The sequence below is a fragment of the Mucor mucedo genome (genome assembly GCF_025094135.1).
Source record: "Mucor mucedo strain NRRL 3635 chromosome Unknown EV154scaffold_172, whole genome shotgun sequence".
Lineage (NCBI taxonomy): Eukaryota > Fungi > Mucoromycota > Mucoromycetes > Mucorales > Mucoraceae > Mucor > Mucor mucedo.
Window position 1 is genome coordinate 3,940 of NW_026252456.1, and position 72,089 is coordinate 76,028.

At 36.7% G+C, this 72,089-nt stretch overlaps 12 protein-coding genes across 12 annotated transcripts; 5 read left to right on the top strand and 7 right to left on the bottom strand.

The window, feature by feature from the left end:
* Positions 1–2,868: 2,868 nt before the first annotated feature.
* EV154DRAFT_569991 (uncharacterized protein) lies at positions 2,869–3,647 on the bottom strand (the record flags this gene model as incomplete). The annotated part of the gene is made up of 2 exons (XM_051606171.1): positions 2,869–3,219; positions 3,309–3,647. 2 exons carry the CDS (start codon positions 3,645–3,647, stop codon positions 2,869–2,871), a joined length of 690 nt encoding a protein of 229 aa, XP_051451772.1.
* Positions 3,648–5,880: 2,233 nt separating this feature from the next.
* On the bottom strand, positions 5,881–7,057 carry EV154DRAFT_527928 (uncharacterized protein; the record flags this gene model as incomplete). The annotated part of the gene is made up of 5 exons (XM_051603527.1): positions 5,881–6,165; positions 6,213–6,426; positions 6,525–6,685; positions 6,767–6,819; positions 6,922–7,057. Coding segments are annotated over 5 exons (690 nt in total), but the record flags the coding sequence as incomplete, so codon positions are not given.
* A 1,954-nt stretch (positions 7,058–9,011) lies between these two features.
* On the bottom strand, positions 9,012–9,737 carry EV154DRAFT_487132 (uncharacterized protein; the record flags this gene model as incomplete). Its single annotated transcript, XM_051598940.1, has 2 exons — positions 9,012–9,278; positions 9,393–9,737. 2 exons carry the CDS (start codon positions 9,735–9,737, stop codon positions 9,012–9,014), a joined length of 612 nt encoding a protein of 203 aa, XP_051451774.1.
* Positions 9,738–14,899: 5,162 nt separating this feature from the next.
* EV154DRAFT_487133 (uncharacterized protein) lies at positions 14,900–15,711 on the bottom strand (the record flags this gene model as incomplete). Its single annotated transcript, XM_051598941.1, has 4 exons — positions 14,900–15,108; positions 15,163–15,417; positions 15,489–15,518; positions 15,543–15,711. 4 exons carry the CDS (start codon positions 15,709–15,711, stop codon positions 14,900–14,902), a joined length of 663 nt encoding a protein of 220 aa, XP_051451775.1.
* A 470-nt stretch (positions 15,712–16,181) lies between these two features.
* On the top strand, positions 16,182–16,751 carry EV154DRAFT_487134 (uncharacterized protein; the record flags this gene model as incomplete). Its single annotated transcript, XM_051598942.1, has 2 exons — positions 16,182–16,287; positions 16,492–16,751. 2 exons carry the CDS (start codon positions 16,182–16,184, stop codon positions 16,749–16,751), a joined length of 366 nt encoding a protein of 121 aa, XP_051451776.1.
* Positions 16,752–16,858: 107 nt separating this feature from the next.
* EV154DRAFT_487135 (uracil-DNA glycosylase-like protein) lies at positions 16,859–17,382 on the top strand (the record flags this gene model as incomplete). Its single annotated transcript, XM_051598943.1, has 2 exons — positions 16,859–16,979; positions 17,039–17,382. 2 exons carry the CDS (start codon positions 16,859–16,861, stop codon positions 17,380–17,382), a joined length of 465 nt encoding a protein of 154 aa, XP_051451777.1.
* An 8,831-nt stretch (positions 17,383–26,213) lies between these two features.
* On the top strand, positions 26,214–27,022 carry EV154DRAFT_569997 (uncharacterized protein; the record flags this gene model as incomplete). Its single annotated transcript, XM_051606172.1, has 3 exons — positions 26,214–26,436; positions 26,505–26,759; positions 26,814–27,022. The coding sequence occupies 3 exons, from the start codon at positions 26,214–26,216 to the stop codon at positions 27,020–27,022; spliced, it is 687 nt and encodes a 228-aa protein (XP_051451778.1).
* A 2,960-nt stretch (positions 27,023–29,982) lies between these two features.
* On the bottom strand, positions 29,983–30,445 carry EV154DRAFT_487137 (uncharacterized protein; the record flags this gene model as incomplete). Its single annotated transcript, XM_051598944.1, has 2 exons — positions 29,983–30,219; positions 30,347–30,445. 2 exons carry the CDS (start codon positions 30,443–30,445, stop codon positions 29,983–29,985), a joined length of 336 nt encoding a protein of 111 aa, XP_051451779.1.
* An 8,794-nt stretch (positions 30,446–39,239) lies between these two features.
* EV154DRAFT_578895 (uncharacterized protein) lies at positions 39,240–41,919 on the bottom strand (the record flags this gene model as incomplete). Its single annotated transcript, XM_051606568.1, has 5 exons — positions 39,240–39,929; positions 40,044–41,335; positions 41,393–41,621; positions 41,768–41,832; positions 41,904–41,919. The coding sequence occupies 5 exons, from the start codon at positions 41,917–41,919 to the stop codon at positions 39,240–39,242; spliced, it is 2,292 nt and encodes a 763-aa protein (XP_051451780.1).
* A 5,604-nt stretch (positions 41,920–47,523) lies between these two features.
* Positions 47,524–48,410, top strand: EV154DRAFT_487140 (uncharacterized protein; the record flags this gene model as incomplete). The annotated part of the gene is made up of 2 exons (XM_051598945.1): positions 47,524–48,276; positions 48,387–48,410. 2 exons carry the CDS (start codon positions 47,524–47,526, stop codon positions 48,408–48,410), a joined length of 777 nt encoding a protein of 258 aa, XP_051451781.1.
* A 12,115-nt stretch (positions 48,411–60,525) lies between these two features.
* On the top strand, positions 60,526–65,266 carry EV154DRAFT_570003 (uncharacterized protein; the record flags this gene model as incomplete). The annotated part of the gene is made up of 9 exons (XM_051606173.1): positions 60,526–60,783; positions 60,844–60,927; positions 61,018–61,403; positions 61,471–62,047; positions 62,107–62,631; positions 62,674–62,755; positions 62,819–62,918; positions 62,972–63,965; positions 64,025–65,266. The coding sequence occupies 9 exons, from the start codon at positions 60,526–60,528 to the stop codon at positions 65,264–65,266; spliced, it is 4,248 nt and encodes a 1,415-aa protein (XP_051451782.1).
* A 4,196-nt stretch (positions 65,267–69,462) lies between these two features.
* On the bottom strand, positions 69,463–71,135 carry EV154DRAFT_487144 (uncharacterized protein; the record flags this gene model as incomplete). Its single annotated transcript, XM_051598946.1, has 6 exons — positions 69,463–69,730; positions 69,779–69,902; positions 70,011–70,593; positions 70,630–70,925; positions 70,987–71,049; positions 71,120–71,135. The coding sequence occupies 6 exons, from the start codon at positions 71,133–71,135 to the stop codon at positions 69,463–69,465; spliced, it is 1,350 nt and encodes a 449-aa protein (XP_051451783.1).
* Between the last annotated feature and the right edge of the window lie 954 nt (positions 71,136–72,089).

Below are 72,089 nucleotides of genomic sequence, written 5' to 3' on the forward strand. Positions count from 1 at the left end.
ACTAACCAACCCACCCCCTCTTCATGTTTAGATAGAGGAAGCCTCCACATGCATGTGGTACTTTGGACTCATCGTACGGCCCAAGAACTTTTGATGGATGAAAATATTGTCTATCCCCGTTTACCACCCATTGACGATCCTCTCTATCCGTTGGTAAGGCGTCTTCAAATCCATCGGTGCAATATCCGATATTGCGAGGACAGCAATCCCATGAGTCCATGCCGATTTCATTACCCCAAGGAACCGGTGGAGGAGGCCTACACCGAAAACGATAAATGTCATTACCGTCGCACCGAGGCGGATGTGTATGTCAATCATTACTGCCCATTTTTGTTGGCCATGTTTGAATGTAATATGGATACCCAGGTTAATCTGGGCCAAGCTGCCATGTACTATTTGGCCAAATACCTCACCAAAACCGACCACGATGTGGAATTTAGCCTTGAAGAAGGAGGACGTCGCCGACAAGACAATATGACGGCTTTTGAACATACGAAATCGCGTGTGGTAGGTGCAGTAGAAGCGGTGTATGATGTACTGGGATTTCAAAAACATCGTTCCTCGCGTCAAGTCGAGTTTATCCCCACGAATTTACCCCATCAAAACCAACGACAGTTGCGATCGGACTTACGTGCTTTGGATGAAGACGAGACGGATATTTAAAGTACCAGTATCTTGGAAAAATATGAGGCCCGTGAAGGCGGTGCCCACTTGACATTACCTCAGTTTGTTTGCTTTTATTACGAGGTATTCGGTAGCGTTCAAAAACGACGTTGGCTAGCCATGACACAGACGATGCATACCGTCGCATACCACGATTTACCCTTACCCAAGGCCATCAAATCAAAGGACAGGGTATTTCGACTCATCCTGAAGGACACTCCCCGCATATGGCGTACCCATTATACAGAGGCAAGTCAGGATAGTGAAGGATACTACTACCAGCAAGTGGTAACCCGTATCCCTGTATTTGGAACGACGTTTGAAGCTGCTAAAACGCAACGATTAAGACCTACCAGTGGTGGTGGTAATAACAACAACAACAACAACAACACCAGTAGTGGAGGTACCTGGAAGGAGTATTTTATCAGCCTTGTGGAAGGAGGAGAGATTGAAATGACAGAAGGCGGTGAAGTACCCCAGACGATGACAGGCGAGCGTATCCGTGAGTATGAAGCCATGTACAGTACCCCCTTGACCCCACAGCAAGACCTTGTTTTTCGGCAAATTGTGGATCATCCCACCGCGACGTACCACTTTGTGATTGGCGCTGCAGGAACCGGTAAATCGTACTTGCTTGCAAAATTGCATACCTATTACAGTCAACACGGTTATCATGTGGAACGATTAGCTCCCACTGGCGTTGCCGCTTACAACATTTACGGCGAGACCATCCATCGATTTATGGGGATGACGAATGAGCGTAACGAAGTGAACAAGCTCAAGCTCAATGACCATGTCAAGCTGTACCGAAAGTCGATGTTTTTAGTGGATGAATTCTCCATGATTTCTGTCGAGATGCTCCATCATATCTCATCTGCCTTGATCGAAGTGACAAATCGCAATGTCCCGTTTGGAGGAGTCCAATTTGTGTTTTTTGGCGATGTTGGACAATTACTACCTGTCGAAGCTGAGCAAGGGTATATATGGCAATCATCTCTATGGCACTATGGTAACAAGCTGCAATTGACGCAACCCATTCGTCAAGAGGGACATTCAGACTATGCGGGTATCCTTAATAAGATTCGCGTCTACGAGTTGGACCCCCACGTGGTTCATTTTATTCGTCAACGTTGCTATGACAAGCGAAATATTCCCTCTCATGCCATTCGACTCTATACCACGCGCCACCTGGCAAACCTGGAAAATGCACGCATGATTGATGCCTTACCAGGAGTCCGTAGCCGACATGATGCTGTAGACTATCCCCCTAACAACCCGACTGGCAACGAGCATTCTCGACCTGGAAACGAGACTCCCCAAGATGTTATTGCTCAAGAAGGACATCACCGTGATGCTCACCCACAATCTCGATGTCGAACACGGATGGACGAATGGATGTTTAGCGGTAGTGGAAGAGGTATGTGATGATGATTACATTCGACTTCGACATTTGACCCATGGCTACAGCCGGGTGATTGGTAAGGTAAGTGATTATGTCTATGATACGATTTATAGTAGGACACAATTTCCCTTTGTATTGGCGATGGCTTCGACTGTCCACAAGGTCCAAAGCTTGACGTTACCGGCCGTAGCAATTTTCTTGCAAGACATGCCTTCCCATGGCGAATTCTATGTGGCTCTGAGCCGTGTGAGACGTCCCCAAGACGTGTACATCTTTGGTTTGACCCCTACCGACGCTACCAACGTTCGTCTCGGTGCCAATTGTGATGCTATTGAGATCATGAAGCGCTTGTTATTAAATAGATAAAAGGAATGAGAACCCATGACAGAAACATACATGTTGATACAAAAAGAGAGCCTAAATACGGTTTTTTTTTTAACATACCCATATATTATTACAACCCCATTCTCCATGACTTTATTCTATCTTAATAAAAAGACGCCGACAGGACTCTCTCTCTCTCTTTGTCTCTCTCTTCATACCCTGAATGTTCTTTTCAATACAGACATATCAATTCGTTCATCATGCTGAGTTAGGCAGCCATCGTCCTCTTTTTTTTTTTGGTTCGCTATTGGGCTGGTTCCGAACAGCCGTTTGGTCCGTAGTTTTAGTTCCGACATGCTCTCCGTTCGACACTTTGGTTACGAACCCACCGTTTGGTTCGATACACGTTTGGTTTCGAACATGCAACATGTTTGGGTAGGATACACACATTTTTGTAAACAAAAAAAGCTCTTATTTTATTATACAGTGGGAGGTGGAGGAGATGGGGGAGGAGGAGGAGGGCCAAAACGCTTTAAAAATTCTACCATGGCGGCCTGGTTTGACTGGTTGTCAGGTTTAGATTTTTTAAATCGACCCGTTACAGGGTCATGCAGCGTTCTTTTTCTTGGTCTATTTCCTTGTGAAGATTGTGATGATGGTGATGATGGAGCGGCGGAAGGAGAACGTGATGGAGGAGGAGATGGACGCGGAGGTGGTGAAGGGGAGGTTAGTGAAGGTGGTGGTAATGGTGGTGAAGGGGAGGGTGAAGGTGAAGGTGGTGGTGGAGTGGGTGATGGTGGTAGCGAGGGTGGTGTACCGGTGTCACGTGCCTGGAATGGGGGCGAGCGAGGTCAATTCTCACCAAGATTCAAGATAAAATTCCCTTCGGCGGGGCCGGGTCTAACGCCATGGGCCTAACAAAGGCATGACCCACCATATCCTCATTGATGGTAGCTGGCATGGTATTGGGAAGCACAAAGAGAGATCTGGCGAAGAGACGAAGTCGCGTGTCGGGCACCAAACCCAAAAAATCCGCCATGATGGTGCGTGGCATGAAGTTACCGGTCAAGAACACAAAGTGGGCAAACGTTGTTAGCAATGGCACTTGGGCCTCATACATTGTGCTAGGTATCTCTACCTCACAACAGACAATACCCGTATAAGGATCGTACAAGTTCGAAATGTAGCTGCTGTCATTCAGTCGTCTGACCGATGACGGAATGAGAATGGCGACAATGGATGTCTGGAATTGCTGCATCTTGTTTGAAAAAAAAAAAAAGAAGAAAGACAATGGAGAGAGAGAAAGAAAAAAAAATAATGAAAACGATGACCCAAGAAATAAATTCATGAGTGCCTGATAAATGAGGCAATGATGTAAGTTGAAAAGAAATAAATCCATCAGTGCCTGATAAATGGGGCAATGATGTAAGTTGAAAAGAAATAAATCCATCAGTGCCTGATAAATTAGGCAAGGATGTAGTTTATTAAAAGAAATAAATCCATCAGTGCCTGATAAATTAGGCTATGATGTAGTTTAAAAGAAACAAATCCAACATGACCTACAAATCCAAGTTTAAAAGAAACAAATGCAACATGACCTGATAAATTATTGAAGAAGAATGCTAGATAAAATACATTAAAACACATAAATATGGGGTGGGGGATGCCAGTTTTTTTTTTATATATTATTTTCTTTTATACGAACAAACACAAACAAAACTCATGATGAACCAAGACTTTGATATTAGAGAGGAATGGGCATCCTAATTTCCACTTCCACATTATACATAAAAGGTATCTGAGTCTGAATATGCACTCATTGTTGCACTGAAATGTGGAAATAACTTTTGCTATTTTCACAAATTGTGAAAATAGAAAAACATATCGTCATTTTTTTGTGACCATAGCCAGCCAATCAATTGCTCGTAAATTTAAGTTTTCTATTTCGCTTACATTATGTCATTTTCATAATTATAGTCTATATATAACTACGCGAATCTTTTTTATTGACTTCTTTATCTTCACATATAACTTAGAGTGCATCTTCACTGTAATGTGCCAAAACGTAATCTGTGACATTTTTTAGCATTCATCTCCGACTAGTACAAGTAATATAAAAGGAAATTTATTCATAGCCAGATTTTGTTAATATGGGGAGGTTTTTTTTTTTTTTTTTATGAAGAAAATTTTTAGAAAGGTACAAAAATAAACCTAACTTCTAAATTCACATTTCTATTTGTCCTTTTTAAAGCTCCCGTGAAGTAATACGCTCAAAAACAGTAACCCTTTTGATGCGTTTGTAATTTTAAAGAACGTTCCATCTAATATTACTGAAGTAAACAAAGTTTTCATGTTGTAGACGTTCTTACTTAATGTATATCTACGATTTCATACATCTTTTCTGTGTTTTACACTTCACCATATTTGATCTCAGTTTAGATTTAACAGGCTATGGCACTGAGTACTTTATCTAATGAATATGACCTTTCAAATACATAAATTAAATAAACAACTAGTTGGATCTATTTTCAAAATACTCCAAATTATATCTTTTAAATATGAAGCGTTTCTACTTAGTACATAAAGTTTTTTTTATCCTTTTTATGCCTTACAAGGTCGATCATATTTGATCTCAGACTATGATTTAACGGGTTGTGGCACTGTGTACTTTATCTAACGAATACGACCCTTCAAATACATAAATTAAAATAAACAACTAGTTGGATCTATTTTCAAAATACTCTAAATTATATCTTTTAAATATGAAGCGTTTCTACTTAGTACATAAAGTTTGTTTTATCCTTTTTGTGCCTTACAGGGTTGATCATATTTGATCTCAGACTATGATTTAACGGGTTGTGGCACTGAGTACTTTATCAACAAATACGATCCTTCAAATACATAAATTATTTATACAACTAGTTGGATCTATTTCCAAAATACTCTAAATTATATCTTCTAAATATGAAGCGTTTCTACTTAGTACATAAAGTTTGGTTTATCATTTTTGTTGTCTCACAGGGTTGACGATAAATGTCCTAAGACTTTGATTTAATAGGCTGCAATACTACGCATGCGGGTACTCAAATTGAGATTACAGGCAGTAAACATTTCATGGTCCGAAAGCGGGAATAATATAAGCGGGACAATACTATTGGTCAGAAAAGAAAAATTTAAAATTTTGAACCTGCTTGTGACAAATATTTTCCCCCACACCTAAAATCGAGTTGTAAAAATCCCGGACCCACTTTTTTTTTAAAATAAAAAGTTCATATTCTCATTTTAATCATGATTAAAATGATATATGTCCAAAAATATCGGACCTTAATTATAAGGAAAGTGTGGTGGTCCAATTTTAACGTTTCTCTCTGCTTAATTTTTTTTTTGGCACATTGAAGTCCAGATGCACTCTACGTATTGTAAACAAGCATTTTTTATTGAAGCACATGTCAGACTTATACATACTAATACTCTTCTTCTACGGTCACCAGATGCTATACCTTATGTCGATACAATGGTTTTATTATTATTGGATAATAAATGCAGTATAATATGTATTTATTGATAAGTTCACAAATTTATTTGAGTGGAGTATATATTGTAAGTATATGTGTATGTATATGGAATAGTGCCTAGTTAAGTAATTATGTTTAATGGCCTTCTTGTCTTGTTCTTGTCAACTGTGGATACCTGGAATCTAAAGCAAAACCAGATCTTATGTATCTCGTCAACAGCGTTTTGATATTGCAGGAAGCGTTTACGTCTCTGTTGCATATCTGTAGGAAACGTATTAGTCGAATGCCGTCGCGGATAAAAATTGGACAAAACGACTTACACAGGGCGAACCTTCTTGTTGGCAATGTTGAAACAATTTCAGAGGGTAAACATTTTGGAAGGATCCTATAATAAATATAACCAAAGTTTCTCTATCAGTCACCATGGAATAAGCGCAAGATTTTTTATCTTCTTCTGGCTGATAACAATCCGCGGTGTTCCATAAAATGTTGTCTTCATCGTCAAAACATTTCAGATGATTTCTTTTTTTCTTCACGGTACTTGTAATTGGTGTTTCTAAATAACGTGAGAGCATTACGCATGTTAAAATATTATATATTATAGCCTTGCGTTATGTTACAGGCACGTAAGTTTGCATTGAAGTCTCGGTTGTTGCATGTACGAAATCTCGGAATAATTTATGTTTCTTGTTTGTTGAAGACTGTGACAGCATTTTTGAGATGTATTGTACTCATCAACTGGTATAACAAGAGCTCTTTGAGCGATTACTCTCCGAATTTTCTATGAAAGTACAAATATTAAATGAGTATACAGACCCCGCCACAAATATAACAACATAAACATCATTATACACCCCTTTACTGGTATAGGATTTTGCTTTTCAAAGGTCCCACTTAGGGAAGCGTACCCATACGCTACAACGGTTTAGTGCTGATCATATCGGATATTTGGGTCCCGCAAATGTTGTTCATTTGTTTTGTTAAATATTCTTCTCTTCTTTCTTCTAGAGTCTTAACTAGAATCCATGGAAAGCTTGTATGATTTATTCACGTTTGCGTGCCCCAGAACCACTGAAGCAGCGTAATCGTTAGCCATTCGACGGTTTGAAAACATAAACCTTTTATTTCTGGATGCCTGCACGACTTCATGAATTCTATTTTTGCAGTTACACAATCAATGATCATGTGATTGATTTATGACTGTATTTGTTTTACCTTTGGTTTTCAAGAGACTGAGAGTTAAATAGGTTTCGAATCCTCCAACGGTGCACACATCCCTTGTTGGAAGTCTTGTGTAACTATCTTGAATGTTTGAGGTTGCGCGGCTTCGAAGTTCGCATCTTCTTTGCTAATGTATGCCGGAGCGGGACCTGTCATTATTAAAATAAATCATCACTGAATGAATCGTATGCTTTGTTTCATGCTCTATACTTACATATACAATGGGTTGCTTATATTGAATGAATGCTGTATAATGAGCGGCTTATTTTGTAAAAGATCTTCTTCGCAATCAACCGCACATATGATATCATGAACACCTATAAAGACAATCACGTATATACATTCGTTAAAATCTTATTATATCGGGATAGACATTTTACATTGCAGATAGACCTGGATCAATTCCAATGATGCGATCTTCCATTGTGATGCCGGTGGAGTTTTGGGATAACAATTACAGGCCTTTGTTTCTTCCTGCGAGGTTAATGTTTTATTTTTGGAGATTGACATTGTCTTTGTTCATTGGAGCCCAGTCTGTTTTGATTTTTTCGAAAGGCATGGAAGCCATATGTTCATCAGGTGGTACTGAAAATGTTAACTGACTTTGCTTGTCTGAGTTACATTTGGCAGGAGCATAAGACAGGCTTTGATAGTTAAGATGTCGTTTCTTTTCAACTTTATATAGGTCAAACATATTTTCACAGAGATCATCTTTTACGTCATATTGGGTATACACGTCTTTAGACTGGTGGTAGTATATTATAGCATCACTACCCAATAATTGGCGTGGTATATAATGGTTACCACTACCATTTAAGTTTCGTTTATAACCTAATGCGAAAATGCCATACATTGCTTTAGGCCCGTAAATACGAGCATACGATAATGAGTATGATGCTTCCGGTAAAAAACTCCAGGTCTTTACTTCTCATGTTTCATGTTACAACCACTCTTTCAATAGTCAGAAACTAAGAAGCAGATATCTTAAAGGATATTGATAGTTTTTTTTTGTATTTATTGACTTTATCGTAGTTGCTGGATCCATATTCGAAATCGTATATGACTTTTATGTGGTTATGTACTTTTTCAAAATCTCGTATATTTGCTATTCTGATTTATGCTTGACGAAATGACATGGGAGAAACAATAGCTACTGAAGCTTGTCCAGCTACATTTTTTTGTTATAAGATATTAGGTGAGACACAATATAATTTTATTTGGAAGTTACCTAGAGTTTTTACAGGGACAGATGCTCGGTTTTGCTGAAGGCAATAGTTTAAAAACCATCTAAAAGACGAATATTCCAAAGCTTGAAGTTGAGTAAATGCACACCCACGTCTACATTGCCGGAAGAAATAAAGAAATTGGTAAGTAAATGTGGTAATTAATACCGTACATCAATTGTAAAAATAATTCTAGATACTCTGTACAACGGTTGATCTGAACGTTTCTGAAAAGCCTATTCGTATATTGTTAAGTGCAGGAATATTGTACAAAGACCTTCGCAAAGCATAGAATTTCTAGAAACTATTTGTCCTGTACCCCTCAAAATGCTACAAAAAAATCAGGAAATTAAAAAAATTAAGAAAATATAAAAAACGAACTTTATAAACTTAGAATTCAATAGTTAAGTCGGTGTGTCTCATCAAGACATACTATGCGACACGCATGCGACCAGAAATTATCGTTGTTAATGGAGGGTAAGCCTCAGATGACAAGGGATAGTTCATTTGAACTATTTTTTTTTCGGCGATGGTAGATTGTTCCATAACATAATCGCTGGCGGTTTTATATCTTTGTAATTTCTAATATAATTAGAACTGTTGAAATATATTTGTACCACATTCTCTTTTAATAATTCTCGTCTTAAGGCTTCAAAGTCTTCCTTATTCGATGGCAGCATGTATATTAGCTTGTAATACAAGTCTTGTTTGAACTAACTGATCTCTTGTTTCATTGTCTAAGCTGATCTCTATTTCGTGATCAAATCTCTGTAAAAGAGCATTGGCTTGTGGGATATTATTTCGGTAATTCGTAACTGAATCAATGACAGTATTTGTAAATACTAGAAAGTTTGCGTACAGTTCATCTGTTGTTCTGGTGTACATTTGGTCCAACACATGCTCCAGGGCAAAAACCTGCTTTGTAATATCCTATGTAAGTGTTAAGAATCTGGCAAACCTCTCAACAATTGAAAGTGATGATAAAATAATGTGTAAAATATCATGCTTATTAGGAGCACAAAAATTCTCTGTCTGAGCGGTTACTTGCTTGAAGCCTGTAGCGATACTTCGATTTGATTTAAGTTGGGTGTTTAAGTGTTGGTCAAGACCAGTTGTAGCTGCTATAATATATTCATGTAATAACGAAGGGTTTGCCTGATTTTGAATACTTTTTTGTATCTTCTGTATATTTTCACTTGTAACGTTCAAATGTGTTCTTTCTTCTGCTGAAAACCTGACAACATCTCTTAAAAAGGAAGTGTTTTTCTGAAATTTGTCCTGTATGTATGTTAATTCGTTATTAAAAAAGAGGGCAAAATTGATCACATCTCGTCCAGCTATAAGATGCTCCTCAGCGATGTGTCTAATAAAAATGACAATGTTTAACATTGATGAGCATTATTTTACAATAGGTGGATTAATTGTCCGGATTTTTTGCAAAAAATCATTTAATCAGTCATAGTTTAACAGTCACTTTTCTATTAGGGGACGTGTTTGACTGTTGAGTAGACCAGATGGTTTTGTATGTGTGGCTTTGATTACATGACAGTCCCGTCATAACTATTTGGTTTGCTAACGGAGTGTTAAAATAGCAGACCCCATCCGGACAATTTATCCGGGTTTTAGAAAATACGTGAACTGTCCAGAAAGTTATCGAAATAGGGCATACCCAATCACAAAAACATATTTTTGTTTGTATATAAAGACGGCATATACGATACAAGAAGTCTTTCCATTTATAAAATTTATTTCCTTTCCTTATTCTTCTTCTCTAGAATTCTGCTAGAAATAATGAAATCGCTGTCAATTGAGAAACAAAACAGTATTGTTATGCGACAAATCGAGCGCATTTCCAATTTTTCTTTCTTTTTAAACACCTACTAAAGTGCATTACACCTTTTCGGGTTTGCACCTGTCAAAACTACTTCTTTTCATCTTTTTCTTATCCTCAGATCTGTGACCTCTTAGTAGGCGCAATTACCTCAATCTCTTCTATAAATTTCCCCAATTTCTTTAATTTCAGTGACTGGATTATACGTCCATCACTATAAATAGGCATCCATAAGACCTCTCCTAAATAAAAACCCTCATCTATTATTTTACTCATATATCAACACTTTGACTTATTAGTTTTATATATTATTCAGCTCTATTATCATTCTGATTGATCCCTTGATTACACTTTTATCATTGTATCTTTTATTTATAAGCATATAAGCTATACTTAAATCCATTTATTTTCTAACAGTTCAGCTTCTGTTTAAACTAGCTGTGGTGCTCACTCAACTCGCAATTATAAAGACCTTCTTTATTAAACTCTATTTTATTTAAAGAAATACTCCTTATCCCGCCAATACTACTCGTATACTCTTATTTCAGTATTAAAAACATCTTGAAATCGTAGATTTTGTACTCAAAAATAATAGAACGTGTGCCAGATGTTAAAAAGTCCACAATTTCGGACTACAAACGAAAGTTTTTCCTGACATTTGACATTCAGCATCAGGCCGTCATAGCATTGTGAAGGAGACAACTCGAAATGCTATTTGAAAGAAGGTTGTACTCGGTGATCTCAGAACAGGAAAGAGGTGGAAAAGTATCTCTATGATCTATGATTTGAAATTGGACACTCTGCATGCTTGAAACTACTAAAATCAATGGGTTTTAAGGTGCTTTTTAAACAGGATAAAACCTTTTCTTAGGGCCCATCTCCGTCAACAAAGATTCGACTGGGTTTAAGCACATCGTAGTTGGACCAAAGATGATTGGAAACGTGTAGTTTTCTTTGATGAGACTAAAATCAACATTTGGGGTTCCAATGGTATTTAGTACTGCTGGAAAAGACCGGATGACAAGTTACAGTTTCATCAACTAAATCTTACAGCGAAGCTTGGAGGTGGAAATTTAATGATGTGGGGATGTATAACTCACGATAGACCCGGTTATGCTTGTCAGATATTTGATGGCACCATGAGAAAAGATGATTACATCAATATCCTGGAAACAACAATAAAGGACACGCTTGACTGGTAAGGTTATGACCCTGAAAAAATATATTTTCAGCTGGAGAAGGACCCAGAGCACATTTCTAAGCTAACAAAGCAGTGGTTTAAAGACACCAACTTTAATACTGACTGGACTTACAGCTTACCACCTCCGAGTCCTGACTTAAATCCAATCGAGCACGTCTGGCACCACCTAAAATTGAAGTTGAGCTCGTATACATCAAAAGTAGAAAGTGTTCATTAACTATGGGAAAGAGTCGAAGAGCAGTGGAATACCATTACAAAGGAAGACTGCCAGAGATATATAGATAGCATGTCAACAACAATTGAGGCGGTCATTAAAGCCAATGGTGGTCATACAAACTGCGAAACTAGTTATTTTATACCCGGATTAATTGTCCGGATGATGAAGTGTAATTTTAATACTTATAATTTTAATCTCGGACTATAAATAGTAATAAAACATGTAGTATATTACACAGTACAATTTTATCTTTCTAACCATATAAACGTTTTGTCATTTTTCTAAGGAAATCCGGACAATTAATCCACCTACTGTGTATGAAAACAAGTATTGCACTATAGTTTCTGTAATTATTTTTTAAAAGAGTTGAAAGTTTGGATTTCAATTATGATAATTTATATTAATCATTGGTGCAGTTGGAGGTGGAATTTGGGTGAAGGTTGGGGTGGAGATTGAGTAGCTTCCGTACAAGATCCACTTTCACTGCGCGTTTGTCTCTTTTGTACTCCTTAGTTTATAAATTCATTTTGTAAAGCTTATGTAGCGCAATAATATTAGTTAATGCATACTTGTCATTCAAAACAATTTAGTTTTTAATAATAGCGAAAAAAAGGAAGGAACAATAATCTAATGAGCTGTGTTGGTACCGTCTAGAATAATGTCCATTTAATTCTTATTAACTGTGGCTTATACTATTGTGCTAAATCCATCTAGTTCACTAGCTTCCATTTTTAAAGTGACCACAAAATCAATTGTAAATTTTTATTAAACCTAAGTTAACGTCATATTATTATTAAGATTGGGAAAAGTAACAATCGAAAATTCAAATAACAACAGTAAATTAGAAAATCCTGACTATTAAAGAATACAATACGACTGTTTTGAGCTTGTAATTTTACTTTCAAGAGAGCGTTGTTTAGTATACAAGGTTTTATTTAATTGCGTTTAATTGCTCCGGTTATGGATGAATTTTAATCAAAGTGAAAAGGATATTTGTGACGGTGTAAAGAGTGTACTGATTCAGATTAATAATCACATAATATTTTTTGGGCAGCGTAAAACATACACATCAAATTAAAGTCCTAAACCTGGTTTCTTTTAACAAGCACATTGTAACTTCTAAAGTCACTCCTCAACTTCTACGTAATTTTAAAATCCGTGCATTAATTTTTTACGCTTTTTACTTACACTTTCTAATTTCTCAAACTGTCTGAAGAACGCCGAAAAGTGTTTGATTGTAACATGTCGTCGAAACCCCTTCGGATATTACACTAAAATAATGTGTTTAACCACATTTTATTTGATATGTGTACACCTTTTGTAGAAATAAATGGCACAAACTCCGAAAATAATGGCACACTTTTTTTTTGATTTGGCACAGTTGAGAATTATATATGGCACACTGATCCAAATTAAGTTGGTACATATCGAATTTAATGATGGCACACTTTTGAAATTTTATATAGCACACTTTTCTTTTAATTCAATAACTAAAAAACATGTCTCTCAAAGTCTATTTCGAAGATGGTAGAGGAAATGCCATAGATGAAGATGGCTTAGAACCTGTGCAAATGTATGTAAGTGGATGAGGAAGCGTATCCTCTAGATAATATAACCACTTATGATTCACATCTAGATCTAAAACCCCCTGAAAAAAAAATACAAGCAAAATTTAACAAACTCAACAAAGCTCTTAGTAATCCTAACGGTTCAAACAATAAAAAAATACATCGCGGAGATGATGTAAAGGATATGTTTCTTTACTACCTCTACGAAAGGGGACTGACTGCGGGAAAAGCGGCAAGTGTTATGAATATCCCTCGTAGAACGGGTTACAATTAGCTTAAAAGCGATCAGGATATTCTCGTGGGTAGACTCGAGGGGAAAAACGATGATAGTAGTGATGAAAAATTGACTGAGAGAAGAGGTAGAAAGGCAATATTAAACGAAGATCATAAAAAGCACCTTGAGGAAACGTTTGGTGAGAACCCTTCAGCATCGGTTGATCAAGCTATAGATAGTTTGACTAGTCAATTTGAAGGTCTGAAAGTTGGTAAAAAAAAAAACCGTTCATAACTTCATGGTTAACGAGTGCGCGTTGTCCTTTAAAAAAGCATATTTTTACCCTGCTGAGAGAAATTAAAACGAGAAAATGCAGCAAAGATTCGAGTGGGTAACGAACTGGTCAAAAACAGTTTTGGACTACCAGATCAATTTCATTTTCATTGATGAGGCGGCTTTTCACGTCAACCTTAAGAGGACGATGGCCTGGTCAAAAAAAGGGGAGAGAGCCATAGTTGAGATGCCTGTAACGAGGGCTCAAACGACAATCATTTTGGGTGCCATATCACCCCTCGGTGTAATCAATGTGAAAGTAAGAAGACCGTACCAGTTTACCTCAAAAAAGAAAAAGTTACAGAGAGCATCATCTAAAGCTACCGGGTCTTCTGCAATCAAGACAGTAGGCACCGTTACTCGTCATTATTTTAATTTCATCGCCAGTACCCATGATGTGTTAGATAAACACGAGCAATTTAAAGGCTTGTACATTGTCATGGACAATGTTCCCATCCATAAAAATCTTGATATTCAACGATATATTATTAATTGCGGGTACGGATGCGTTTATCTCCCGCCCTATTCGCCTGAATTGAATCCAATCGAGCAGTTTTGGTCAGTGGTTAAAAGCAAACTGAAGAAAGAAAAACTCTTGGATAAGGAAACGCTTACTTCGAGACTAACCGACGCTTGCAACAGTGTTCTTTTCAGTAATTTACAGGGAATTTTCCGATATTCTGATTCGAAATGGCAAGTATGTTTTGATAAACTTCCACTTTAAATATGGCACACTTTGTGCCAAAATTTTTGTGCCATCAATAAAAAAGATTATGTGCTAAACTAATAAAAATTTCTGAGCCAATCAAAAAATTAATGTGTGCCAAATGAGAAAAAAAAAAGTGTGCCATTATTTTCGGAGTTTGTGCCATTTATTTTTACAAAAGGTGTACTTTTCTTTAAACACGGAGTAGCATTGCTTTAAAAACATTCTAAATCGAAGATCCAACAATGATACCTGAAAATACATGATTTTGAATATATCAACTGAAATACATGTTTGTAAGGACATAAAAACTGCGGTCTAATTTTAAATTTTTTTTTCCCAACACAGAAGCTGTATTTTGTCTATTTCTCAAAAAAAAAAAATTAAGGAATTTGATCGAAAACCGCCAGAAAAGGAAGATTTTGAAGTGAAATTTTTTACCTAATTGATAATAAGCTACTTACTAAAAAAAATGCAGACTTTAGCAAGGGGATTTCTGGGATGAACTAGGTTCAGGACGTCCGGGTTTTCTTGGCGGGTATTGCCGTCGAGGATTCTGCTGGGGGGCGGCAGGGGCTTGGTCGGCAGGTCTCTCACTAATTACAATATCCATGATTCTCCTCCGGGAACGAATATAGGCCGAATCATCCTCCGTAAATTCTCTCTCCTTTACCATGGTATCATTGGGTTCTTTATGAATTAATGTTAATAAAATTGTGTTTAAAACAGTTATATATGAATTACCTAACACAGCGTGGAGCGTTTCAACGGCCTTATACAGGATTTTGGGGTCTAAGGTTCCTCTAAACACACGTTCTGAGTTTTCAAACTCCATGTACGCAGAACGGAGGAGGTCGTACTTGTATGGTATGTCACTCCCAGGCTCACCCTTCTCATACGTATTGCCTGCTGTCCACATAATTTCGACATTCACCGAATGTGCATAGTTTGGTTGTTTGTTGGTGATACCCGACATAAACGGTCTGATTACCTGGGTGCCTTTTTAAAATTGTAGTTAGTTAATGCCACGCTGGGGGATTTTTTTTTTTTTTGCATTTTACTGCACTTACCATATGCCGCAACTTCGTCCATGCGTCTGGCTTTGTATAACTAAAACAACATACCATAGTTGCTTATGAGTAGGGTAATGTTCCTGCCAGCGCATTGGATTTTGATGGTACCGCCGACGTCGTTACCAAAAGCAACGTTCAACTTCAGTTGCTGTGTTACTCGTCCCCGGACGGTTACCATTACTTCAGATCTGCAGGCGGCAAACGAATTTGGAGTTGTCATTGTAGAAAAAATAAACATCAAAGTAAATATGAATATGAAAATGAAAAATAGAAAAATGGATAAAAATATGGATTATATATACTTGTTTTTTTAGTGTCTTTTCGTTTAGTCTATAGAGTAATAAACAGGTTTTTGAAGTTGTATAAATTCATATAGTTGCCAAGTCTTTTGATGTCAATAATAAAATTTAAACTGAAAAAAGAAAGCTTGACAACTTTTTGTTGTTGTTGTTCTGACTTCATGTTGTAGACTTCATTTTGAACATGGTCGTATGAGTGACATCCCTCAACAAAAAAAATAGAGTGTCATATATGCGGTATATCGTGTCTTTCTGACTGTTAATCTTTAAATCATTTATCTGACAATAATTCATCAAGAATTTCATTGACTAGTTGATTTAAGGTTAGTTTTTTTTTTATGTTACTGCTTTGAATTATAACCTTTTTTTGCTCTTCATTCGATATTTCCAAATGAATTACACTGAAGATAAAACTGCCAACAACACGAATTTTGCTGTTGTGGGCATGATGCCTGCCTTCTCTTGGAAGGAAGATGAAGAGGAACATTTTTTTAATGGTAAAAGGGATTTGTTTTGGCTTGTAGCTGCAGAGGGTATTTGTTAAAGCAATTACTGGTAGTTTTATGCATAATTGAATTTTTTCTTTTCGTTAGCTGATATCGTGCCTGATGGTGCGGATGATGATGAACTGGTGGAGTTCGATAACTAGTCTTTCTGGTATGTTATCAATGAAGCGAATAACAATTGGAAAAATATTCCAGAATCAGAGATCCAAGAAGGCATTGATAAAGTAAAAGGCTTGATTGAATCGGAAGATCCAGCAATAGTTCTTTTGGTGGGAATGGTGTTGGGCTTATACTGGTTTGGCCGTGGAGTCGAGTGTGGACCTTTGGTAGTTGAAGATGATGAGGATAGAATGTACTATTTGCTTCCTTCAACTACCCCAAACCCCACTTATTCGGCTGCCCGAATTCGTGAAGAGTTTATACGTTGTGGGGAGTACTTACACCAGCATGAATAAGAAGAGGAATGATTGTGTGATAAACAAGTTTTTTAATATTTATATATGCATCTTACTTTTTTTTTTTGTGTTTTTACTTTTTTTTTCCCAGTTAGATTTTTTTTTTCATGAACATTCCCGCCAATTGTAATATTTTATTTGTAGGAATTAATCCAAGTGCTGCTAACCCTCAAGCCGATTATTTCGAAACACCAAACAATCAATTTTATCGATTGATTAACGAGAGTGGTAATTTTTTTTTTTTTGGATGAGCTTAAATGATTTCTGATTTCTAAAAAAGTAAGCAGCAGTTACCGGTGAGATTCAAGTGAACAGAGCTTCCGAGCTTCGCTTGATCAATGCAGGTGTGATGAACTTTGTGGACAGAGCCACCCAAATGGAAAAAGAAATTAATAATGATGAAATGGCTGCTGGAAAATATCGTTTGCAAATTGCAGTACAAAAGTTTCATCCAAGGGTCATTTGTTTTGTGGGTACAAAATGTTGTAAATATACTTTGTACGTTCCCCGTACAAACAACAATGTCAACTTTGGTCTGCAGCCCAGAAACTTTGAGGGTGTACCTGTCTTTTGCGTGCCTCATGGCAGCAACAAAGGCATAAATTTGACTTTCAATGATAAATTAATGTAAGCGGTATGGATGTTTTTATTTTATCTAAGACGTTTGTTTCCAAATAGATTTTATCAATAATTGAGCGATTACTTGATCAACAATTAAAGTTTTTTTTTTTTTTTTTTTTTTTTTTTTTAAAAAAATCCAACACATGATTTTAATGTTTAAAAATAAAAAATTTATTAAAGCAAACAAAACTAATATAAATAGATACACAATTGCCATTCAATAATGAATGTTGCCCGAGATTGGCCACGTGGAAGCTTGTATCTTTGCAATCTCTTCAAAGTTTTTTGATAAAGGTCAAAAAATAGAGCGTAAAAAAAAAAACCTCTGCTTCCACCCCTCCATCACTGCCATCTCACAACCGTTATATCTAGATAAGAACCACCTAGTAAATAGAGTTCACTTTCTACATTTAGTATCGTTTATTTACCAGTGACGGCGAATTCAAGACTTAATCTAGATTACAGTCCCTGGTATCCTAGCTATACTCAATTCCACAACTAATCAGGCTCGGTATTACGAGGTTGCATAGTGCTATAGCTTTAAAATGATACGAAGGGAAGACAGAGGCAGACAGAGAGAAAAAAAAGAAGACGGTCTGTATTTTTACAGTATCAATAAAAAAAAGATGGGCTGAATTCCCACATATAGATCTTGTTTCATGATCATCTGGATTGGTTCAGTTTTGCATACACAATCCTTTATTTACCATCCTTGTGAAAAATAAATAAATACTTTGTTCCTTAAAGGCAATAGTTATGATAGGACAGCATTAAATAAAACAATTGATGAAAATATTTTTTGAAGTGGGTCATTTTATTTTAAAAAAAATCGGTATTATTTATTCCTGATGTTTAATTTCCTATTCTTCACTCAAACTTGGTGTTTGTTGTCGAAGCATTAAAATTAAATTTTTTCTATTGACTTTAGTAAAGATAGTCTCTATTTCATTCTCATTATAGGAACTATTATCAAGATCAATATTACATAAGTCAACCTATAAATCCTAGAGAAAAAAAAATTAGCAGTATTAGATTAATAGTTATTTAAGTTCAAAGTGTGATAATTGCTTATTTCAAAGTATATGTGTATAGAGGTTTTAGACGGAATACGAAATGAGACTATTTATATCTTTATTATAAGTTGTAGAGTTTGTCATAAATAAAATTAGAGGTTCTTTTATATACGAATTATAACTTCCGGTGGATTCTCTGCTTAGTTCTAATTAACATTTTACACGAGATAGCGATACCTTAACTTGAGATAGAAATCGATCAGAACGTAAGATGGAGTGTATTACTTTAGTAACATAGGATCTCCATATTACGTCTGGAACCTTTATATAAATGTAACAGGTCATGGTTCCTTAAAAAGAGTTACGGATTAGAGCTCCTTATCAAAGTATATGTATAGTAAGGTTCCACATTTACACCAAAACTTGGATTAAGTTTAGATTATAATCGCAGAGTGCATGTTATATTTTACTGGAAGTTTGTCTTTAGACCCTGTTGCAGCCAATAATAATGTGGCTTGTTGTTACACAGGATAGAATCTTTTCTATAAATACGTCCCTTTTTTTCTTAATAAATATTACTTCAGTTTTATCTTAACTAAAAATCTAGTTTCTTAATAATTCGTAATTGACTGCTTTGTGTTTCCCTCAACTCTCATACTTCTTATTTATCTTAAGTCTATACTTTTCATATAACGATTAACTCAAAGTTCATATTTGACACTCGACTCGAATCTCTTTATTACTAAAACCGTATATAAGATATTGTTTATTACAACATAATTACTTATCTTTTTAATCTTGGCAATCAGTTTATATTTATATTACTTACGCCGTCTTAAATTCATCGTTGATTATCTTCTTATCCTAAAAACTTTATAATTTAAGATTTCTTAAGTTGATTACTTCCAGTCTCGTGCTCACTTTTCTAACTACTTTATTATGAACATCAATGCTAATAACCTATATCCACCTTATCTTGTAAGAACTATTACCAGTGTCTTAACAATGTTTGAATATTTGGAAAAAGACGATATCCCTAGACCCAGGCTTGAAAATTGATCTATGGAAAAGTGTTAATTGTTTATATATCTGATTAACATTTCTATGCGCAATGTTTTTGCTTCATAATAAAAATCTTGATAATAGAAAATATTAATTTCAAAGGCGGCCCCTTTATCCACCTAAAACAAACAATTTTTTAGTTCTTCTCGAATAATGATATATTGTTTGTGAAAAAGGGTTCATACACTGTTTTTCTAACCTCGATAATAAAATGCTTAATGATATTGGTTGTTATACTGGGGCGAAGGGCGACCTCTACCACAAAACCCCCACAGCAAAACATTTTTTTTTCAATGACCTTTTCCGTAAAAGTCACTTTTTATATAATAGCTTTCTCCACAATAATCAATTTTTATATAAGCTCTTGTTTTCAGTTTAATGTTTAATGTTATGGATTGTATTCCTGGGAGGATGGGTTTTCCTGGCCTCTAATTTTGTATCTCTGCTCAAAAACATTACGCCGTGAAAAAAACTCACGCTTTAAAATCATAGCGCTGTAAACAAAATCGCGCTGTAAAAAAAGTTATGCTCTAAGATATAATGCTGTAAAAAAAGAAAGGAATACTGTTTTTCAGAAGGTATCAATTTAATGCTTAATTGTATGGGCCGCACTCTTGGGTGGAGGGGTTCCCCTTTCCCCCAATACTTTTTATCATCACTGCTTTAAAAATACAATGTTAAAAAAAGCATACTGTTTTATAAGATATGTATAAGCAATTTCATGCCTAATACTAGGGGCCGTATTCTTGGGGGAAGGGAAACCCCTCCCCCAAACCCCCCTCCTCTCTTGCGGGGGAAACCCCCGGCCCGCCATTTAAAATCTTAACTTTTGTAACTTTTGTGACTGACAATTAGCTCGCCTTGTGACTGTTTTTTTACGATTTCTATTTTTTAAATGTTATTAGTAATAAGAATAAAGCCCTACAAGCGCTATAAATCTTATTTAGTTGTTTTTAATCGATTTGTGTTTGTGTTAAACAAAGTTTCTCCACAGGAACGACGGTTGCAAACTTGTAACTATGTATGATCAAATTTCCATCGTCATCAGTTACAATTTGACTTAGTATAATATTACTGTTGGTACCGAACTTATCTGACAAGTACGAAAAGGCCTCTGACTTTAAAATGTAATGTTTTTTCAGCAACGCTATTTCTGACATCAAACAATGCCTTTTAAAATAGGGTTTGTTAGCCATCACGTTTTCGACGGAAGAACCAGTTCCAACACGAAATAAACTATCCCATAAAATGCTGTTATCTTTCCATCAATTGATATAATGAAACGGGGACCCTTTATACACCTGAACTCAGTTAAAATGATTCGATAAAACTCAAAACTCGTACTCCTGCCTATATGATGCAATAAAAAATCACTGAACCTCCTCGTTCAGGTTTTACTCATTTCTGTACAGAATATGAATATATGTCTTTACTGTTTTTTGTGCCAGAACAAAGAATTTCATCAAACAGGATAAATTTAATTTGGTTTTGATTCAGTATTCTATCTGTTTCCAGTTTTTTCGGTGTACATAACTCCAGCTTTCGTAAAAGTAGCACTGGTGGATATGTGGTCCCTTATCGTTGTCACGCTTTCTGTTTAATAAAAGGAACAACAAGACATTTTTTAGGTACCCGTTGAACGGTCGTATCATTTCGACCGAATTACAAATCACCGCAAAAGCAGTTGTAATGCATTAAACGCTGACACCACTCTTGTTTTTGTTACTTATTAAATCATAGAGTTGTTTTTCCTCATATTTTTTGGAAGACAGCCAAACCATGTCGCACGCGACTGACCAAGTTAGCCTGCCTAATTTCCTTGTTGCTAGTATTTGTAAAACCAGTTTTAGAACTTGTTGAAAGACCACTTTGAACACTGCACCAGCATAGAGCAACACTAACAGTTTTATTTCTCAAAATGTGGTGCGTGTTTCAAATAAAAAAACGTTTCAGTAAACGTTATGAAAAAAAAACAGTTCAAGTTTTTATAAGTGTTTAACCGACTAATATACTTTTTTAAAAAGCACTGCTAAACCGGTTAATACCATGTAGTATCCGAAAAAGGAAAAAATAAAAACGTTTCCAAAACAGTCACAATCATATCAGTAAGTGATACCATTAAAAATAAATAAGACTTCAAACGATTAAAATACTTTTGGCAGGCGCTGTATATACGTTTCTGCCGTCCAACGGATGTTTAGGTATGTTCTCGTAGGTTTTTCGAGTTTTGTTATTTTTGAAACGCATGGCTATAAGCTCCCTACAGGTTTAGATCTCTCGAACTCTTCAACAAACGTTATTAATCCTTTGTAATCAATTGCGGTTACTAGGTAAAGGTAACCTGAGAACGCGAATGTGTTGAATCTGGACAGATAACGGACCAGAGTTTCCCCACGTATCGGATATAGACGGATAACGGACCGGAATACCCAAAAGTAATCCAATCTGGACAGATAACCGAGTAGAGTTTCCGAAAAAGTGGAATACCAACGGAAAAAGGACCTGAGTTCTTGTTGTGTCTTAAGGTAAATATAAACTAGATAGCTGGCATCTCGCGCACTTCGTGAGCGGAGCCAGCGTCTGAAACGCACTCAAAGTTAATAAGTATAGCCTTTATCTGTAATATATAAGGAGAGATAAAAAATGATGATTTTAGACAAAATATAAAATTTAATGGGTGTTAGGTGTGCATGAGTAATTCAGGATAAACAACATTTTTGGTAGTGCTTGTTTAGCTGAAAATAACACGGACATTTCGTTTGCTGATGTTGCTCTAGTATCTAATAAATATTTTTTATACGCTGTTAAGACACTGGTAATAGTTCTTAAAGAATAAGGTGGATATAGGTTATTAACACTGAGGTTAATAATAAAGTAGTTATGAAAGTGAGCACCAGACTGGAAGTAGTCAACTTAAGAAATCTAATAATATAGAGTTTTTAGGATAAGAAGATAATCAACGATGATTTTAAGAGGGCGTAAGTAATATAAATATAAACGAATTGCCAAGATTAAAAAGAAAAGTAATTATGTTATTATAGATAATATCTTATATACGGTTTTAGTAATAAAGAGATTTGAGTCGAGTGTGAAATATGAACGTTGAGTTAATTGTTATATGAAAAGTATAAACTTAAGATAAACAAGAAGTATGAAATTTGAGGGAAACACAAAGGAATCAATTACAAATTATTAAGAAACTAGATTTTTAGTCAAGATAAAACTGAAGTAATATTTATTAGAAAAAAAAGGGACGTATTTATAGACAAGATCCTATCCTGTGTAACACCAAGTCAGTTTAGATTGGCTGCAACAACGCAATGCAAATCAACATTTTTATAGTCAATGCCAATCCACACTTTTACACTCAATGCCAATCAACATTTTTATACTAAATGCCAATCTACCGGTCTCTGTTCCTGGGTGATGGGGCAAGCCCCTCCTCCCTGACCCACCCCCAATTCGGGGGGAAACCCCCGGACCCCCTCGGGAATAAATTTTTCAGCTGAGTATAAATTCTGCTTGATTCGTTTATACGAATTGTAGTATATTATAAGGTTATAAACAGATTATAGGATTGTTTTGAGATTTTTATAAAATGTACTTTCTAACAAATGAAATATACGAGTACTTATGTAAAGGACTGTCTGCTGGTTTCATTTGTCTAGTAGTTTTTTGATTAACCAAAGTAAATAAAAAAAAATTACGCTGTTAGTAACTTAGTTATGCGCTAATAAATGTTAAGTCTTCTTATCTCATTGCTTTAAACTACAGTGACTTCCAAAACTGGAAACATGTTTTCTTTTTTTTGGTATAATTAACACTACTCCATGGAAAATTAATCGAATCATATGATTTTTTTTCGAAAATATATGGCCCAAACTCGACTATGTTACACTAATTTTTGTGACTTTTAAAATTTATTAAAGTTAAAGAAATAAGGGGTTTAAGACGAGTAATCAATGATTCCAGTTTTGGCGCCGGTTTGGATTATATCATTTATTGCTTGCACTTAACCTAATATTTGGTCCAATAACCCTTTGCTTTGATGACTGCTTCCCAGCGACTAGGCATACTGTCTATAACAGCCAAACAATCATTTACAGTAATTTTGTTGTACCAAACATCTGTGGCCCGTTCGAACAATTCATTGATTCCTTTTGGTGCCGTAGGTTAATCATTCAGCTTTCGTTTCAACAAGGCCCACGAATGTTCAATAGGATTTAAACCCGGTGATTGCAATGGCCAGTTCATGACGTCGTAGTCTTGTTGTTTCAAGTAATTGTGTACCTGTTTTGATGAGTGTTTCGGGTCATTATCTTGCTGAAAAATCACCTGGTTTCGATTCAAAGATAGATTTTCAGCTGTCAAATCTACACTTTTGTCCAATTCGTCACGTAAAATATCCATATAAAGCTCTTTGTCCATTGTACCATCAATTTTACACATCCAGCCAACACCACTGGTACTTATGCAGCTCCAAATCATGATGGATCCACCTCCATGCTTGATAGTTTGCTTTACGTGTCTAGGCTGAATCTCCTCAGTGTCTCGAATCCAAGCCCATGTGCAACCATCGGAGTTGAATCGGTTAATTTTAGTCTCATCGGACCATACCACACGTCTCCAGTCATCAATGGTCCAGTTTCTGTGAGCCTTAGCCCACTGAAGACGGTTTGCGACGTTTGCTTTTCGTAACAGAGGCTTTTTTGGCTTTTCAATTGCACCTAATCCAGACAATTTGAAGGCCCTACGAACGGTTTGAGGTGACACACGCTTTTGAATGTTGTTCTCCAAGACCCTTGCGACTTTTACAGCGTTTTCCTGACCACCCCTGTTAATTTGCTGTAGGCAGTATTGTTTTTTCGTCTGACTTAATAGTGAAGGGCGCCCACCTTTATCTTTTTCTCGGTCAATAACGTGTTCGCGAGCAATTCGATTGATGAGAGTGTGACTAATTTGAGTCTCCAAAGCTACCTGACGGTTGCTTTTGCCTGTTGGAAGAAGTGAAATAATATTTTGTAATTGGTCATTCGTAATTTTGCGCATCTGTAACAACTTTTTTGTAGGTGCTTGTAGCCATGCCCAAATTGAGTTTAAAACTTACCTTAAAATGTAGTTAGCTTTAAAACAGCCGAAAATTAATTTTGGCGCGTTTTTATTCGATACATGACCGAGTTGTGTGTCATTTTTAAATATTTTCATTGCCTTCCAAAACTGGAAACATGTACAGGTCAAGTTCAATTGAATACTGTGAGCGCCAAAATGTACGTCTACTTTCCAAAATTATGTGAAAGGTAGTCCATGGGATGTGTATGACCTCCAAAAATTATAAAAGCTTTAGCATTTGTTTTCAAAACATAGTAGTTGCTACATTACAAAATTTGTAAACATGTTTCCAGTTTTGGAAGTCACTGTAAATCAGAAGTTTTTTTCAGACATATCAAATTAGTCCTGTGATGTTTTGTTTCGATGGTTCTTACCTAGATATTGGTTTTTACGCTTATATCCCAAGTGGTATCAGCATTGATAAACTTTTGTTTGCCCAAAAATCGCGGTAGCTTGGGTTAGTTGCCTTTGATCCCAGAATAACTCCACTTTGAATATTATTCGAATTGCACCTGTCACTTGAAGATAAACACAGATGTCTTGGTCGGCCATAAATTATATTATGAATGTTTCAATCACAACAATGCTACATGCGAATAATATGATAATAAAAGTAAGGATAGATTTGTTTACCTCATTTCTTTATCATCAATTATCTGACATTAGCGAGAAACTGATATTATGTCTCTCAACTACATATAATATATATATGGAAAAACACAGCGACAGCCAGCAACGCGGAATTGGTTTTTTATTATCCGGTGAATATCCTCTATGTGTAGTCGTGTCAAACGATATTTACAATTGTTTTGAACAAGATGATTACCAATAGAAGGCGCCCAAAGCAGAAATTTGGTAACCGCTTTTGGTAAATGGTGAAAGGCATTTCTTCATTTAAAGTCAGTAATGCCAGCTACAACCGGTGATTTGGTATAGAGTGCATCTGCTTTTAGCTGGTACGTAAAAAAATATCCAAGCAGAGACAAATAATTAGATGGGTAAAACACATTTCCCTAAGAATTAATATCCCATCTGAAAGGTTAGAATAGTTTTTAATGTTGATTAAAATGACAATCTACATATATCAAATTAAAAAACAATAACAGATTCTGGATTCATCATTTTTTTTAGGTGCGGGTGGGGAAAAATGTCACAACCTCTACGAAATTGATTTTAGGCCAATAATAACCTGCCGCTAATATTGTTAGCCGTGCTCGGAATTTGAAATAACCTAATGTTTGGGCTCACGAATTTAAAAACCACGAACAGACTATTTAGTCGTAAGAAATCGCTTGAAACACGTTCAACCTTTTTTGTGTACTTAGTCGAACTACTTAAATTTTAAAATATACATTAAAACAAATATTCTTAAGATGCGTGACCCTTCTTCAAATTATTATATCTACGGAAACGTTTGAAATATTGATTTCAAGTTGTTTGGAGACAGCCAATGAAATTGCAGCCCGAGGCTCCATACTACTTAGACTGAAACGTTTTCGGAAAAAAATAACATTCCACCCCCCCTACATAAAAAAATCCGGCTATGAATAAATTTCGTTTTATATTACTTGTACTAGTCGGATATGAATGCTCAAAAATATCACAAAACACGTCAGGAACTACTCAAAAGAAGATGTACTCTATGAAGATTTAAACAATGAAGACTCCAAACTCTTTCACTACATGCCGATCTGAAGTGATGGTATCCTTCCAGGGACGAGTAACACAGCAGCTTAAGTTGAACGTTGCTTTTGGTACCGATGTCAGCGGTACCATGAAGATCCAATGCGCTGGCAGGAATATCAACCTTCTCATAAGAAACTATGGTATGTTGTATAACTTAAACAAAGCCAAACACCTGGACGAAGTTGCGGCATATGGTTAGTGCAGTAAGGGGCAAAAAAAAAAATTCCCCAGCGTGGCATTAACTAACTACAATTTTAAAAAGGCACCCAGGTAATCAGACCGTTTATGTCGGGTATCACCAACAAACAACCAAACTATGCACATTCGGTGAATGTCGAAATTATGTGGACAGCAGGCAATACGTATGAGAAGGGTGAGCCTGGGAGTGACATACCATACAAGTACGACCTCCTCCGTTCTGCGTACATGGAGTTTGAAAACTCAGAACGTGTGTTTAGAGGAACCTTAGACCCCAAAATCCTGTATAAGGCCGTTGAAACGCTCCACGCTGTGTTAGGTAATTCATATATAACTGTTTTAAACACAATTTTATTAACATTAATTCATAAAGAACCCAATGATACCATGGTAAAGGAGAGAGAATTTACGGAGGATGATTCGGCCTATATTCGTTCCCGGAGGAGAATCATGGATATTGTAATTAGTGAGAGACCTGCCGACCAAGCCCCTGCCGCCCCCCAGCAGAATCCTCGACGGCAATACCCGCCAAGAAAACCCGGACGTCCTGAACCTAGTTCATCCCAGAAATCCCCTTGCTAAAGTCTGCATTTTTTTTAGTAAGTAGCTTATTATCAATTAGGTAAAAAATTTCACTTCAAAATCTTCCTTTTCTGGCGGTTTTCGATCAAATTCCTTAATTTTTTTTTTTTGAGAAATAGACAAAATACAGCTTCTGTGTTGGGAAAAAAAAATTTAAAATTAGACCGCAGTTTTTATGTCCTTACAAACATGTATTTCAGTTGATATATTCAAAATCATGTATTTTCAGGAATCATTGTTGGATCTTCGATTTAGAATGTTTTTAAAGCAATGCTACTCCGTGTTTAAAGAAAAGTACACCTTTTGTAAAAATAAATGGCACAAACTCCGAAAATAATGGCACACTTTTTTTTTCGATTTGGCACAGTTGAGAATTATGTATGGCACACTAATCCAAATTAAGTTGGCACATATCGTATTTAATGATGGCACACTTTTGAAATTTTTTATAGCACACTTTTCTTTTAATTCAATAACTAAAAAACATGTCTCTCAAAGTCTATTTCGAAGATGGTAGAGGAAATGCCATGGATGAAGATGGCTTAGAACCTGTGCAAATGGAAGTGGATGAGGAAGCGTATCCTCTAGATAATATAACCACTTATGATTCACATCTAGATCTAAAACCACCTGAAAAAAAAATACAAGCAAAAGTTAACAAACTCAACAAAGCTCCCAGTAATCCTAACGGTTCAAACAACAATAAAATACATCGCGGAGATGATGTAAAGGATATGTTTTTTACTACGTCTATGAAAGGGGACTGACTGCTGGAAAAGCGGCAAGTGTTATGAATATCCCTCGTAGAACGGGTTACAATTGGCTTAAAGACGATCAGGATATTCTCGTGGGTAGACTCGAGGGAAAAACGATGATAGTAGTGATGAAAAATTGACTGAGAGAAGAGGTAGAAAGGCAATATTAAACGAAGATCATAAAAAGCACCTTGAGGAAACGTTTGGTGAGAACCCTTCAGCAACGGTCGACCAAGCTATAGATAGTTTGACTAGTCAATTTGAAGGTCTGAAAGTTGGTAAAAAAAAACCGTTCATAACTTCATGGTTAACGAGTGCGCGTTGTCCTTTAAAAAAGCATATTTTTACCCTGCTGAGAGAAATTAAAACGAGAAAATGCAGCAAAGATTCGAGTGGGTAACGAACTGGTCAAAAACAGTTTTGGACTACCAGAGCAATTTCATTTTCATTGATGAGGCGGCTTTTCACGTCAACCTTAAGAGGACGATGGCCTTGGTCAAAAAAAGGGGAGAGAGCCATAGTTGAGATGCCTGTAACGAGGGCTCAAACGACAATCATTTTGGGTGCCATATCACCCCTCGGTGTAATCAATGTGAAAGTAAGAAGACCGTACCAGTTTACCTCAAAAAGAAAAAGTTACAGAGAGCATCATCTAAAGCTTCCGGGTCTTCTGCAATCAAGACAGTAGGCACCGTTACTGGTCATTATTTTAATTTCATCGCCAGTACCCTTGATGTGTTAGATAAACACGAGCAATTTAAAGGCTTCTACATTGTCATGGACAATGTTCCCATCCATAAAAATCTTGATATTCAACGATACATTATTAATTGCGGGTACGGATGCGTTTATCTCCCGCCCTATTCGCCTGAATTGAATCCAATCGAGCAGTTTTCGGTCAGTGGTTAAAAGCAAACTGAAGAAAGAAAAACTCTTGGATAAGGAAACGCTTACTTCGAGAATAACCGACGCTTAAACAGTGTTCTTTTCAGTAATTTACAGGGAATTTTGCCGATATTCTGATTCAAAATGGCAAGTATGTTTTGATAAACTTCCACTTAAATATGGCACACTTTGTGCCAAAATTTTTGTGCCATCAATAAAAAAATTATGTGCTAAACTAATAAAAATTTCTGAGCCAATCAAAAAATTAATGTGTGCCAAATGGGAAAAAAAAAGTGTGCCATTATTTTCGGAGTGTGTGCCATTTATTTTTACAAAAGGTGTATATTTAGTTTCTATAAATTTTGTCATACTTCAAGTGATTAGTTTTATGTATATTTTATTATATTGTTCTTTTTTAAAAACAAGTATTTTTACGTCCATAAAAAAAATTGTCCGAAAACGTCTTTATGATATGAACACTTTATTTTTTTTTCTTAGGTTTTACTATTTGGAACAATATAAATAGGCTATAAATCTAAGCAGTAGATTTAGTTCTCTAGTTGAAATTCTTCTTAACTTTTGTTTATATTCTTTTTATATTTTTTTTGAATAAAACCAAAAGATCGATATGTCATCTTTTAATTCTTTTTCTTTTCTTTTATTTTTTTATATTTTATTATATTGAATTAAGTTGATAAACAGCAGCATTAACAATCAAGATAAGTATGTCAGCTGTTTGGCAAACTATTTGCTTCGTTGGACAGAAAAAGAAAACAAAACAACTGGGCATGACTTTCTTTATCATCAAGATAAAGCTACTAGTCATACAGGTAGCTACAAAGAAAGAACACGGATTGATGGTTTCGACTTCTGGCCACCCAATAGCCTTGATCTCAATCCCGTTGAATGTGTATGGGCACACCTGAAAAGAAGGGTATATGATCGTGTAAACCACATTATCTCTATGGAATGGCTTGAGGCCGTTATAAAAAACCGAATGGTCAAAGATCGGTGCTATACAGAATCAAGTCTGTCATAGACGCGAGTGGACACACCACCCATTATTTGATGTTCATACTTTCTTTTTTAATTTTTAATAACAAATAGCTCGAAACTCTCTACCATTGTTATGGGATACACTTTTTATAAGAGAATAACTTTGTAGGAAGGTTTATATATTAACTACAGTGCTTAAAATTATTTTTTTAAAATGGAACGGAGTTTTATTGTGGTAAACGTTCATAAATGTTTTTTTGCCATATTTCTGTACATTTGTTTATGGAGATTTCGGTTGGGTTGAGGTTAAGATGGTGCCACTCTTTAGGATGTATAACATTGTCGTTTACTGCTCTTTGGTTTAGATAAAATGAAATGCAATGCTTCTTGGGATAAAGACTTTCGTTTACAGGAATCTGGAATGCTGGTATCGCAAGTGAATGTAAGGCAATGCTCATCGAAGATATTCAATATAGACAAGATTTCGTCAAAATATACAACAAATCCTTGAAGTGATTCTTTTGATGATGTTGCTTTTATGCTGTACAAGTCAAACATGATCTACATTCCATTAGCAACGAGTTTTCTAACGAAGAAATTGATTGTTAAGCCTAAAATAATGTTTAGATGCAAGTGTCAAGTATTTATTTAAATTCCAACTTCTTACTGTTTAATACTTGCATATTACTTGTATTCCAAAGCAACCGTTTGCATTTGATCGAATAATAGCATTTTTAGTGAGTAATCCAAGTCGAACAAGGTCGTTTTCATATTGCGGACTTATCATTTCCTTTTTTTACGCTTTTAACTTCAACAAATCCTAAGGATGGTTCATAATAGAGTCCATCTAAGCTGTTGATTTTACTGTCGGGACGCTATTATGTTATAAATCCGTTTTTTGACTCTTCATTTGTAACACTCGTTCTATTTATAAACATTGAATATAATGAATATCATTAGAATAACAAACCAATCGAGTACACATACCATCTAAACAAAATGCTTTTATTTGGATCTGACATAAACCACTTGGTCAATACCTTACTGCCTATGCGCATACATCCACCCGCGCATAGATCTGCATGTATATGCAGATCATATGTGACAGCTCATGTGACCAGACCATCAGACAACACCATGAGACCGATCACGAGTCATCACCTGGGGCAAGGCCTCAAGACCAAACCAGCATACACCACCACCCTCGTCCCATGATTCCGCCCCAGTACCTCGCCTCAAGACCTTTCGCAAGGCCTTAACTCCATACCCTCCATATTAAGAAGATAGTTCTTAAGACTATCTTCCTTTTGTTATAAATACCTTAGCTTATTTAGACAAGTAAAGATCATTATCTGATATCTTTTATACCTTATTATTATTACAAACCTTTAGATTTACTACCTTTTCTTGTGTGTCTTCTCCCAACCATATAGTCCTACCTTGTACATAGCCTTGCCTTGTAAGTATAAAGAGACCTGTCCTCGTACCTAGTAACATTCGGCTAATTCCTGACAGTATCGGACCCTGTCACAACATTTGGACTCTTTGCTTCGCGATCACCCTCATAGCTATTGTGGTTAAATAGAAGAATTGTTATGACAATACATTATGGTGAAATTACACATGGCTAAAAGTCGAAGATATTTGAAAATAACAGCCGCTCCGGGCAATTTTTAGCGTTTATAAATCGACCATTCAACCCACCGGTCAAAAAAAAGACCCGTCAAACCTCCGGTCCACAAATTAATAACGACCGGTCAAGCCTCCGGTCCACAAATAAATAACGACCGGTCAACCCGCCGGTCGACAATTAAAACACGATCACACAATTTACCGGCAGACATCAGAAATCCTTTTCATCTTTTAAACGTCTCAAGTCATTAAAAATTCTAGTAAAGCGGATGGCTAAAAGTTGTGATCCAAACCGTTGTTCTGAACAAAAAATAGGAGAACTTTCTTCTGGACCGGTCAGTAGCAATAATTCACTGCAACGAAAGTAAGTGCAAATGGTAAAATATCAGTGATAAGTACCAGAGTTACGTCAGGTACGTTTTCCATAGTGAAACATTTATGATACTGTTTACCAGTTATTATAAACTATGGAAATCGTAATTTACGTTTTATACAGATGTTTAATGGCGTTTGGAGGCTTTGTTTAGAGTCCGAAATTTTCTAGTTTGCACCAGTTTTTCGCTACTTCAAACAAAGCTCGAAGAACATTTTTGTAATCGAGCATACGCCAAATTTTTGGGATTTGAGCGAACTTCGAAATAACTTCTACCGATGGTCAATCGGTTATAGAATCGTGATAGGTTATTTTAAATTCCGTGTTGCAAAAAAACGCGTATTAGCATTTTTTGTTAACACTACTCTTCAATTGAATATTGTTTTTGGCTCTTTCGTTTTAGATTTCAATGTTCTCGATGCACCATCGAATGTAGATTAAAAAACGTACCCGAACAATCTAGTATTCTCGAATAATTGATCCATATATTTTTACTGAACTGGATGAAACCTAAACATTTCTACCGATTGATTCTAGTAGAGACCATTTGGGAGCTTTTGATGGTTATTTATGATCCCTTGCGTTTATGCTGGAATAAATGTATTAACGAGTACGCTGATTTCCTGGTTATCATATATAATTTGGCAGTTCTCAATTTTATTATTATTAATTTAAGTTTGACGTCTGTCGTGTTTTGGTACGATTTACTTAAGAATTATTATGCAAGTCGTTTAAATAAATGAATTATGAAACTAAAGCAACATTTGATGTTACATGTCATCATATGATTGTATACTGGTAGCTAACCTCTCCTACTACGAATAAATACTTGTATATTAAAGATTGCATGATTAGCCTAAATAAGATATACGAATTACAGTTGGATACAGATTTCTATGTCACCGATCGATAAGAAAATTATCTCAGATCAAATCAAGATTTAAAAAAAGATAAACTTAATATTAATAGTTCTCTCAATGGATTATCTACCCTGAGAGAGAATATAATAGCTATTATTATAAATTGACTATTTATGTATATACTGATAACATTATACTGCTGATAAAGAGTATAAACAAATAAGATATAAGTTAAAGAATACAGCAGCGTATACAGATATCGATAAGACATTTTATGTTTTGAATCGTATATTATTCATTTCAAAGATACTGAATAGATAATCGACTATACCTATTTTGTTTTACTGCACTTGCCAAACAAGTATGCGTAGTGTACAATATCAATTGCATGATCTGATAAATAGGTGTCTCTTAACATTAAACATTTATTTGATTACCCACGCTCCAGATCCAGCGATATGGACAACGTTAACTTAAGACAATTCGAACGAGATTTTGCGATGAACAACGTACTTTACATTTTGTCGCCGACTCTGCATCCACGGCTACTCGAAAGTTCTGGAATCCCCCGCTGATACTCAACACCAGCAATGTCTTAAACCTACAAGGAGCTTCCAAGACTATCCATTGCAATGAACACCGGCTTTCAAGAGATTAGTAATCACAACACCCATCCAAGTATCTCGAACGCCAAGTAATTACTAATCTTGAATCATGGGTTTCGGCGACGTGAGTTGAAACCAGGATTAAAACTAATTAAGTAGACCAAGACATTATTTAATGAAACGCATCTTATCTGAAAAGATATAATCACTCCTCTTTCCCTCGCCTTCCACGTTCAATGCACATCATCTTGTATCCCTCCACCTTCCTCGTATGATCATTTATTATTACTACATGCTTTATAAATCACTCTTTCTTTGTCTTTGCATAATTACTAGGTATCTTCTGATATTATAACTATAATATGTTCCTTGCCACGTTCCTTACAGTAATCCTCATTTAATCTAAAGCGGGAAAAAAAAAGTCTCGATCTATTCCAAAAACAAAAAAAATGACTCATCATTAAAACTCAGGGAGTTGCGCAACTTAAGAAGAATTAATTATTTGTAGCGGCAGAGTTCTTGTAGTCTATTTTTATTTCGAATAAGGTATACTTTTATCGAATTACTTTTCAATTGTATCAATTTTGCCAGATACCAAGACATGAAGTTATACTTTACTATTCTAAAACTTGTTGTGGTGATCCACCTACTGTTGTTACTAATCACACCATAAAACAATATTAAAATTAAATCTCACTTCATCACCCCATACATTATTACATCACAACACGAACTATTTTCTTATACATTATATCATATCCAACTACAAGCACTATTTTAGTGTTGTGTAACTTATCCATCAAACTAAATTCATAATCCGATTTCTCTTAACATATATAAACATGCAAACTGATAGTTAGAATAGAACCCTCACAATCTTTTAATCTACTTTTTACTCTTAATAAAACTTATAAGCAGTCTCAAAGTACTTTATTGTTTTTCTCTTTTAAAATCTATTCTCAACTATCACACTTAGTTTACACTGTTTAGTTATGGTTAACGAGGATTGATGAATATAATTGTCGTAACAAATCAATTACTTCTGATTCGATAAAAATGTATACTGTACGTTATACATGAAAAGTAATAATACCATAGGTTCGATTATAATTATTTGCTACTTTATTCAACTGAAGTATTAACAATGAAATAATCGGGTCTATTTATACTCTTTTTAGGTGACGGCTAATAAAATTGCTAATCTAAACATTTATCTTGATTGTCGAATTCTACAAGAGCTGTAGTACAGTATAAGTTATTTTTGTTTTCTGTAATTAAATATTTCATAGAATTTCTTCTGGAAAACCATAAGCCTTTACAGGATCTCTCATCTTAGGGATTCCAGTGGGACTCGATTTTTAGCGGGAAACAATATATGACTCATTTATCAATAGAAACAAGGCAATTTTATTAGCTGTCCTTAACACAAACGGAGATTAAACTTAGTGGCGTGTCATAGTCAAATCTCAAATCACCAAGCCCTACGTATACGCCCACCTTTAATTTTTTGAAAAGCGACTAGCTTTGATGTCCTACAACTTTTTTTTTGCAGTAAAAGTAGTCTTTTATTCATAAAATATTGTTTATAAAGACTCTTTAAATAATATCTTTTGATTCGCATTGGTATATCGGTCGATTTGGGAAAGTTTTAGGCAATTAAAAAATCCAAAAAAAAATCGCTATTTAAAACTGGAGGCACGTTAGTAGAGAGTAAAACATTTAGCACAGCGCAGCGATTGTCAACCATTTTGCCGAAACGGAGGTTTGGTTTGAAAAAGATTCGTCTATCTAAAAAATGTTACCTTGACTATTAAAAATGTCACTATGTAACTAGGGTAATGATTTAATTTGCACATTATATGACTACTGTAGCCATTCATTTTTAAATGACATATTGATAAAGACATTCTTGAGCTACACATTTATGATATTCATATATATCGCTCGCAATAATTCATTCTGTGAAGCACAATGACAACAAAATAAAATCCGCGACCGACAGTGGGAAGGTGAATTCCTTGGATTCCTGCATGTCTTGTTCGCTTACCTCATTATTACCTGCTGTAGCCATTGTCTACATCGGAAACAGTGGTGGCGGCTGCGGAAGCAATGTTGTTGTCGTTGTTGATGTTACTATTCATTTTTTATTTGATAGTTAATGTAGATATCTTTCCTTGTTTGAAAAAAAATCTGACTTATATACAAAATAAAATGGTATATTTTGACGTATACGACCGTATGTTGATCTCTTCAAAAAAAGGAGAAAACTCATGGTTCTTGGTAAAGAGGTGCTACTCCTTTATCTCCTATAATATACATTAACGCATGTATAGAAACGGTCACTTTTTATTAATACGCATCATTCAACCACAGACACCATAAAACTTAAATCCCTCTCCTTTTTTTAAAATTCCAAAAGTAGTATAGATTTTGTTCCGTTGGATCTTAAGATGGAACGCCACTTTTTTTTTTTTTTTTTTTTTTTTTTTTTTTTTTTTTGGACAGAACATGTTATCGTCAACTATCTTGTTTCTCCCTTGTGCATTCCAAGAACAGACATTTACAACTCTCTTTCAAACCCCCCACCACAACCACCACTACAATTTATGTGATCGACTGGGCACAAACATCTAGGAACATGTAGTCCCCAAAAGACTACTGGAAAATCATGTTTTTAGACACGTAAAGCTAGATGGCGTCATCTAGAACAAATGCTGTTTTATTCGTATTTCGTTACGAGATATGTTGATACGCTAAACTAGATGGATATCCCAAAATGGATACATTGTGTTATACTTTTTTTTTGGCGTTAGTTGATATGTTCAATTACTTGTGTTTTTTTGGTAAACGATCATATACTGTTTCACTAATCGTAAAAAATAAAAGTGCCTTTTGAGCGCATCAATTTATTTCTCATTGTTACATCACTACAATCTTCTTTTCTTTTAAAATGTCACTTTATTATTCATCTTTTCAACATCATACTCTTGTTTTTTATGTAACGTAAGACTTTTCCACTCATCGTTTCAACATCACACTCATCGTTCTAGCATGACACTCTTGTATTTTAAAAACATCACTTTATTATCCATCATTTTAACACGACCATCTTGTCTTTATATAAAAATACTTTATCATCCAACGTGTCCACATGTAGCTCTTGTAGTTGAGGTGTCTGCCTATCTCGTTCATTCCTTCAACAGAGCATTGTTGTCTTTATAAAATATCACTTTAACATCCATCACTAAAACAGGGCTTTGTTGTATCGTGTCACGCTCATAATAAAATTGAATCATGGATAATCAGAGTCAACCACAGCACTGTCACTGTTGGGTGTTATACACTTGTTGAAATGGATGGCATTCGTATGCTTAAAGTTGTATCACTTGGCTGACCTTTATTCCATCTCGTATCGTATCGTCTATTTTTTCTCATTGTATCATGATCAAGTTGATTACAGTGAAAGGTGTTTTTTTGCTGTAAGCTGAATCCGATACGTTCACTCGTTTCTTTCTCTTTCAAATACATTCAACTCGTATACATGTCTGTTACAAGACGTCCTGTTGCCTTTGTAAAAAGGACCTTTAAACGTTTTGTTTTGTTTTGTTAGTACATAAAATAAAAAAAAAAAAAAAAAAAAAAACGCATGCCTACCTTGCCATTACGCCAAACAAGTGTTAACAGAAAATGTTGAGGTCAAAACAAACGTACAGTGAGTGGAGAAAACTGTTCGAGTGTTTAGAAAGTTTCAGTCCCATCTTTGTCAACAATGTGTAAACTACTCTAAATAATTTCATATTTTGACAGATATCAGTGCACGCGTTGTTACACCAGCAATAACGTTTTTGGATTTTTTGTATCACAAGAACAGGGGATATTCTGTGTTTAAAACTGCTTATCACTCGAATAGTTATGTCCAATGCTGAAATTGTTTAGAAAACCATAAAAATCTTTCGAAAAAACATTCATATAAGCCCCAAAAAAAATTTTCAGACAGGTTTTGGTGGCTAGTCCACATGTTATTTTTTTCTCTTTATTTACGTAATATAAGACGTCACTCATTAAGAAGACAAAAAGCATTTCTTTGACATCAAAAAAAGAGATCATTAAATTACTAAACGACCGGCTTTCTTTTCGAGGAATTACAAAAAAAGTGTCTGTTAGTTTGTCAACCATTGCAAAGATAAAAAATCAAGCTAATCTTGACATTCACAAAAAAATTGGTGGAGCACCTCGCAAGATTTCAACATCAACAGGCCGCTTATTGATTAGAGGCTTCAAAACAAATGTGAAAAAGACTGTCAAGGATGCTGTCGAGGCTCTAAAAAAGGAAGAATTTTTTGTCTGCGGAAGGACTGTTCGCTGCATGTTGAATTCAGCCGGGATGAAAGCTGAACATAAGCCTAAAGTACTGCCATTAACACCAAGTCGTAAAAAAGCGAGACTTTCTTGGGCCAAGGTCCACCAAAACTGGACTGTTGATGATTGGAAGAATGTTGTTTTTAGTGACGAAACGAAAATAAACCGTATTGGCTCTGACGGGGCTCAGTTGTTTTGGAATGCCACAGACGAAGAGATCCGAGATTGTCATCTCCAACATTTGTACAAGCATGGCGGTGGAAACATAATGTTGTGGGGTTTTTTTCACTGGGAAGGTCCTGGATACATTGTTCGTATTGATAGTACAATAGACAGCATGTTATACTGTGATATTTTGAGCGACGATCTAACGACCAGTGTTAGTTACTACAATCGAAATATCAAGGATGTCGTATTTCAGCAGGATAATGACCCAAAACATACCTCCAAAATGGCAACAAACTGGTTTCAAAACAATGACGTATGCGTGTTAAATTCGCCCTCATATTTCCCAGATCCAAATCCGATCGAGAATCTCTGGGCGATAATAAAAAAACGACTTAGCGCCTACGAAACGGCCCCAAAAAGCTTAACCGAGTTATTCGACCGGATCACCCAGGAATGGGACAAAATTACCCGAAAGTTGGGTCAAGACCTTATAACATCTATGCAAAAAAGGATTAAAGCGGTTATCAAGGCCAAAGGAGGAAGAACCGAATATTAGTCGTAAAATTTTCCATTGGACAAATCTGTTCGAGTGTCTATAAAACTTTATGTAATTTTTGTTACACCAAAAATGGGACTGAGTTTAAATAAAACCAATTTTTATTTGTAATAGTCAATTTACTATTTTACATAATTTTGGCCGATTTTTTGTATACTATTATGATATCGAAATAAGAGGAAATGTAGCTTTTTAAAAACACTCGAACAGTTTTGTCCACTCACTGTATACTCCTGAGAACATGAGTAAAGAATACATGAATAAATACAACCGGAGATAACGTGCGCACCATCGGCTTGGTTTTACGTAGCCTTTCTATTCTCGTGACACATTCCCGAGCTGTAACAACAACCAAAAAGTAAGCCTAATTGAAACGTAAATAATTAGGACTTACTGACACCAATGAACAAGTAGAGAACTCAACGAATAACCCAGTGTCTACAGACTACTCTTTTATCCCATGAACTGAATTGTTGCTCCTTTTTTCTGCTCCATGTCGTGAAGTGTCCTCGATTGATTATTCGGGTGTTGAATGATGCGTCGAAAAACTGATTACTCTTCGTTATATATTACCAGTTACAGAGAGTCGTTTTACTATCTGTATAAAAGAGTCAGCTACCTATTGCATTGGAAAGTGTGTTGTAGGTTTATAAAAAAAATGGAAAAACAGGTTAAAAAACATTGTTTTTAAACATTCCTAAATAATCACCGGAGCTTCCGAGCTTTCGTGTACCATGACAAGACGTAAACATATAGTTTAATCAGAAAAAAAAAGATATACGTGTTGCAATTAGAACAATAACCAACTGTTTATAATAAAGAAGACAGCTCTTTATAATAATAACCGCACAGATAAATTACATTTATTATACACTATAAAAAAAAATGCTTATTCCAATCCAAAAAAAAATATTATAAACTATGCTTATTCTAATTCAAAAAAAAAAAGACAAATTTATTATCAAAAAAAAAAAGGAACTGTATATATAAATAAAAAAAAGCCCCCAACAAGAAAAAAAGACAAAGAACTATGGTCGACATGCAGCGTGGATGATGGCAAAGACCAACTTGCCCTTAACTACCACAAACTTGCCATCGGGCCCGATATATGGCATCATTCTAAATGCTGCAAAGAAGGTCCGCTCGAGTAGCTGATAGAAGTCGGTAGCTTCCTTATCCCGCCCACCTTCAATAATATTCGCCATATAAAACATGTAGGCCGTCCAGATGTCCATCTTCCTGAAAGGGCTACGCGGCCTACCCTCCACCATCTCGTTGGCCATAACCTTTAGGTGATTATCTGGACGGCGAAAGACCAAACGAAAGTAACGGAAGCATGTATCAGGCTTTGAGTTCCTTGTTACCATCAGAACATGGCCTTTGCTGTCTCTTCGGGCCAGATCGAACATTGAGTACGTGTCCTGAAAGTGTCTCAACTGCACCAGTCGTACACGTACGTACTTGTTGCTGGTCGACAACATGGACCACACATCCGAGACATAAAACCTTAAGACGCCGTTCACCACATCTTGGTTTAATGGCGCTACCGAATGAAAAACATTGAGTCTTTGCAAGACAGCTTGACTCAGTCGACGATAATCGGCATGACCCAACACAATGTCAGCAGGAGTGCTGCGTCGGCGCGAGATAACGCTCTCACTACGCTCTGTCTCTGTCTCCGATGTTGGCTCACCGTCAGTCTGAAAAGCAGGAACGGGCTATTTGAATGGCAGTGGAATGAAAGGAGCAATAGATTCAGTAGGTTGTCTTTTGGAAGCGGATGACTCTGTAGATGGAGATCTTCTTTTTCTTGATTCTTGTTGGGGGCTTACTTCTCTTGAGGGTCCAGTCGATGTAGCTCTTGATTGGCCATCATTACCAAGTGGTAAATGACCCTTGTTAGATGCAACTGGACTAACACCAGAAGGACGTGCAGTAGTATCAGCAGCAACATCAGGTGTAGCACCGCGAGGAGCAACAGGAGACTTGGCTGGTGAAGCAACTCCAGTAGAAGGAGCTCTAATCACATACTTTTCAGCAGCAGGACCACCAACAGGTGACTTTGGTGCAATATCCGTACCAGAGGGTGCATCTGCAGAAGTAAGTGGCATAGATTCCATAGGTGGCATAGATTCCATAGGTGCCATAGATTCCATAGGTGCCATAGATTCCATAGGTGCCATAGATTCCATAGGTGCCATAGGTTCCTTAGGTGGCATAGGCTCCTTAGGTCGCATAGGCTCATCTGTCTTGGGAGCTGCAACTGGCATAGGTGGCATAGGTGGCATAGATGGCATAGATGGCATAGATGGCATAGGTTCAGTTGATTTGGGAGCTTCAACCGACTTGGGAGGTTCAGCTGGCATAGGTTCAGTTGCTTCAGGAGCTGCAACTGGCATAGGTGGCATAGGTGGCATAGGTTCAGTTGTTTTGGGGACTTCAACTGGCATAGGTCCAACTGACTTGGGAGGTTCAACTGATTTGGGAGCTACAGCTGGCACAGTTGTCCCAGTAGTTGGCTTGGTTGGGCTTGGCTTCGTAGACTTGGACTGCTTTGTAGACATGGATTGCTTCGTAGAGTCGGTTGGCTTAGTGGACTTGGATAGCTTAGTAGTCTTGGATAGCTTAATAGTCTTGGATAGCTTAGTAGTCTTGGATAGCTTAGTAGACTTGCATAGCTTAGTAGACTTGGCCTTTCCTGTCTCAACCGGCGTGGGTGGCAAATCCGTGCTGGTAGACTCCTCAGGTGTGGGCTCCCTGGAAGTGGCAGGTTTTGCTAGGAAAAACAATTTAGGTAAATCAATTGGAAAGCCGGGCTTTTTCAAGACTGGTGTCTTGGTTCCTGATGGTTGCGCTGTCTTGGTAGCTGGAGTCTTGCTCTTTATGCTTAACACTGGCTTGACTCTTTTGACCAAAGATCGCTCACCCTGCTTGCTTACCAATCCCGTAGCTGAATCATCCTTGGTTGATCTCTTCTTTTGTAAATGCGAAGGCTGATACGGGGGTGGAGTCCCAGCATCACCAGGATGTTTCGAACTAATTTTTCCCGTAACTTGATGAGCATACAATTCACGTCCTTTACAACCATGAAATAGCGTACGCCATACAGAAGGTAATCCAATGTCTAATCTAAGAAGACGCTCACCAATAGGCAAGCCTTTCTTTGATCACTTCGATCTACCACTGGACGTTTCATCTTCACAAATAGCCTTTTCCCTTTCATGGCTGGTCTCGTAACCTCCACCAGTAGGCCTGTCGCCTTCACTGGAACCACCATTATTGGAACCTACGCGACGACCGGGAGAATCGGTGCCGGTAGATCTTTGACGAGCGGCTCTTTCACTGGTTGCAAATAACTGAATAGTAGCACCTGAAATCACTACATCATAAAAGTGGCGATATTCAAAGTCCTCGGGTTAGCATTATGTCTGAGAACATTTTGCAAGATTCCAACAACTTGTCCTTCATTTTTGGACTGTGTTTGGGCATAAATCATATGTACAACAATAAATAAAATGGTTAGATAATTATTAAAAAGACATTCATTTATACATACCCGCACTTTCTTGGCCTCTTCCTTTGGAATAACATGTTGCTTGAACCTGGAGTTGAAGGAAATTTCTGTCGAAATCAAAAAAAAAGAAAATATTGATCGCACTTTTTCAGGCAACATACAATAATTATCGTAATACCTTGCGCGAATGACATTTTAGTAAAATGATTTAGCTTTTTTTAAAAAAAAGGGTACTTATAAAAGGATAATAATAAAGAGCACAAAAGACTCGCTAACGCCGCAATGCTTATATACCACTTGTGCACAAACAATCAATTTCATTTATTTTCAATATAGGCATTTCGCATGATTTTTTTTTTACTCCGTATAACTTCCAAAAAAAAAAAAAAAAAAAAGATCGTGCGTAGTGAGGATAAAAAAAGTACCTCCTTTTGTAAAGTGCATAGGTTTTACCTTATTACGCACCGATTTGTTTTAAAAAAGACAAATTATAATACATGGAGTAAAGAGTTCCGCCTTTAAAAAATATGTGGGGAAAGAGAGGACACTTTGTCTCTTATTGGACATCTTGTGCAAAACAATTATGTCGCCAAATAAACACCATTGCAAAAGCAGTAAAGACACAAAAGTGTCATCGTGTTAGATATGTCAAATTACAAACATTAATGCATCACTTTTCGCAATAATGTGCAACAAACAAACTGATTTTGTTTTGTTGTTGTATGTGTAACCCCTATTTTTTTTATTTTTTTTTTTACTTTGTTCATAAGACTTTTTCAATATTACTTGTTTTAGACTATTGCAACAAGTACCATAAAATAATGGTCTCACTCTTGCACAAGACTTGTTCTTCTGTTACAGAAATGTTGTCCATGAACAAAAAAAACTAATGTCAGAACGTCGCAATCCGTAGTTATTTCTCCCGCATATTAAATGCCTTGAACTAGGAGTAAACGCTGCGGGTAACAATTTGCTCTGAACCAGTTTTACACCATATTATGATTATTACGGAGATTACTTTTCCCAAAAAAACAATCTCTTCGTTCTGAATTTTAGCGTCCGTTAACTTTTAAATGGCGTCATGTAGAAAATGTTGTAGCATCATTGATATGTAGCTCCTTTTTTTTTTTTTAGTAATGACGATACTCCAAATATTACGCCATTACTTTAATAAATGTATATAAAAGGAGGTGCTTCTTTTAAGGAGTGGGGTTTTTCTTTTATCTTACTGCTGTCATTCATTCTCCATTTTTTTTTTAGTTTGTACAGTGCATCTATTTTATAATAAACAATTTTTGGCTCCGATTTCCAGAAAAAAAGAGAAACGCTATCTCCTTGATGAATTTAACATGTATAAACAATTTGGCTCTATTATGTTCTTTATTAGAGAGTTCTTCATAAACTAATAGAACCGGATTTTTTTTTTCACAAAAAACTTTTTACAGAGGGCAAAACAAAATTCACCTTATACAATGGGTAGACCCAAAGACGTCCGGGAGGTAATACACAGTGCAAAAAAGTCTTAAAACTCTATCAGATATATCCCGATTAAACGTTTTCCCGCGATTAATTAGATTCATCTGCCAAGAAATACGAAAATAACCAGTGTAATAATCGAACGTTTAAGTTTTCAAAATGTCCGTTTTAACAAAAATTGTAAAATATAAAATAGATGCACTGTATAGCTATTCTTAGACTCTTTTTACGTTTGCAAGCCAAAACCAGTAAACATTTGGGGAATAATATACCTAATGGTGATGCGTCGGTGAAAAAAAAAAGTTTATTTTTTATACAACTAATTCCTGTAGTCTGTCTTGCTCGATGTAATCATAAAGAGACACCATACGTTCAGTTTCAAACTGCCCCAGTGGTTTGACAAATTCGGCATTGAAAAGGTAACAAATGTCTTGAGCGTGGTTCTTCACGTATTGTGAGAAAACACTTTTGACTCGAAATAGATAGTAATTAAGTACCTTTCAAAGTACGATGGTTACAGCATTCTTAAAAATAAGTATAAATAACCTCTCCTTTGTTTTTTTAATAAACTTCAGACATACTTTATTCTCACAAAACTTACCACAACCGAGCAATACCTGCTCTTACTTCCTTTTCTTTTTTCTTTATTTCTTTATTTCTTTATTTTTTTATTCTTTCTTTTTTTCTTTATATTTTTCTTTCTTTCTTTCTTTCTTTCTTTCTTTTTTCTTTTCTTCTTCTTTTTTTAAAAAGACTTACTTGAAAACATCTTAACTTATAAGAACCATTCAGTAAATCAGGATATCCTGCCCAGTAAAGAACTTTCTTTTTGAATAGTTAGATACGTACTTTAAACAGTTTCAATAAAAACTGTCCTATATCTTCTTTCTCTTTTGTATAAATATATAGGAAAACATCCTTATCGGGAACCATTCTATCTATTTCAGACCTTGTGTGAACAACTTCTATTATTTATCATAATCAGAAATAGTAAACACTTTACACGGTCAAACAAAATCATTTACTTTTATTAAAATTAGTTACGAAACATCCTTAACCGGACCCATCATAACGTAATTAAGACCGTGTATAGTGAAACAACTCTCTTTTGAAGTACCATTACATACTTAAAACAATCTTCTTGTTAATTTAATAACACATACTAGATAATCATTGATTCTTTTACGAAACCTGGATTGTCCTTTTCTCTTCCCCTTAATAACTACACGATAACAGAGGTCTAATCAAAACCTATTAATTGATTTAGTGCTCACTCTAACGTCAATCAACCCACGTCGTTTATTAAACTCAACGGAACATTCATTTTATAATAGTATGTCACATAATGACCAACAGTACCATGTATATACACTACAAAGGCATACATTACAAATATTCCTTTCTAAAAACCAAGGTCCATCTCTTCGACAACTTCAATGAGATCTTGAACAAAGAAAATTATCTATCGCGTACACTCTTTCAAAAAAAACATGAATACTATTAACCTGGGTTTCAAAGAGAAACACAGGAGGCAAACGTATGATGCGATCATTTAAAAAATGATTTTGAACAGCGTCATGAAACATTCTATCATGCAAATTGTCGCCATACTCTATCTGATCAGCAATACCCCATCGTTCCGTATGATAAAATATTTTGAAAAGATCCATCAAACCATTCGAATTATTTGTATTGACTTGCGCTACGTGCCTCTCTTGCTCAATTCTTTTTTCTTATCAATTTTCTTGTATTACTTTATTTTCCTTTTTCTTCTTCCTTTATTATTTTTGTTTACAACTAGAAGTCATCCTCACAGAAACGTTCAGTTATACTAGTAATCTTATACCGTAACCTTCTGTAATAATAAACACACATATTTAAACCAGTCACTACAAAATCTCTTTAAAACTACAGTCGTCGCTCAATTTAAGGGTGAGCAAAAGTTTCGGAAATCTCACCCTTAAATAGAAGATACCCTTAAATCGAAAAGCGTGAATATTTTAAACAGACGTCACCAATCCAGTTTTAACCGCGAAATATAATCATTAGTGCGAAATATATTTATTTTTATTCGAAGATTCATTAAATTTGATCAAAAAGTTAACTTAACGTATCCTAAAGATAAATCATGCGAAATACCTACATTGGAAACTGAAGTGATTCATTGTTTTTAAGAAATTCGAGAGATATAGCAACGAATTAATATATAAAAATAATAGGAATTAGGAATTGTAAAAAACCGTCACAAAGTTACGAATTTTTTGAGGGGGTGCGGGGGGCTTGGGGGGAGGGGGAACCCCTCTACCCAAGAATACGGCCCATAATATTTATCATTAAATGTTACCTTCTGAAAAACTATGGTCCATTTTTTTTTATGGTGTAATATTTCTGAGCCAAGATACAAAGTTAGATGATGGAAAAACCCCTACGAATAGGACCCATAATACTTTCATTAAACTGAAAAAAAGAGTTGATATAAAAATGGATTAATTTGAAGAAAGTCATAATATAAAAATTGATTAATTTAGAGAAAGTCAGAATATAAAAAGTGACTTTTACAAAAAGTCATTGCAAAAAAAAAGATTGTTACTATAGAGGTTTCCCTTCGCCCCAGTATAACAACCAATAGCATTAGGCATTTGATTATCGAGGTTAGAGAAAAGTCTATGAACACTTTTCTCACAAACAATATGTCATTACTCGAGAATAACTAAAAAATTGTTTGTTTCAGGTCCATAAATGGGTCGCCTTTGAAATTAATATTTTGGATTATCAAGTCTTTCATTATTGTGTTTAAACATTGCCCATACAATAGTTAATCAGATGTATAAACAATTAATACTTTTGCGTATATCAACTTTCTTGCGTGGGTCAAGGATATCGTCTTTTTTCCAAATATTTATACATGCATTGAGAAACATCAAACTTTTCTCCAGTATCCAACTGATAATAGGCAGTGTAGCTTAAGCATTAACTTCATGGTTTATGTATTTAAGTTTTTCTAATTCAAAAACAGGCCTGCGGCAGCACGAGGCTTTTTCAAAGCGCAGCTTACCGAACCATAGTGCAGGTCAAAAATTTTACCGAAACGGAGGTTTGGTTTGAAAAAGCCTCGTTAAGAATAAAAATAAAAAATTTGACGAAGTCAAATTATCAAACTGCAAAAAAAAACTAAAGTCTTTATTATACATTAAATTGGGTTCTTTATATATATATTCAGGGCTGGTTGAATATCAATCATTAAAGTGAAACCTGTCAGATATACAATAGGCGTTTTGTCAATTAAAGATCGAGCTTCTCATGGTAACTTCGAGAATCGTGTTATTGACGAGCGATCATATCATTGGATTGTATTATCTTAAATAAATGTATGACTATTGGTTTCTTTATATTGATGAGTAATCAATGCGTAGTAAATAGAGTATAATAGCATGTATTTGATTTAAAGAGTAATGCAATAATGATTTATAGAAAGGTTACATATCAAATAAGAAAGAAAGAATTGATGATAGAGTTATATCTGTATATAAGCTCGATCACAACATTTTTACAATCGGTATAAAAGAAATTGAATTGGATTACCTTAATTCGGTTCTTTAATATTATTCTTGAATAAATCCTGTTCTTTTTTTAAAAAAAAACCAATTTACTACAATGCCATTCAATAGTGGTAAGGCCTTTTTTTTTAAATTGGAAAGAATGAAATATGCATCCTAATTTCATTCCTCTTTTTTTCCCCCTGATATAGCGCTAGTACGGATTTAGATTTAAAAAAGGACAATTATTATTATATAACAATTGTGATAGTGAGCACCAGACTTTTAGTTGTCAACTTAGTTTTATTATTTATTAAGAGTATTTCTGTAGTGATCTTAGACGATAAAATATATGGATAAGACAATAAAATGCAAATCGATAATAATACAGTGAGAGATGAGAAGAGAATATAGTTCTTAGATGTCAAAGATAAAAGAGTTTACGACGGGTTTATGTAAGAAGATGATGTGATTGTATAATTTACAATAGACAACAAACAGCAACAAAAAGCGGAGGAAATACTACTAGTATCAATTACAAGATAAATCCCAAATTTAGGTGAAGACAAAACTAAAGAATATTTATTAAGAAATGAAAAAAAGGAAGCGTATTTATAGGAAAGATCCTATCCTGTGTAACAACAAGCCACATTATTATTGGCTGCAACACCCCGTAGCTATTTCTACCAGCCCTTCTTCTAGCAAGGAAGCTCATGCAGGATCATCAAACAAGAAGGTCATGTTTGAAAAACCTGAATTCAAGGTTGGCAACACGCCATCCACTCCATGTCCAATACGTCCATCAACATACCTATGCCAACAAAATCACCTATGCCAACAAACTTACCTATGCCAGCTATGCCTCATGCCACCACGATGTCTGTCCTTTCTGATGAAGATGAGGACGATGCTATGGATATATGCGAAGAGCAATCTATGAAAAGAGCTATGCCCATGCCAGAGTCACCAGTTGCCAAAAGACAAAGGCCAACCATGAGAACACCACCTGTCGATATTGTTTTTGGAAAGGCTTTGTATCGAAGCCTCAATCAGGGCATGGTGGCTCGTTTGGATGGTTTTCGCGCTGCTTTTCCTTTGAACGAACAAGCACCCACCCTTGTTTTACGTTATTACGTATCTGACATTTGGTCCATGTTGCAGTCCAGCAGCAAGTTCGTCCCCGTGGATCTGGTGGAAATGTCTGATTTCGAAGACGCCTTTTCCATTTTAAAATTGGCTGAAAGAGATGACAGCGGTCAGGTTCGGGTAAAGATCCAAACTGTTCAGGTGGATACCGGCTTCCAGTACTTTTGCTTGGTCTTTCCTGTTCCTGACGGACGACGTATGGCATTGGCTCATGCCATGGTGGATGGCAGAGTCCAAAATTCATTCAAAAAGGTTGGTATCTGGCGGGCATATGTGTATTATATGGCCAACGTGATGATAGATGGCCGTGGTAAGGAGGCTACTGACTTTCATCAATTACGCCAGCGGCCAATTTCGATACTTTTTGTATCATCCCATAGATTGGAGCTGATGGTAAATTTGTTGTAGTGAAAGGCAAGCTGCTCTTTGCCCTTATTCTTTCAGGTTGTCTGGAATAGTTTTTTTTTATAATAAACAATCTCTTTTTTTTTTATAAATAATAGAGAAGAAACATTCCTTTTTTTTGAGTGATACTCAGGTGAGTATTTAATAAAGTCTTAAAAAAATCTTTTCTTTTTCTTTTCATAAACCTACAGCCCACTACACATTACTACGGTTAGCTGGCTGTTTAAACTGTAAAGCAGCTCTTTGGAACTGCTGATTTATAAATACATGGAATCTTTTCAGCGATGCATCAGTTACGACCCAAATAAACGGACATACAGACTTTACGACTTGTGCTTGAACATAAAAAAAAAAGGGTACATCATCACGCTGTATTGGACAAGTGACGAGTCTTTAAACACTGGGTTATAAGACTAGTTCTTTTACATTGTTGTTGTTATGATCGTGTCACGTAGATGCATTAATTTTGGTATTTCTTTGTCGGCACCTTGTCATCTACGTGTCAGCCATCAATCATCAAGTCTGTCATAAATAAGTAATGACTTATTAAACTTTGTCATTGCTTATTTTTATGCTAAATAATCATACACTATTTTCATAAATTATTTGGACACTCTTGGAAAAAAATTGCTCACTTTTTTCAATCTCAGCACACTTTTGTATTTTTTTTTGCTCACTTCCAGGAATTTTTTTTGCACAGTGTGTACGAATTATTTTAGAGTGGATTTTCATTTTAACAAGTTTCGAACTTGGACTCACAATACCGGCAAATACCTTTGAAGTCGCTTATCACGACATTTTCGCATGCTTCAGTGATTCTGATGTTCAAAGTTTCGGCCTCCAACAGTTTTTCATGTTTCAATCTACTCTTAACAACAGACCATTACAGCTCAATATGGTTTAATTCAGGGCAATAAGGTGGTAGATACACACACCCATACCCACAATTTTCGAAAAAAACTTTTAATATTATCTGAGGTATGTACGGGCGCATTATCCAGGATAATGTAATGCCCTTTGAATTCCTCATGACTATCCATCACATCGATAGTGCTGGCAATAAAATTGAAGTAATGTCTCGTAACAGTACCAATACTTTTCTGCATTTTACTTCCAACCGTCTTTCGTTTCTTAGAAGCTGCAGAATAGGGTACCCTTATCCTAACATTGACAATGCCATACGGGGATATAGCACCGGATATTATCGAAGTCTTCGCTCGTGTCAGTGATGGATAATTTCAACTCGAGTGTCTTTTTTGGACCAGGCAATTGTTCGCTTCAAATTGATGTGAAAGGCGGACTCGTCGATGAAAACACAATTAATATTGTAATTCATGTCGGTTTAAATCCATCTTGCAACCCAGTCAAATCTTTTCTCAATGCTTACGGGCGAGTTTCTTTGTTTTAAATGAAATTGTGCTTTTTTAAATGACAAGGCACACTTCTCTGCCATGAAGTTCTAAACAGTTGTTTTGGTTAATTTCAATTCACTGGACTGGCTGGTAAGACTTTCTATTGCACGATCCAAAGTTGCAAAAGGGTGATCGATAAACGTTTCTTTCAAATGCTTTTTATGGTCTTCATTCAATAAACCAGGTCTAACAACGTTCGTTTCGGTTTTTTTAGTCTCGAATCCATCCTGCGTTTCAACAATCAAATATTGGTTTTTTTCAACCAGTCCTAGGCGCTTCTAAGGCCAGTATCTAGCTGCTTTCCTTCTTTACCTGTAGTAAGGTCTTCTCCATAAACAACATAGAAAAAAATGTCCGTTGACATCATCTCCATGTTTCTTATAATAAGAAACTGGTCCTGATAAAGCAGTAGAAACCATCTTATTGGTTTTAATTGAGGCTTCGGGCTTTTTGGGTGGTTTAAATTCCATGTAGCTATCGAAGGTAACAGTGTCAACGAGTGGGTAACCGTCCACGTCTACTTCCATTTCAACCGGATCATTTCCATGTTCATCTATAGCGTTTCCGTGTCCCTCTTCCATAAAAATACGAAGGTTCATTGGTTATATCTTTGTTTTCGAAATTTGTGCGAAATGTAAAAGTTAAAGTGGGAAATTTGTTTTTCAAAAGTGAGCAAAAAATAATTTGTGAACTGAGCAAAAAAAAATAAAAAAGTCTGCGGAAATTGAAAAAAAAGTGAGTGATTTTTTTCTTAGAGTGTGCGAATCATCTATGAAAATAATGTATCAATTACGGGGAACATTGATCAGATTTGAGGGATTTTTTTGCTGGCGACCGGTATAGTGAATGTTCGTTTTCTAATTGTCGACCGGTCGGTTGATTGGTCGTCATTTAAATCTTGACCGGCAGGTGGGCTGGTCGTTATTTAGTTTTCGACCGGCAGGTTGGCTGGTCGTTATTTAGTTTTCGACCGGCAGGTTGGCTGGTCGTTATTTAGTTTTCGACCGGCAGGTTGGCTGGTCGTTATTTAGTTTTCGACCGGCAGGTTGACTGGTCGCTGCATAATTGCCGAAACATAAGTGAAGTGCTCGTTATTTTGAAGTTATATTGGACTTTTACAACATAAGCGATAGCTGAAAAAGTTTTATCGTATACAAGACTTACTAGTAATATGAGATTAGTATTTCAGCTCGAAGAAAAAAGGAGTTTCCATTTTTTTCGCATACAATTTTGGACACGAACTGAATATCATCATGCCCTGATTGTTTTCATTACTCATTGAATTAAACCTCACAAAAAACTTCCGGATCATACCTCACTTACAAACTCTTGCGATACAGATTTTGTCGCACTGGCAAAAAATATGATGTTAAGCCAGGTTCTTATTTAAATCTTCCGTGCCACGTAAAAAAAAAAAAAAAAAAAAAAAAAAAAAAAAAAAAAAAAAAAAAAAAAAAAACTGCGTTGTTTTATAAAAAGAGAGTATGGGGAATTACTAAAAAAACTATTATTTTTCTAATCCTCGTCATCGTCAATCTCAACGTCACGAGTCGCCCGTTCATCCTCGTTATAATCATTATCCTAACTCTCCGAACTCAATATCTTTCCCATCTTCTCAGTCTATAGTGCCAGCTACCTTAATTAAATGAAACGGTTAGCGAAACCAAATAGCTGTACTTTCGCTAGGGTTTTTTTATTTGGAACAAACTTTCCCAAAAAGCCAAATATGGATAGAAACGTAGGGCGCTACAAACGGTCTTTCCGCCGCAGGTAGTAGCAAAAATAGCCCTAACTTACAAGATTGAGATTACGGCTTTTTTCGTAAATTGCTTGGTTTTAAAATATTATAGAGACCATGGTTATGGTCACGTGGCGATGGAATGATAAAGTCGGAAATTAAAATTAGTAGTTCTGTTTAAGACACTAAGTGCCCAGACACAAAACCTTGTGATTGAATCAGAGCATTTGAATACCTGGAGCAACTACCTCAGGTCTTTATTAAACTTTACAAAAACCAACTGTGTAATTCACCGGAACAAGCAGATGTTTTGCTAACGTCAGAGACAAAACGTTTGTAAACAAGTCGTTGCTTCCTATTAACATTTGTATAATGGATTCAAAGATGCAGCCGATTATGTGTCTGAAATGTTTAGCCTGTGCCAAAAGTACCTTATTTTTTTCAAAACAATTAGGTTCGTGTTGTATGTAAGCATGATATTAAACGACCGCGCCAAAAAAACCGAACCTAGTGTTGCAGCTAATTACAATGAGGCTTGTCGTTACATATGCTAGAATCTTTCCTATAAATATTGCTCTTTTTTTTCATTTTTCAATAAATATTTTTCAGCGTTGTTTTCACGAAAATTTGGGATTTATCTTGTAATTGACACTAAGTAGTATTCTCTCCGTTTTTGTTGGTGTTTGTTATCGATTGTAGATTATACAATGACATCATCTATTTACATAAACCCATCGTGAACTCTTTACTATTTTACATATAAGAACTATATTCTCTTATCATTTCTGACTGTATTATTATTTATTCAATTAAATTGTCCTATCCATATATGTATTTTACCGTCTAAAATCACTTAAAAATATTCTGAATAAATACTAAAACTAAGTTGTCAACTGAAAGACAGGTGCTCAATATCACAATTGTTAAATAATAGTAATTGTCCCTTTTTAAATCTAAATCCGTACTAGCGCTATATTACTAGACATCATAATGACACATGTTGGCAGCTATCAATCGCAAAGCTTATATCCATTATTTTTTTGGACAAAAGAAAACATCCCCGGTAACTGTAGGATAAAGTCTAACAAAGACCTTACCATCTGAATCCGACGATGTACCAGAAAAACGAGAAATAGTCGACTAGAAACGTTATTTGCAAACTTGTAACGATGTAGGATCAAATTTTCATTGTCATCAATTTCAATTTGACTTAACATAAAATTACTTTTGCTACCGTACCTATCGGACAAGTATAAAACAACCGTTGACTTCAAAATGTAAATTTTGTCCGTAACGTTTTCTCTGGCACCAAAGAATGCTTCTTGAAATAAGGATTGTTAGTTATTATGTTTATGACAGAAGAACTAGTTCCATCACGAAGTAAACCCGGCGGTAAAATTTTGTTTTCTTTCCAACGATTGTGTAATAGTAAGAGGGTCCATTGTACAGTAGTCGCTCGATTTAAGGGTGTTCGATTTAAGGGTATTTTCTATTTAAGGGTGGATGTGGTATTTAGCCATATTATACCGTAGTCGAATTAGGTTACACGATCACAATCCACAATAATTGACATTATTGTGACTACTAATAACCTCATATAAAAGCAGAAATTAACTATTCAACTAGACGGATCCTTCTTGTCTTTTTATTATTATAAAAAAACAATAAAGTTATCAAAAGTTTCACTTTATTTCTTGACCCATAATTATCACAGTGGATTTTGGAAAAACAGCTTCCGTCCCCAGCATTAACACCACTAAACCACTATTCTATTTAAGGGTGAGATTCCAATTCCCCATACCCTTAAATCGAACGATTTGACAGTGTATTTTTGACTTTTTTCTAACTTTTTGATCAAATTTATCGAATGTCCGAATAAAAATAAATATTTCGCAGTAATGATCATATTTCAAGGTTAAAAATGGCGTAGTGACTTCTGTTTAAAATAGTCACGCTTTTCGATTTAAGGGTATTTTCTATTTAAGGGTGAGATTTCCGAAATTTTTGGTCACGCTTAAATCGAGCGACTACTGTATACGTTACTTCAGTTTTATAATTTGGATAAAAGCCAAAACTCTTACTCCCTGTTATGTGACGCATTAACAAATCAGTAAACTTTTTCATCAAGTTTTTTTGATTTCCTTTCAGGATATGGATAAGTGCCTTTGTATTTTTTTCTTGCCAGAACAACGAATCTATCAAACTGGAAATGTTTAATTTGGTTTTATTTGACAATTTGGTATCTTTCCAGTTTGATTTGTTATACATAATTTCAGCTTTGGGAAAGGCAGCACTGCTGGATATGTACTCTTTTTTTGGTACCATTCTTTCTGTTTAATAAATAAGACAAAAAGACGTTTTTTAATCAGCCAACAAGTCGTAGTCCCACTTCGACACAATACCAAAACATGCGAAACTATTTGTAACTCCTTAAAAGCCAACTTCACACCGGTTTTTGTTACTTGTTAATACATAGACTTAGTTTTCCTCATTTTATTTTTGGAAGACGACCAACCCATGTCGCATGCGACTCACCAAGGTAGCCTGCCTAATTTCCCTGATGCTGGTTTTTGTAACACCAGCTTTAGAACTTGTTATAAGAGCACTTTGAACACTGCACAAGCATTGGGTAACACCAACAGTTTCATTATTTAAAATTTGGTGCTTATTTCAAATAAAAAAACGTTTCAGTAAACGTTATGCAAAATACATTTTAAGGTGTTATAAGTGTTTAACCGACTTATATACTTTTTGAAGAAACATTGCTAAACCGGTTAGTACCTCTGTAGTGTCCAAAAAACGGAAACAATAAAATCATTTCCAAAACGGTCACAATGATATCAGTAAGTAATACCGTTTAAATAATTAACATGTCAAATGATTAGAATGCTTTTGGCGCGCGCTGTATATACGTTTCTGCCGTCGAACAGACGTTTAGGTATGTTCTGGTAGGATTTTCGATATTTGTTTTTTTTGAAACGCATGGCTATAAGCTCCGTACAGTTTTAGAATTCTTGAACCTTTCAACAAAAGTTTTTAATCCTTTGTAATCCTTTGCGGTTATTAGGTAAATGTAACCTGAGAACACGAATGTGTTGGATCTGGACAGATAACGGACCAGAGTTTTCTCAGGTATTGGATATCGACAGATAACGGACCAGAGTTTTCTCAGGTATTGGATATCGACAGATAACGGACCAGAGTTTCCTCACGTATCGGATATTGACAGATAACGGACCAGAGTCTTCTCACGTATCGGATATAGATGGATAACGGACTGGAGCACCCAAACGTAATCCGATCTGTAAAGATAACAGAGTAGAGTTCCCGAAAGTATGAAATACCAACGGGAAACGGACCTGAGTTTTTGTTGTGTTTTAAGGTTAATATAAATTATAAACAGACTATAGGATTTGTTTAAGATTTTTATAAAATGTACTTTTTAACAAATGTAATATACGAGTAATTATGTAAAGGACTGTCTGCTGGTTTCATATCTCTAGTGGTTTTTTTATTAACAAAAACAAATAAAAAAAAGTTACGCTGCCAGTGACTTAGTTATGGGCTAATAAATGTTCAGTCTTCTAATCTCATAGCTTTAAGCTAAATCATACGTTTTTCTTGACATACCGAATTAGTCCTTTGAGGTTATGTTTCGATAGTTCTGACCTCGATATTGGTTTTTACGCTTATATCAATAGTAGTATCAGCATTGATTAACCTTTGTTCGCCCAAATATTGGCCTAGCTTGGGTTGATTAGAGTTGTTCCTAAATAACTTCACTTTGAATATTGTTCAAATTGCACCTGTCACTTGAAAATAAACACAGGTGTCTTGGTCGGCCGTATATTTTATTATAAGTTTTTCAATCAAAAGAATGCTACATGCGAATAACATGATAATAAAGTAAGGATTGGTTTCGTTACCTCATTTCTTTAACACCAATTATCTGAGATTAGCGAGAAACTGATATTATTTTTCTCAACTACATATAATATATATATGGAAAATGACGGCGACAGCCAGCAACGCGTAAATGGTTTTTTATTATCCGGTGAGTATCGTCTATGTGTAGACGTGTCAAACGATATAAACAATTTTTTTGAACATGTTGATTACCAATTGAAGGCGCCCAAAGCAAAATTTTGGTAACCGCTTTTAGTAAACTGGTGAAAGACATTTCTTCATTCAAAGTCAGTCATGCCAACCACAACCGGTGACTAGGTATAGAGTGCATCTGCTTTTAGGAGGTACCTAAAAAAACAATTAAGCAGAGACAAATATTTAGATGGGTAAAACACATTTCCCTTATAATTTATATCCCAACTGAAAGTTTAGGATTGTTTTTAATGTTGATTAAAATGAGAATCTACATATATCAAATTAAAAAACAATAACAGATTCTGGATTCATCATTTTTTTTTTTGGTGAGAGTGGGGAACAAATGTCACAACCTCTACAAAAGCGTTTTTATGCCAATTGTCATGAACCGCTTAGGTTTCTGTTGCATATTCTCATGCAAAATGTCTCAGACCATTATTGAAGCTCAACTAGCTTATTGTCCCTGTTCCACCTATTCCCTGTTCTCTGTCTCCTGTCACACATGTCACTGTCAAACATCAATATTGTATCCTGTCTAACGTCTCTGTTCCAAATAATGTATCTCCGTAATCCCTCGCTCTTGTAAAACCCATTTAACATCCGTTTCCTTTGCACCTCTGCCTTTGAACTCCCTTGCAAAACATTAATAATATCAGCCCATGTTATCCTGTGCATCTATCCCCGAAATTATCTGTAACTATGCCCGCCACCCCAAGGATATCCCAAACTCAATATGACTAATAATCTGTCTCTGTAAATCCGATCCCCGAACTCTTGTTTACCCGATCTGTCAATTAGTATAAATAGCAGCATATTTATTTATTCTTATTTCTGTATTCAAGATTTTATCTGTTTTTCCTGTTTTTTTTAATAAACTTCTCTCTACTCTCATCATTTTAATATATATATCAATACTAACAGATATATTATTTCCGTTTCTTCTGTCTTCAATTTAACAATAAGTTTTTTCTGCTCTTGCCCCACCCCGCTCCTGACCCCGACAAACATGTGTTATTATAATTTGGGAGTTCTGTGTAGAGTGTTTTGGATATGAGTTTAAAGTTTGATAGTGATCACGAAATCAGGTTTTGTGAAGGATGATTGGATTTTAATTTCTAGTGTTATAGATATGAAAGTAAGAGGTAATTCAAAGAAAATAAAAGTATAATTGATCTTTTTTCAATGAAGAAGGAAAGTAAAGTTATTATTACATGACTGTTTGAAGCACATATGTTTCTTTTAGGTAGATGTTTACAATGCTGGATCTTAGATAATACGAAGTGTCAGTGTCGTGATGGGATCGCTATCAGTGTTGTAATGGGAGCTCTTGTTAATCAGTGTCGTGATGGGAACGCTATCAGTGTTGTAATGGGAGCTCTTGTTAATCAGTGTCGTGATGGGAACACTTGTTAATCAGTGTCGTGATGGAACGCTTGTTAATCAGTGCGGTGATGGGAACGCTTGTTAATCAGTGTCGTGATGGAACGCTTGTTAAACAGTGCGGTGACGGGAACGCTTGTTAATCAGTGTGGTGATGGGAACGCTTGTAAATCAGTGCCTTGATGGGAACGCTTGTTAGTCAAATTGGGTCATCCTTTTATATAAGCGATGTCTTTTTTTCGTTTTTTTTTTCATTACCTTTTTGGCAATACACACACACACACACACACAATTACTATGGATCGCGAATACAATGACCGCCTAAACGAACTCCATGCAATTATGACCGCTTTCTGTTGGGGTAAAGCCGGATAGGGATGTGGGGGGGGGGGGAAAGGGGGTGTGTGACTCGATAAGAAGGGTGTGTGAGTTACTGACAATCTGTTTTTTGGGGGTGGCTGTAGGTTATACCCCACAGGCTCCTACTGCTATTACCGGCGTGTTAACCGATAATGTCAGGAATTAGCCGGATGTTACTAGGTACGAGGACAGGTCTCTTTATACTTACAAGGCAAGGTTAGGTACTAGGTAGGACTATAAGGTTTTGCGGGAAGATAGGCAAGAAAAGGTAGTAAAGCTAAGTTTATATAATAATAATAAGTTATACAAGATATCAGATAAAGATCTGTACTTGTCTAAATAATCTAAGGTATTTATAATAAAAGGAAGATAGTCTTAAGGACTATCTTCTTAACGTGAAGGGTCTGGAGTTAAGGCCTTGGGGAAGGTCTTGAGGCGAGGTACTGTGGCGGGATCATGGGACGAGGGTGGTGGCGGATGTTGGTTTGGTCTTGAGGCGTGGTCCCATGGTGATGACTCGTGATCGGTCTCATGGTGTTGTCTGATGGTTTGGTCACAGGAGCTGTCAAATATGATCTGCATATACATGCAGATCTATGCGGGGGTGTATGTATGCGCGTATGCATTAAGGTATTGACCACGTGGTTCATGACAGATAATGACTATTTTTTTTTCTGGATTACAGCCATTGCCCGTAAATCAAGGTTTCCTCTGTATGAGCTATAACCGATTACGAGCTCAATTAATCTACATACCTCTGCCTATGCGATTTGGTAAGAATGACAGCCAAAAAAAAACATAAGACTCACAGGAAAGTTGATTTAGTAGAGGTGTTAGAGGATGACGAACTTTTGGGGACTCCCCCTGCACCTGCAGCTCCTCCTGTAGCGGCAGCTCCTCCTGTAGCGGCAGCTCCTCCTGTAGCGGCAGCTCCTCCTGTAGCGGCAGCTCCTCCTGTAGCGGCAGCTCCTCTGTGGTCGTGGTTCCTCCTGTCGAGGCTCCTCCTGTCGTCGTGGTTCCTCCTGTCGAAGCTCCTCCTGTCGTCGTGGTTCCTCCTATCGAGGCTCCTCCTGTCGTCGTGGTTCCTCCTGTCGAGGCTCCTCCTGTCGTCGTGGTTCCTCCTGTTGAGGCTCCTCCTGTCGAGGCTCCTCCCGTGGTCCTGCCTGTGGTTTTGCCCGTCGTGGCTGCTCCTGTGGAGGCGGCCATTCGTGCTCCCCTTGTTGGTGAGGTACCTCGTGTTCCTTTGCCCCCTCTCCTCGCACCCCCTAACTACTTTGCACGTCAGTACGAAGATAAGTTTGTCACCATGGTAATGGTATATGGAAAAAAAAAGTAACATGCATCTCATGTCCGTCTCTCTACCGCTAGTCGCAAACCGATATCGTCGTTACCCCGGTGCTCTTGCTCAGGCCGTTGCCAACACCACAGAGGCCATGGGTATGCCGATGACCCAGGTAGCAAGAAGGCAATTAGACCTCCATTCCGTGGTCAGTGAATATATATTTTTGGAAGGTAATACGTTGGCATCCCAGGTGCGCAACCTTCTGCTTGCTTTAATCCTGTACATGACGAATGACAACGTGCGCAACGTACGCCAGCTTGCTCGTAAGTCGTTTGTGTCAAAGATGTTTTTAAAATCAATCCCAGCTCTAACGTATCCTTTACCATGTGTAGTGTTGCACTCCAACAACCCACTCGGGTGGAATTGGAAGCTGTCCGTCGGGCTTTGAAACTTGGGGCATTTCTTCGTCCTTTGGCCGAGGAGGCTGGCATGACCGCGTTGTTGTTGGTAGACTTGTTGCCACCGGCAAAATTAAGTAGAGCCCCTGCGGCTCTGTTAGCAGAGTATGGAGCATACTTGGACACGCTGAACTTAGCACAGTTGTTTAGAGAGGCAAGGTTGCCTGTCGTGCCTGCCTTTGGGGCACAGGAACTGTGGGCGTACTACGTACGATTTTTTTAAATTTTTTTTTAAAAATAAAGCTTTTTTTTTTCCTTATGAAACAACCTGACAATGGGTGAGAGAGTGAGTGCGTGAGTGAGTGAGAATGCGTGAGAATGAGAGAGTGAGAGAGTGAGAATGTGAGAGCGAGAGAGTGGGAATGTGAGAGCGTGACATTGAGAGTGAGAATATGAGAGAGTGACATTGAGAGAGTGAGAGAGTAAGTGAGTGACAATGCGTGACAGCATGACAATGCAAGAGAGAGTGGTGGTGGACGAGTGACAATGTGTGAGAGCGTGACCAATGCGTGCGTGGTGGACGAGTGACAATGTGTGAGAGTGTGACAAATGCGTCCGTCAGTGCCATTGCAAAAGATCTTGACATCAGAAAGATCTTCGAATATGTTTACCAAGAAAGATCTTAGGACACTTTGACAGGACTTACGTTTGTCCCTTAGCGACAACTAGGTGCACTACATGCACTCGTACATGACTAGGAACACTACATGGTATGGTTAGGAGAGTGTGCGTGCAAAGGGGGGGAGGGAACGCCCCCCGCCACGGTTATTCATTAGTAACAAATATGTCAGTCGGAGTAATCTGAGTATTAAATGTCCTGCCCGCGATCCTATGACTTTCATAGGACGGCCAATCAAATTTCAAGCTGATTTCTATGAATCTCATAGGAGTTGGGTCCTATAATTTTCATAGGACTGAGATTCCTATGAAATTCATAGGAATGCTTTTCAAAACCGATTCCTATGACTTTCATTGGACTGCGGGAGGAGGGCAGGATTTCAATGACAGACAATCATCGGCCATAGTGTATGGCCGTATGCTTGTAGATGGGGGTATGCTGTCCAATAAAAATGCAGAAAAGAGTGTAAGGGAGTTTGAATAGTGTAAGGGAGTTTAAAAGAAAACGGGCTGCTTTGATAGGCTAAATACAGCTTCTAATATGTAGGCCAATAAGAGGGCCATGAAACAAGTGTAAGATAGCCAATAAGAGAACAAAAAAGAGTGTAATGGAGTTCAAAAGATACATTTTCTAGTTTTCACGCATTAATAATACGGATGAAATACCATCACCTTTTTTAATAAGCTTGAGTATTCAAGTTACTAACGGTTCCATAAAAAATATGAGAGAGCAATGGTTGGAGATAATAGTGCTATGTATTAGTGCAAAAACACCAGTCACATGTAAAGCTGTCAAAAAAGAAAAAAGAAAAAAAGAAAAAAAGAAAGAAAAAAAATTCAGTAACGTTCTTTTGATTGATCTAGTTTCATCTTACCTCAAACTAACCGATGGGAAAGTTTAATTGCACTAAACCACGAGTAACAAAAGACAGAGTACGTCCTAATCGTGGACGTCCTTTCGGTACAACCAATGCAACTCTTATTCGAAATCATAGTGCGAACCAGTCTAGAATGACGGCCTTTTTGACTAACCAAAGTAATACTACTGCGTCTACAGACAACATTACCTCTGTGTCAAACACGAATCCCGAAGATTTTATTGAAACAAACGTTATTCCTGAGAATACAACGGCTACAGATAAAGAAGTAAGAAATGACCCTTCTTTACGATCCACATACATTCTAAAACTCTAACGCCCATTTAAGATAATTCCATTATTTTTATCTTCTAGTAATAATAATACCGGCCGCCAAAACACAACTTCAACCGAGTTAAGCGAAAGCGATTATGTAGAAATAAGAGAGATATCAAACGATCAGGAACAATCCTCTTCAAATGATTTCCAAAACGCAACAACTGATGTTTTCGGAGAAGAATAGTTGTTGGAAGAACTTGACGAAGATATGATGCAGAAGATTGATAGAGATGCTGGATTGGTACAAGAGAACAGTGTTATCGATAAATTTTTAAAGAGTATTCAAGATAGAATAAAAGAGGACAATAAGAAGGACCCACCTCGATTTCCAAAGCCACCAAAAGAATACCAAAATGGAACTTTTTTGGTACAAAGGAAGAATCCTGTCTTTGCCCTAAAAGATCAGTTAGAGTTAACACCAAATGTCTTATACCAGCCAAGAGTCTTTTTGTGGTTTCCTCACCACCTTGTTTCAAATTTAAAATGCCCAAAATGTAGTACACCTACCACGTTTTTTGTTAAAGAATGGAATACATGTCCTAGAGCAAGAAGAATTACTGATTTAGATGAGTAAGTATTTAGCTATGTCATTTTTAGCGATTATCTTTGTAGACAACTTACATTAAATTTTATTAAGCTCTTTCTACCTGATGACTGTAAGATACAGATGCACCAACGACAAAACACCCCACTCTTTCAACGGATATGATAAGGGTTTAGTGCAACAGTTACCTAGAATTTATGCCAAAGAATTTCCAGCCATTTTGACCGCATCTTCTGGAATATCTACTAAGCTTGCAAAACTTATGCGACCTTTATTTCAAAGCGGTGTTGGGCCACAGCGACTGAGTAAAATATTACGAGTTATGCATACTGAACATTTCGATGAGCTTCAATTCCAGTATTACAACAAAATGGTTGAAAAATTACAAAATCCCACCATGATTGACTGCCTAAGAAAAAAAAGAGATGGTGGCAGTGTGTCGTATGATGAGTTTTCTTCATTTGGTGATAAGCAAAAGTATGCAGGATATATTCCTTGCGCTAACTATCTTAGTCATGTTTATTCGTCGCTTATTGAAGAATTTGTCCCGTTCATGGACCAGTTGACTTCAATGACTGATGGAATTATATTAAAGGGAGATCACTCTTTTAAAATAATTAAGCACATGGGCAAAACAAACGGTACATCTGTGTTTTCTTCTCTTTACACTGTTATGAACGAATATGAGGAAATACGAATGCAAGTGTGGCTCACACAAAATCTCTTAAGGAACTATCCGGAAGTTTTGGGTCTATGATGGAAAGTTATCGACGTTATGGATTTGATATGCCACAGGTGTTTTATACTGACAACGTAGCTGCAGACAAAAATACACTCGAGGCTTATATTCCTTCTCTTTCAGACAATGTACGAGCAATTGTGATTGACAAATCTACAGGCGATGCAAAGTTATCAAACAAAGATCAGTTTCCTCCAGCAGTATTGCCTGAAAGTATCGCGATCGAAATAAGAGATACAGCGCAAGGGATAGATAAATCATGTCAGAAAATTTTAGATACTATTGATGTTGACGATAACAGCAGCGAGATTTTTGTTGGATTTGACTGTGAATGGGTCGCTCCCAATTTTAGAACAACCCGTGCCCCAACAAGCCATGTTGCTTTAGTTCAAATTTATCATGAGGAATCAAATACTATCTTCCTTTTCCGAATCTTCAGCTTTGATCGAAATACATTTCCTGGAAACCTCAAAGAAATCATAGCTTCCAAAAGAATAAGAAAAATTGGAAAAAATGTTGGTTGAGATTTGACAAGATTGAAACGATATGTTTCTGAGACCAATGGCGAGCTAGAGCTTGGTACTTACTGCTTCAATCGTAATGCTATTAGCAGTAGTAGAAAATCACTGAGTGACATATGTAATGTTATTCTTAAAATTCATCTTCCAAAAAGCAATGATGTTAGATAAAGTAATTGGGAAGCTCTCGAGTTAAGTGATCAGCAAAAACGATACGCCGCTTTGGATGCATATGTAGCGATTGCCGTTTACAATTCTGTAAAAGGAATGCAACTGGTGAATGAGTATGTTACAAAAAATACTCCAGTTGGTACGTTTGTTGGTGTATTCCCCGAAGTGCATCGAAAACAGTGACAGCGGCAGCTTTTGGCTACATTGCTGACTCTAATGATCCTGAAAGTCATGATTTTTCTTTACAGAATTCTATTTTTACTCCCCTGGAAAAAACTGATATGGCTCTCATCAAGTTCGTGAAAGTTAAACGTCCTGGATTAATTTGGGATAAATACAAAGCAGCGAATAGTGGATGTGAAGACAGAAGTGTTACTTTGGAGATGTTCGGAGACGTGCCCTTTCTTGCATATGTGGAATACAAATGCCTGCGTACCGCCTCTGAATCTATAAATCTCAGGGATATACATTCGGAGACTCTTACCGAGTCAACCATTCCTGCAAATATCTCTTTCTCGTCTAGTAACGCGCCTGTTCGACTTGATGAACATAGAAGTACTTCCGAAAAAGCAACGGTTCCTAGTAGAGTATTAAAGGATGCTTTTCATTTGATCGAACAGATACCCATATCTCTAAGACATGGTATGGTAAAGGATTTCAAACGCAGGTTTAGAGATTGTCTTTTTGCTGTAAATGAAGAAGACAAAAAGAAAGTAGAAGAATATCTGATCAGCATTGGTTCAGATTGGGCAACTCTTTTGGTTAAAAATCCAGATTTCATATGGGAGCGGATTAGAAGAAGTATACCGCCGCCAAATAAGCTCGCAAACCTTGTTCAAGATTGCTTTGATAAATATGCTAATCTTGTATGTATAAAAACGGGAAATCCTCTATTTGATAAAGAGTCTATATCAGCATCAAAAAGAGTGATGGATCAGATTAAGGCTGGATATGTGTCTGATATTGTTGATGGCCCGCCTTTGTACACGGAGAAAAGTTTCGATAAAAATGGTTTAATGAGGTATGCTTGTGGTAGAGGTACTTCATCTGGGGAAGGATCCTGTCATTTCAATATTATCAGAAAATTTTCGTCTTTTAATGCCGGGCCAAGACTCACTAATATGGCTCTTTATGATTACCGTCTGTTTCACAACATTAATGTAAGTTTAAATGCAATTTGTTTAATTCAAGCTATTATTAACAATGTGCCATTTCATAGATGGGCTCTAAAAACCGCTACGGTATTATTCACAAAAGTCATTATAGCCCTTGGTTATCCCAGTCTATTGATGCTCTGCGTTCTAAAGTTGGCCATCCAATGCGAACTGATTCCTATTTTGGAAGTAGTATGTTAGAAAGCGCCTACTTATATGGTCATACAAATGAAAAATTTGGCATATCACCAATTCCTTCTCATATCAAAAATGACCACCTGATGCTTCCCTATGACCCCAATACGTATTTTCAGTCTGGTCTACCTGAAAATAACACAAAAATCAAGTCAGTCAATAACAAAAATCCATCAAAACGCTTTTTAGAAGAAAAAAAAGAGAATCACTTGAATAGATTCGCCAAAACAAGAATCACTGAACAAAGAATTTTTGAACTTAGCGCTATACCTATAGTGAAACTTCCCAACATGTACCATGCATCCCATCAGTTTATTTATCGATATCTGAGCAAATGTCAAGGAACCAAATATGCAGTAACTGCGGTACATACTCCCCAAGAAAAATCATTATTTGATCTTATGTTGGATGATTCCAATGAAAACTCAAAATACGCATACCTTAAATCTGCCAATGGCATTGTGAACTTTGGATTAATGGCAGCCGCTTGGTCCAAGATTTGCTCCTCTACCAACTTCATATACTACAAAACGCCTGAGCATCTTTGCTCTTATAATAATATACTTGAAGATAGAAGAAAGTACCGTGATACAGTAGCGCACAACATAGTAGCATCAAGATCAATTCGTTTAGCTGCTCAATCTAAACGAAGATACAATACATCTACAGCCGCCAAAAAGTACAGAAGACTTGAACCTACTATTAACACACTTAACAGAACAATCACTCCAAGTAGTGATTGCTTAGAACAAACGACTTCCACAACTATCAACATTGCACCTAGGCCACCTACCCTTATTGATATTCCAAACGAAGTTCATCCATCTAATATTTTTGAAATGGGAAATAATACTACTATGCAGATAATCGATGTGGAGTCTAACCATGCCAGTATAAACTCAAGCAACAATGTTACAGAATTAGCCTGTAGCAATAACCCTATCAAGAAAAGTATAAAGCGAGCTCCTCGAAAATGCCAATTGTGCCAAAACACTTCTCCCACTTGTAAAGGTAGCTCGAAGTCACTATACTGTAAATTTAAATGTCGTATCTGTGCAAATTCTGACTGCCCCGCAAGATTTAAAAATACAAAAGAATGTCTTAGAAAGTAAACAACATTATTACAACATCAAAAAAAAAATCTCACAAAGTATTCAATACAATATTCGCCTTTAAAGAATACACAAATAAACAGAAAACCTTTCTTTTTCTCATTTTTATTATTTACACACAAGCCAAATCAAATTAAAGCATAAAATTCCATATCTTTAAGCTTAGAATGCTATCGATTCTCGTTTTCAGCGGGCCCTTCGGGCCCGCTTTGTATTTTTCAAAAATTAATTACGTAATTTTTGAAAAATTAATTAAAATTTTTGCGATACCCCCAGACGTGGTTATACGGCCTAGTGTATAGCGTATTTTTTTTATGGAACCCAACGCGTAAAGTAGGAACATATTAAAGTACGTTGGCAGCTTTTAAGTACCTCGTTCGCCATCATGTTTTATGTATTTTTGGCATGAAAAAAAAAAAGCGTACACACACACAAAGAAAGAAAAAAAGACTTGGGATAATTTCTCGCTCTTTTTTTTTTTTTTTTTTTCTTTTCCTTTTTTCTTTATTCTGTGTTTTTTTCTTTAATGTCCAACCCATTTACCGTGGTTGAAAGAGATCGTATTGAGGCGTTCCACGCCTTTTGCATGCAAAGACCAGACAGCCACTGTGCTGTCTGTTGTGAGATGTTGTACCCGGAGGAGGTGTACTTGAACTACGCCCAAGTGAGAGAAGGCGATAGGTGGCCTTGTGAAAATGACAACATACCACCGATACGACGACGACGACCACGACGACCCTTAAGAGAGGATGATGACGAAGAAGAAGAAGACGACGACGACGACAACAACAACAACAACAACAACAACAACAACAACAACAACAACAACAACAACAACAACAACAACGAAGACGAAGAAGAAGAAGGGATTGTGGTTTGCAAAAAACATCGGACCACCGAACCAGGAGAGACGACGACGATGATACCCTATGCAGGAGATATACCCCCCCTCGGTGATGGAACTTAATTATCGGGAACGTTCCATGCTTTCGCCTGTCAAATTGATGACACAGATGAACCGCAAGCGGACGATAGTGAATGGCAGAATAGGCCATTACGAGGTGAAAGGATCTATTTACCGGAATCACAGCTATGAATTTGCCAATGTGGTATTTGGAGGCATGCTTGGATTAAAGTTTTGACGCGGTGTACCCGATCACGTCGACAAGGAGAAGGTGCAAAGTGCCTATAGTGATTTGTGTGCAACCCACCCGTTGTTAGCGCAGTACGGACACACCACGACAACGGAGGATGTGGAAAATATTGTGGAATATCATATCCGTGAGAACAACCAGCATGTGCGAGTGAATGATCATTGGCGTGATCAAATCTTAATGCCCAGTGAAGGCGTGAATCCCAATGCGGCCACGGTGCCACTAAACAACTTGATTATGGGTAAGAGAGAACGAAAAAAAAAATCAAAAATACAGTGAGTACTTAACCGGTGTGTGTTCAGGTCATGATGTGAATGAGAATGTGATTCGCTTGGGTCATCCTGCTTTGATGGCGCTGTTATTTCCCTGGTTATTTCCCCAATGTAGAGGTCATTATTCGATGGTGGGACGAAATGAGGATGTGACCGATGGACAAGGCCATGTGATGGAAGAACAACACGGAGGGGTAGCTATCGACAGCCGTTTTTATACCTTAGGTCAATATTGCAAGACCCAACAGCTCAAGGCGGATCGTCGGTTTGCGAGAGACCCCAATTTTCTTTTTTGGGCGATGGACATCATTGAAAAACAGAATATCCATTCTGCTAATCGCCATACGGTGCGAACAAGCCGAAGAGCTACACGGCACCAAGATGTGATGGATGGTGATAGCAATTTCCCTGATAATCGAGTGACGAGTGTACCCCATATGATTCGCTCATCCTATTCCTATCATCGACGGCATTACCTCAATTTGAAAGATATGTGTGAACAATTGAGTCGACCCCAGTTATTCTTAACCTTTAGTTGTGATGACCTGTCACCCCAATTCAAGCATGCTACCGGATCAGAGGAGCGATAGACATATCCTGTTATTTTTGCCGGCCAATACCGACTCCAATGGGCCCGCTTTTTTCCTACTACATCATGAAGCGCTGAGGACCCAGTATTGGAGGTATTCGTGATTGGAGTTATGTACTTGAAATTCAAGGTAAAAAAAAAAAAAAAAAAAAAAAAAAAAAAAAAAAAAAAAAAAAAAAAAAAAAAAAAAAGTTAAACCCCAAGGTGAAACTAACCAACCCACCCCCTCTCCATATTTAGATAGAGGAAGCCCCCTCATGCATGTGGTACTTTGGACTCATCGTATGGCCCAAGAACTCTTGATGGATGAAAATATTGTCTATCCCCGCTTACCACCCATTGACGATCCTTTCTATCCGTTGGTAAGGCGTCTTCAAATCCATCGGAGCAATATCCGATATTGCCAGGACAGCAATCACATGAGTCCATGCCGATTTCATTACCCCAAGGAACCGGTGGAGAAGGCCTACACGGAAAACGATAAATGTCATTACCGTCGCACCGAGGCGGATGTGTATGTCAATCCTTACAGTCCCTTTGTGTTCGCCATGTTTGAAGGCAATAAAGATATCCATATCAATCTGGGCCAAGCTTCCATGTACTATTTGGCAAAATACCTCACCAAAACCGACCGCGATTTGGAATTTAGCCTTGAAGAAGGATGAGGCGGACGTCGCCGACAAGACAAAATGACGGCTTTTGAACATACAACATCGCGTGTGGTAGGTGCAATAGAAGCCGTGTATGACGTACTGGGATTTCAAAAACATCGTTCCTCGCGTCAAGTCGAGTTTATTCCCACGAATTTACCCCATCAAAACCAAGGACAATTGCGATCCGACTTACGGGCTTTGGATGAAGACGAGACCTGTATTTACATCACCAGTATCTTGGAAAAATATGAGGTCCGCGAAGGCGGTGGCCGCTTGACATTACCTCAGTTTGTTTGCTTTTATTACGAGGCGTTCGGTAGCGTTCAAAAACGACGTTGGCTAGCCATGACAAAGACAATGCAGACTGTCGCATACCACGATGTGCCCTTATCAAAGGCCATCAAATCAAAGGACAGGGTATTTCGACTCATCCTCAAGGACACTCCCCGCGTATGGCGTATCTATTATGCAAAGGCATGTCAGGATAGCGAAGGATATTATTAACCACAAGTGCTGACCCGTACTCCTGTATTGGGAACGACGTTTGAAGCTGCTAAAACGTAAACGATTAACAACTACCAGTGATGCTAGAAGTGAAGGTGATGGTAATAACAACAACAACAACACCAGTAGTGGTACCTGAAAAGAGTATTTTATCAGCCTCGTGGAAGGATGAGAGATCGAGATGACAGAAGGCGGTGAAGTACCGCAGACGATGACAGGCGAGCGTATCCGTGAGTATGAAGTCTTGTACAATACCCCCTTGACCCCATAGCCGGACATCATCTTTCGGCAAATTGTGCATCATCCCACCGCGACTTACCACTTTGTGATTGGAGCTGCCGAAACCGGTAAATCGTACTTGCTTGCAAAATTGCATACCTACTACCGTCAACACGGTTATCATGTGGAACGATTATCACCCACGGGCGTTGCCGCTTACAACATTTACGGCGAAACCATCCATCGATTTATGGGTATAACAAATGAGCGTAACGAAGTGAACAAGCTCAAGCTCAATGACCATGTCAAGCTGTACCGAAAGTCGGTGTTCTGTGGTATTTGACAAAATATTACATAGATCAGAAATTCGAGAGATAAAGCATTGAATTAAGAATAAAAATAAAGAAATTTGACGAAGTAAAATTATCAAACTGCAAAAATAAACTAAAGTCTTTATTATACAATAAATTGGGTTCTTTATATACATATTCAGGACTGGCTGAATATCAATCATTAAAGTGAAACCTGTCAAATATACAATAGGCGTATTGTCAATTAAAGATCAAGCATCTCATGGTACCTTCGAGAATCTTGTTATTGACGAGCGATCATATCATTGGATTGTATTATCTGGAATAAATGTATGACTATTGTTTTCTATATGTTGATGAGTAATCAATGCGTAGTAAATAGAGTGTAATAGCATGTATTTGATTTAAAGAGTAATGCAATAATGATTCATAGAAAGGTCATCAAATAAGAAAGAAAGAATTGATGATAGAGTTATATCTGTATATAAGCTCGATCACAACAACGGCATAATGTGCAAGGTTGCAAAGAACCTTCTTTCTAGAACATCATGGAATGCTTTAGCCTCTGCCACTCTCCCTACCATAAACATGTTTGCCATAAAATAAATGTAGGCATGTCGAATGAGGACATTACGTATGGTTCCAAAAGAAACCCCATTCACATACGTATCGACAACGTCAACAATACGTAATGTGGGTACCGGGAACACGAAACGAAAGTAACTACGACGTGTGTCCACGGTCGAATGGTGGAGGGTCACTCTTGGTTAATTTGCACTGTTTATGGTAGCCTTGTTGAAGATGCTTGACGTGTTTTCGAAATCACGCAAAACTACACGATCCACCTCCATATAGTTTTTAGACGTTTTTAGTACTGCCCAAATGTCTCTGACATAATACTTTACCACTCGTGTTGCCAGATCCTCGTCCAGAGCTTCGGCATTGAAGAACATGTCAACACGTTCCACAAGCTCGTTCGTCATGTTTTGGTATTAATCAGGTTCATATCGCAGACCGGATGAAATTTCAGGAAGAGTTTAACGACGAGGAGTGGGAGTAGGAGAAGCAGGACGAGTAGGTGGAGGAGGAGTAGCAGTGGCAGTAGGAGCAGGTGTAGGTGTAGGTGGAGGAGGAGTAGCAGTGGCAGTAGGAGCAGGTGTAGGTGTAGGTGTAGGAGTGGTGGGTGGAGCGGGAGTGGAAGATCTTGATACTCGACGAGGAGTAGCAGAGCCAGGAGCAAAGGTGGGTCGAGGAATACTCGTAGCACGGGGAGTAGGTGTACGAGAAGTAGGAATAGCAGGAGAGGATCTTGGTTGAGCAGTAGGTGTTGTTTGTCTTTCATTTGATGATGATTCGAGCTCATATATGTCATCCTCCACAGCCGTGTCAGAAAGTGATTGTGAATCAGCTTCGTCATCGGCTTCAGGTGATTGTTGTTCGAGTTCAGGTTCATCTGGTGCTACGGGAGATGGTGGGGCGGCGGTGGTGGTAAGAGGTGGAGTTGATGGGGCAGTGGTGGTAGTGGTAGGAGGGGGAGGTGGTAGTGCTGGTGTAGCTGAAGAAGTGGGTTGTTGTTGAGTACGAAGAGAATTATAATCAACCGCTTCAGCGGTGAGATGTCTTGTCTAAGTGGTTACGTTGGTGGAGCAATTGTAATACACCTCATGGTTGTGCTCAACAGACCAAGTAACCTCCCAGTGAGGTGGTAAACCTCGTTCCAACAAATTTATCACGTCACGAATGGTGACTCCTCCATTACCACCAGGAGATGTTGGCTCCTCTGAACCCCTCGTACGACTTGTTTGGAGGAATGCCTGAATGGCAGAGCCAGCAAACACAACAGCGTAAAAAGCTTCGTAACATAAGGCATCAGTGTGTTCAAAATTCTCTTGCAACAACGCAAGGTTGTTACAAACCACCTGCTCGTTAGTTGATTGACGAAATTCGCCGATATTTGCTATTCAATGATTGTGTCAACATGATAAAATCATTCAATGTCTTTATATTTTTTTACTTACCAAGGATGGTTCTAACGATATTTCTGGGAATGATGATATCAGGGAATTGAGATTGGAGAGAAACTAATTTTTTCAAAGAAGATTTAACGTTAGTTTTTTTTTGATGTTTTGAATGTATAGTACACTATCTTACTATCGTAAGTAGACATGATTATGGTTTTAGTTGGTTTTAGTTGGTTGTTGTTGGTTTTTGTTGGGTTTTTTTTTAAAGAAAAGGGAAATAACTATCAGGTTCAAAGATGAATAGGACAGAATGGACCGTGTGAGTATTTTTTCCTTGCAAACGAGTTTTATCAAGTCAAAACATTTAACAATGAGTCAAGATTTCGTCCTGTTGTGGGGCAATTTACTTGACAATGAGTCAAAGCATGAATTACAGTAATAACAAAATAAATTTCCTTTTTTATCAGTACTAGGTGAAATGCATGAATCGTCCATTACGACTTTTACTACGGCTACATAATTCTATATTTGGGATCGTATGTTATTCATTATAGACAGCCAATAAATGATCACCTATTATGTTCTATTGTCAATTACACTTGAAAAACAAGTTTGCATCTTTTACAGTAACCGTTGCATGATCTGATAAATAAGTATCTCGTAATACTAAAGATTTATTACAGTACTCATGCTCCCGATCCACTGACATGGGACAATCTTAACTGGAAACAATTCTAAAAAGTAGTATTCATTTAACCCAAGGCGTAAAACAAAGTATAGATCTATTCCAAAACCAGAAAGGTTGACTCATCATTAAAACTCGGGAGAGTTGTGCAATATAAAAAGGATTCATTATTATATAGCAGCAACATTCTTTTTAGTCTATTTTTACCTCTTATAAAGAAATAGTTGTATCTGTGTATTTCTTAAGTGTATTATTTTTGTCAAATACCAAATATACATTGACTATTAAAATGATGTCGTATGATTACAGAAATCATTATACAGGGAAAAAAAGGGGTTGGGGGCGAAAGACTACATACGTGATATTGTGTACAATCAGGGATACTCCAACTTAAAAAGTTGATTGTCTGTGCAAATCCTCCAATAAAGAAATTCTCGATAAAGACCCAAATATAGCAAAAGACCGCTTCCCCAAC